Source organism: Prunus mume, linkage group LG3 (genome assembly GCF_029339155.1).
Source record: "Prunus mume cultivar Tortuosa linkage group LG3, ASM2933915v1, whole genome shotgun sequence".
Classification (NCBI taxonomy): domain Eukaryota; kingdom Viridiplantae; phylum Streptophyta; class Magnoliopsida; order Rosales; family Rosaceae; genus Prunus; species Prunus mume.
Window position 1 is genome coordinate 24,184,973 of NC_142700.1, and position 72,089 is coordinate 24,257,061.

The 72,089-nt window shown below is 35.8% G+C and overlaps 4 protein-coding genes and 1 long non-coding RNA gene across 7 annotated transcripts; 2 read left to right on the top strand and 3 right to left on the bottom strand.

Annotated features, from left to right (window-relative positions):
- Nucleotides 1-8,426: 8,426 nt before the first annotated feature.
- Nucleotides 8,427-11,132, top strand: LOC148919179 (uncharacterized). Its single transcript, XM_089048295.1, has 2 exons — nt 8,427-10,439; nt 10,592-11,132. Exons 1-2 carry the CDS (start codon nt 9,500-9,502, stop codon nt 10,936-10,938), a joined length of 1,287 nt encoding a protein of 428 aa, XP_088904421.1. The 5' UTR covers nt 8,427-9,499; the 3' UTR covers nt 10,939-11,132.
- A 5,743-nt stretch (nt 11,133-16,875) lies between these two features.
- On the bottom strand, nt 16,876-23,067 carry LOC103327115 (uncharacterized). Its single transcript, XM_008229403.3, has 7 exons — nt 22,901-23,067; nt 22,652-22,744; nt 22,385-22,472; nt 18,564-18,628; nt 17,531-17,599; nt 17,407-17,456; nt 16,876-17,306 (listed from the first exon to the last, which is right to left on the bottom strand). The coding sequence occupies exons 2-7, from the start codon at nt 22,727-22,729 to the stop codon at nt 17,195-17,197; spliced, it is 462 nt and encodes a 153-aa protein (XP_008227625.1). The 5' UTR covers nt 22,730-22,744; nt 22,901-23,067; the 3' UTR covers nt 16,876-17,194.
- A 2,247-nt stretch (nt 23,068-25,314) lies between these two features.
- LOC148919180 (uncharacterized) lies at nt 25,315-26,719 on the top strand. The gene is made up of 2 exons (XR_016125443.1): nt 25,315-25,578; nt 26,138-26,719. It is a non-coding gene; the product is annotated as an uncharacterized LOC148919180 (long non-coding RNA).
- On the bottom strand, nt 25,835-34,140 carry LOC103327116 (uncharacterized). 3 transcript variants are annotated; one of them, XM_008229405.3, is made up of 10 exons: nt 33,975-34,113; nt 33,653-33,871; nt 33,301-33,511; nt 32,889-32,980; nt 32,551-32,658; nt 31,602-31,708; nt 31,348-31,403; nt 30,551-30,728; nt 27,184-27,474; nt 25,835-27,004 (listed from the first exon to the last, which is right to left on the bottom strand). In XM_008229405.3, exons 3-10 carry the CDS (start codon nt 33,484-33,486, stop codon nt 26,100-26,102), a joined length of 1,923 nt encoding a protein of 640 aa, XP_008227627.2. In that variant the 5' UTR covers nt 33,487-33,511; nt 33,653-33,871; nt 33,975-34,113; the 3' UTR covers nt 25,835-26,099. The 3 variants fall into 3 exon arrangements, with proteins under 3 accessions (XP_008227627.2, XP_008227626.2, XP_088905096.1); XM_008229404.3 differs by lacking the exon at nt 33,653-33,871 and having other exon boundaries at nt 33,975-34,140; XM_089048970.1 differs by lacking the exons at nt 32,889-32,980; nt 33,653-33,871; nt 33,975-34,113 and having other exon boundaries at nt 33,301-33,319.
- Nucleotides 34,141-69,287: 35,147 nt separating this feature from the next.
- On the bottom strand, nt 69,288-70,148 carry LOC148919181 (uncharacterized). The gene has a single exon (XM_089048580.1). It carries the CDS (start codon nt 70,103-70,105, stop codon nt 69,482-69,484), a length of 624 nt encoding a protein of 207 aa, XP_088904706.1. The 5' UTR covers nt 70,106-70,148; the 3' UTR covers nt 69,288-69,481.
- Between the last annotated feature and the right edge of the window lie 1,941 nt (nt 70,149-72,089).

The window sequence follows — 72,089 nt, forward strand, 5'->3', positions numbered from 1 at the left end:
GGTTATGGTGAGATTTTTTTTAGGGTTTGGTATTTATACCTCCCACTAAAAAGTCACACAAATTCCTTCTTTAAAAAAAATCCTTCGAAATTAGCAAGTTTTTGAATACCAACAGACTTTTTGTTACTTGTTTAAAGTCTTGATTGAATACCACTAGATTTGGACACCCTCTTTAAAAAATCCTAATAGTTCTTATTGAATACCACAAGACTTGTTTAGATTATTTAAAAGTCTTAATTGAATACCACAAGACTTATTTATCCCAAAATAGTCTTTTAAAATCCTAATTAAATTAATATAATTCCTGAAAAAAGAAATAAGTGTAGAAAGGACGTCATCAAGCTACTAGCGAAAGAAAAAATAAAATATAAGGGATACAATTATATGCAAGAATGAATAAAGAAAATATAAATCAAAGGGAGGTGATGACTTTAAGGAGAATGTAGCGGAAAAATTCCCAGATCTGGAGCGACCGTCCGTGACTAAACCCTGTTAGCTCAAAATCCACAAACATCGTGCCACGTGTAACCCAAAGGCCCCCCCTCCCTCTCTCTCTCTGTCTGTGTCTGTCTTTGGTAGGTTCGTAGGTCGTAGGCCTTTGAAGTTTGTACTGAAAAGGGGATTTTGCTAGACTTCTCTTTTTGCAGGTTTGGCATTCCAAAACCCTAAACCCACCCACGCCGTAAACAAACACGCGCTATCCCATCCTCAAGTTCAGGTGGGGCCCAGATGAGATGAGAGGGGCGTAGGGTAATATTTGGCGCGTGACAGTAAATGGGGTTGGGTTGAGTTTTGAGTTGGGAAGCATATATGAAATATATAATTATTTTAATATAAGAAAAGTAAAAAGAATTGAGTGGTGATGTTTGCAGGGCTCGAGGCAACCCTCGGCATGTGCGTCCCCTAGGCGATATATATAGGGACTCTCTCTCTCTCTCTCTAGATCTGCCTTGGTTGTATTACATTAACAACACAATCCAATCAAATATACAAATGAATTAGTTACATATTACACATGTTCCTCACTCCCTCATACATTGAGCGTGCGTCATACGCTTACAATACAACACAATAAATAATATAAAAAAATAAGAGATCGGGTGGGCGTCATTTTGACTGAACAAATTAAATTAATTGATCGGAATTGTAATGGCCGAGTTTTGTTTGGTTTTGAAAATACAAATTATTTAAAACTAAATTGGACTATAATGGTTTAATTCGATTGCGGTTTTGAACTTTGCAAGTCAATCTAAATTGAAACGAACCGCGTACTTATATATATTAAGTATAGAACTTTGAAGTTTTATGATACGTTAAATTTTAGGATGGATTGATGTGCTAGAAAATGAAAAATATGTAACAAGTTATGAATTTTGTTGTTGTTGTAATTGAGCTAACAAAGTTGAAAAAATGCACCTAAAAAAAAGGATTAGGTTGAACCAAACCATTTTATTGTAATTGGTCAAGCTATGATTTTGGAGTAAAATTGATCCAATCTGACCTGTATCCACCCCAAAAATCAGGAGGTATCCATTCGACTCATTAGACCCACTAGACCTACTAACCAAACCTTTTGTAAAAAGTCATTTTAAAACAAGAAAAATTTAAATACAATGCAATTTAAAACACAAATTCTACATAAGAAATATTTAAAAGAAATGTTCAAATTACATGATTAGAAACCAAAGAAAATGTAAAATTACTTTATTTCTTAATGGGTTAGCATGAAAATGACATGTTTTTATCAGATCATTAACATGTGCTCTTGTTTTCAACATGAAGTTTTACGACCCAATGCCAATATTGAACTTTTTATACATGTTTACATTATATTATGACGTTATGCATGATTTTTTGAGATCTCTAAATTTTGAAAAAGAAAAGAAATAATGATATTGTATAGTAAATCTGAATATTTGTTGAAGAGCGTGGTGATGAGTGTGTAATTGGAGAAGTGAGTGAGTGTGGTGAGATAATTAGGTAAGTGATAAAAGCAATGCAAGTGGAGATGTGATGAGAGAGAGAGAGAGAGAGAGAGAGAGGGTTGCGTTGGGTTGTGAGTTGCGCCGTTTTCTTTTTGAAAAAGGAAAAAGGGTGGTGTGGGGGTTGTGGAGGAGGCAGACTGTGCAGCGTGTGCAGAGTGAGCAGTTGATGGGAATTCTGAAAACTAAAGCCTAGCAAGGAAGGAAGGAAGGAAGGAACGCAAAGAGGTTCTAGTGTGTGTGTGTAGCGTATAACTCTGTGTTTGCTGTCTCCACTTTCTCACTCCGTTTACTTTCTTTTCTACTGTATCTTGTCTTGCCTCGGTAAAGCCATCGCACTCATGAATAGTGTAATGCCAGCTGCTCCTCCCCCTCCCCTTTGCATGTCTTTCTGTCTTTCACTACAAATAATACTCAATAATATTAGGGAACAGAATAGATCATCATACTTTTGTTTCCCTTCAACATAAATATATATAAAATAAAATAAAATCAGACTTTTGGTTTTTTCTTCCTTTTCAACACTAGATTCTTGTTCATTGTCTCTGCAATTTGCTTTTTATTCTTATCTATGTTACTACTATTACTCTCTATTTAATTAGTTTTTAATTATTTATACTATATCTGACCAAGTACGTGTCGACAAGGATTGAATGGTAAAATGGCAATCACACGTGCCAAAGGCTCTTTGGGTGTGAAACCACCTAGTGTGTCCTTCACCGAACCACGTGGCCACACCGAGCCTCCCTTCGAAAAAGGACAAGGCATCCTTCTTTGGCATAAAGGAGGAACAAAGCCCTCCAGTTCGATATCCACCTCTGTTCTACCACTTTTGGACAAAGCACTTGTTGTGTGACAAAACCCTAGGGGACACGTGTGGGCTTGACAAGCAATGCCACTAGTCCCACATTGAAGAAATCACAAGAGATGACTCCCGGTTCTTACCCATAAATAGGGCACTCGCCCAGTTAATTCGCACATGTAATGTTACTCGCTCAAATTAATTGCATAAACCGCATTCGTGCTAACTTAAGCATCATAGTGCTTTCAACCGGTTGCACATTGGTAGGGGTGGGATCAGTTCGATAATTGAACTAAGAAGGCGAAATTGGAGAATGACTAAAATCGAAATTGCCATCGAACCGTCTAAGGTCGGTTACTGACTGTTTGGATTTCGGTTGGAGTCGGTTGATTGTTGTCTGTTTTGAGTGACGGTGTCATGAAAGAGAGAGACAATGGTGGCTTCCATTGGAAAAAAGAAGACTATATAGCAGTGGCTGCTTGTCGAGGAGATCTGCAGATGAGCTGGGAGGCAACGATCCAAAGAGAGACAAAGAAGACGAAGAGAGAAAAAGAAGAGAAAAAAAAAACCAAACAAAAAAGAATGGGTGGTTGCAGAAGAAGAAGAAAGGAGAGAGAGTTCAGAAATTGTTAGAATTTATAAAAAATTAAAAAAATTATTAAAAAAAAAAAGAAAAGAGAAAGACACTATGAGATGTGGCTATTCAAGTGTTAGAGCATGTCCACCCCAAAAGGCTAAGGTTAAGATAAAGGCAAGGCAAAGGCTGCCACTATTCACGTGAATAGTGGCAACCTTGACTTTTTTGGTTCCACCCCAAAAGGCTAGGGCTAGGGCAAGAAAAAAAAAAGAATATGCAACAAAATATAAACAATTTAGAAATGCAAGAAATAAAATGATTATGCAAGAAAAAAATAAATATGGAAGAAAATATAAGCAATTTACAAATGCAAGAGAAAAAATTATTACAATTTACAAATATTGGAAGGAGAAGAGTTTGTATGAGAATTTGGTGTGGAAAGTGAATAAAATTGTTAATAGGGAAAACATCCATAATTTTTTGGTATTTTATTTTTTGTTTTTTTAAAATTGAAATTTTTCAATTTTTTTCGCTCACGACGTCAGCGCCTTTCGAGCTTAAGCCAGTGGATCGCTTTGGGCTTGCCCGGCTGGTGGGACCTGGGCTTGCCAAGGCTAGATTTGTAGCATCGGAGATCCAAACTTGGCTTGGGGGCTGTTGCCGGTAGGCCTCCTGCGCTGGACATACTCTTAGGGTTACCAACACATTTATAATGTTTTTAATTTGGCTAGTAAGTTATTAAATATCATTGGGAGATTTATTATTATTATTATTTTTTTTTTTGCAATATTCAAATTTGGAGATTCCACAAGTCGGTTCTGTTCAACCAAACCAATAGTTTAGGAAAGTGTGAATCATGAATCAGACCGATTAATAGCAATTTGGTTTGATTTATTCTTGAATTTGAAAATTGAACAAAAACATGAACCGGTTAGGTTGTCGATTTCGTGGTTTAAATTTCCAACCTTACACATCGGTGCCAAGACTCTTACATGCTCCTTTACAGATCTCCATCTCATCTTCCGAAGGACGTCATCGACTCAAGGCATCCTACTTTAAGTTAACTCCATTTTTGCACATCAACACTAGTACTTATATATTAGCTAAACATGAATGTTAACAACGCTTATCTATATTCTTATATAATGTTTATGTAATTACAAGAGTGGAAAATATTGAAAATACCGTTCGAGCCAACCAAACGAAATCAATTTGGGAGGGCTTGGTTACGTACTTTAAAAAAAAATATTTTGCTGTTGACTCGAGCCAAACCCTAATTTATGGTTCGATTGAACTTTTCAAACCACTTTATTTGTATCGATTAGTCTAATTTTCTTTTTTTTACAAATTAAGCTTTCTTATAAGTTTTCATATTTGTCAATGTACATGGAATAGACTTTATTTTACCAAGAGAATGAATATACAAAATTGTATGAATTTTCAATGAGAAGTTTTATTTGGTATTTTCCGTTGCTTAATTTTTCTTAGGGAGATTCACTATTATACCCAATATAAGGGCCCAAATTATTTTAAAAAATCATATATGAAATGGACCCAAATCCCATTTACAACATAACAAAGAGGCTTTTAACCTCTTATAAATTACAAAACTATCATCAATTTCTTAAAACAAGCCCAACCCCAAAACCTTATAAAAGTACCCAAAACACTCAATATGACATCAAAGTAATTTAATAATCAAAATTAAATTCAATAGGGCTAGCTGTCATTTTTGGGGTTTGTTTATAGAAATTAAATGGTGTAGGATTTATCTATATTATTAGTGCTAAGAATGGGTATATGACTAAATATCCCTTTTTGTTAACCCACATAATTATATCAACTCTGATTGTCGAAGTTTAATGAGAGAGAGTTATAAAAGCTCTTAACATGTGCTCCTTCCTTACTTCTGACACATTATTTTGGTTTATGAAAAACAGAAAAAAAAAGAAAAAAAGAAGAAGAAGTGTTCATATGATCTTTACAAAGACTAAATTCATATTGAGTATGAATATCAACCTAGTGATTTCATCCTGTTTAGCACATGGGTTGATTTATTTTCAAACATATGACTTGCCCCGTGGATTTTCCACATCAACATTTTTCTTTTTTCTCTTTGCTGATAAATTAGTTTGGTTAAATTTAAATTGACCTTTTGTTTAGTGATTAATGATGAACAAAAGTGAATCGGAAAGTTAAAGTAAATATGATTAAAGTGTTCACTATCCATATATTTTAATTAACATGGTTTTGTTGAGAATTAAATTTTTAAGGGAGATTCACCATTATACCCAATATAGGGGTTCAAATTATTATTATATATATATATATATAAAAACCTGTATGAAATGGACTTTAGAAACACACCTCAAGCCCATTTACAACATAACAAAGAGACTTTGAACTTCCTGTAAATTACAAAACTGTCGTTGATTTCTTAAAACTAACCCCATAACCTCAAAATAAAAACCAAAACACTTAATAGGCATCAAAATAATTTAATAATCAAAATTAAATTCAATAAGGCTAGTTGCCATTTTTTGAAATTTTTTTTTATAGAAATTAAATGGTGTAGGGCTTATCTATATCACTAGTGCTAAGAATGGATTTATAACTAAATACCTCAATTTTTAATCTATTCATAATCAATCATTGGTGGTGAGCCTATTCAGCCCTAACAAAAATATATCCTACTGAGCAATAAATTTGGCTATTTCGTTTATTGCAAGAGGCATTTCATTGACTAAACTGAGAGAAAGATGTACCACTTTCCAAAATAGAAGTGAGCCAAGAACTACAAAGTACACGGCAAATCAAGTAGGAGTCCCTACGTCGACAACCCAATCCCATCAAAGTTGCGGAAACAACCATTGGAATGGCCAATATACCCAAATTTTTTTCGAGAAATTAATTAAAATAGCCATTCTTCATAACTTTTGTTCCAAAATAGCCATCCTTGTATTATAGAGGCACTATGAGCAGTGGCGGACCCAGAGAGGTGTAAGGAGCTGCAGGTGCACCTCCCTTTGCCGAAAAATACTTTGGAGATGCAGGAATTTGCCCTTTTACTTGTGCCCACCAAGTGTTCGATTAAAAGCCTCAAATAGGCTGTTTTGTTGCTGCTGTGTGAGACCCTGAATATTTACCTTAGATTGTTGAGCTCGATCTTACGATCATGTAGGAGAAAACGGTTTGTTAATTGGACCTTCACAACCAAAGTTATAGATTTGAGCAGATTTTGAAAAAATTTCACTTAAGTTGCAAACACAAGTCGAGGAATAAGATGACTCGTGTTTGTAGTTAGAATCATGTGCTTCTCAACTTGCATTCCTTTTTAACATGGTTCACTATCAAGGCGCTATGTGTCAAATTTTAACTAGATCATATTTAGAAATTCATTAAAAATTCATATGTGCTCCAAAAATTCACCGAAAAATACCTCAAACTCATAATCACATGTACTTTTATCTCGTGACCTCCAAACCACATGTACCTTGGGTTAGATTAATTGGTATTGATTTTGGTTAGAATAATGGACGATTTCATATGAATTTTGATAGACTAATTGTGTAATTGACATGCATTTTGTTCATATTTGATATGAATTTTGGTAAATAATTGTGTAACATGAATTTTGTGTATATTAATTGATATACAAAATAGACTATAGTCATTAGGCTTAGACGTAAAACTTTTATTTATTTTAATTATGAATAACATTAGTATTATTTAAATTGTAAGGCTATTTGGTTACTATTATTTTATCTTTTAGCCTTTTAACATTGCCCCTTCCTTAAAAAATTTATGGATTCGACACTGATAACATTCAAAAAACTATGGGGACAACTATATGAAGACACCATGGGGGGCAGTTGCTATTTTGGAACAAAAGTTGTTAAAAAGGGCTATTTTAGCACAAAGCCCAATTTTTTCACACAATTAGAAATGACTCGAATATGCAAAAACATTTGCAACAAAATTTGCTTCACGAGAATATGATCAACGAATTTGAGAAAAGGAGGCCAAATATCAATAGTAAATTGTGATATCTAATTTGATCATTGGCCACGCTTAATATGAACAATTAACTAAATAACTAAATTTTATGTGCAATCAAGGAAGAATATGGATGTTGTCGTTCAACTTAAAGAATTAAGGTGAAGTATTCATATGAGGTTGATGTATAAAACTTAACTTCGCTAATCTTCTTGAAAATGGTTGGATTTATAGGGGATAAATTTTAGACATCAATATCTTATGAATAGTCCTACTCCTTCAAATTAAAAGACAACATTCATATTATTCCTTAATTGCACATGAATTTTAGTTAGTCGAATCTAATCCTCTCCATTAACCGTGGCTCCAAAGTATAATTTTGAAGAAGAACTACAAAAGGAAGGTACCATTAACTCAGTTATTGGAGCCTTAATTGGTTAATTATAGCAAAATAATTAAACTCATAAGTCAAACCTAGCTTACACTGTTAATTATGTTACCAAATATGCACCAATCTGACAACATTCATCTCCATCCTTTCTCTCATCTCATCTGACAAACCCAAATCAAAAACGACAAAACAGGTAGATTTTGGGACTCCTACTTGGACTCCACGTTTAATTAATGAAAAATGAGGAGGCTAATTCGCGTGCCCTACACGCGCCGCACTGCAGCTCTCCATTCATGTGGGCCACCACCATTTTAGGATGAGAGGGATAGAGAATAATAAGGCCCACGCGCTGTGGGAGAGTGAGGAATACACGCGCGCGATGAAGTAGAGAAGTAGGACTGCAGAAGCACTGTTGCCCTAAATGAATGAGAGTTGTCATGTGACTTTAGAGACTCCACAAAACTACAAAAACTAGAGAACAAAAGTCTTTATACTCTCTCTCTGTCACTTTTATATATATTTATATCTCTCTCTCTCCTCCTACTATCTTATACTATTTGCTATTGCTATTCAGCTAAGTGATTATTGGAGAGAGAGAGAGAGAGAGAGAGAGAGGGAAGGGAGTTGAGAGGTAGAGAGGAACCCACCTCAAGTTGGCTTTCTAGGAAACATGTTGAGGAAGGGTTTTTAGGGAGAGAGTTAGAGAAAAAGATAAAGGGAAAGAAGTTGAGAAGCTGAGAAAGAGAGAGAGAGAGAGAGAGCAGAAGGAAAAGAGGAAGAAGAAGAAGATATAGAAGAAGAAAAAGAAGGGAGATGGATCTATGATGAGAGAGAAAGGTCACTGGGCACAATAGCAACAGCAGAAAATACACACAGGAAAGGTCGTTATTGCAGTTCTCTCTCTCTATCTCTCTCTCTCACACACACACACAGAAGAGTGTGAAGAGTGAAGATACATAGCATTAACTAGCTGCTGCTTTGGTCTTGTTTTTTCTCTGCTGCCTGTGGACTCAGTCTGGGCTTTGAGGGTCGGCCCCCACCCATAAGCAGAAGGGCCAGAAGCAGATAAGCGGATAAGCAGAAGCAGAAGCTCTCTCTCTCTCTCTCTCAATCTGTTTGTGTTTCTGATCAGAAAAAAACCCAACCTTTTTCCTTATAAAAGCCAGTCTAGTGACAGTAGAAGCAGTAGCTGCAGCACAGCAGCAGCAGTAGGCACTATTCTGCCATGTATATAAACAGCAAGCAAAGCCAGAAAGCCCCCCAACAAACTTCTCTCTCTCTCTTTCTAAATGAACCTAGCTTTATTCTCACATCGATCTAACAACCAAATTCTGATAGAATTTCAGAGACCTACAACACATAACACCCACACATAGATATTAGCTACCCATCCTTCCATACATTGACTTGCTCGCTCTCCTTCTCTCTCTCCCAATCTCACAACAAGAAGAAGAAGAAGAAGAAAAGAATATATATACAATTGAGGAAAAAAGGGGGGGCTAATTAAGATTGTGAGCAATTGGGTTTGTAATATACATTGAGAAAGAGGTTGAGCTTCAGTTGTGGCTACTACAAGGAGGCTGCCTTCAGATTCTGGTGCCTTTGCAGATTGGGTGGGCTCATCTTCCTCCACCAACTCCGCAGCCACCGGACGCCCCTCCCACCACCACCACCCCGACCTCGACGTCCTCTCCCTCGGCTTCAATGCTGGGCCCGCCCCCGCTGGACCCTCCTCCGCTTCCCCCAGCTCCATGTGGCCCTCCTCCGGCCCTCCCAGCAGGCCCCTCCCCTACAGCCACCTCCCTCCCGAGATGGCCGGCATGGTCGGCCTCCGTGACGTCTTCGTCGTGGCTCCTGCCGCCGCCTACCACCACAACAACCATCACCACCTCCACCACCACCACCACGATCCCAATCTCCTCTCCCCCTCCTCCGACCCTCACCATTCCATCAACGCCTCCACCAACCCCGCCACCGCTCTTGGTGTCGGGGTTGGCGTCGGCGTCATCCCTCTCCTCACCACCACCCCTTGTCTTGCCCCGCCAAATATCTCAAATGTCGACGATGACGAAGATAATAATGCCCACACTCCTACAGGTATGAGCATGGGCATGGGCATGGGTATGGGTATGGGTATGGGAATGGGTATGAGTATGAGCATGGGTATGATGAGCAGCGGCCAGCATCGAAACAACCGAACCGCCGGAGGAGGAGGAGGAATTCAGCTGTGGCAGCAGCCCCAGCCCCACTTCTTCAAGAAAACTCCACATGATCTGGCTGCTACGAGTCTCGGCGGGACCCACTTGGTTCAAGGTGGTGGCGGCGGCGGAGTAGGAAACAACGTTATGAATTCCGGCTCTGCCGCTGCCTCCGGGGCGTCGACAATGACGTGTCAAGATTGTGGGAACCAGGCGAAGAAAGACTGCACGCACAGGCGGTGCAGGACGTGCTGCAAAAGCCGGGGGTTCGACTGTGCCACTCATGTGAAGAGCACATGGGTCCCGGCAGCTCGGCGGAGAGAGCGGCAGCTGATGTCTGGTGCGGCTGGAGGTGGGGCTGGGTCTAATTCTGGGTCTACATCCAGTGCCAAGAAGCCTAGGCTCATTGGCGCCTCCCAAACGACAACGTCTCATACTTCCACTTCAAACACCACCCCCCCTAGAAGCTATGATACTAGCTCTAGTCACCAAGGTTGATTTAATTACTTGAATTAAATGAAATGTACTAGCAGTACTACTATCTTTTATAATTAGTTGAAATTATTTGAGTAGGGTTTCAAATTCTACTTAGTTTGTTAAATTCCCTCAACTATATAAAGATGTACAATATATCTATGTGTGCAGATGCTGGTTTCAAGGAGTCATTGCCGGGCCAAGTACGTGCTCCGGCGGTGTTCAAGTGCGTTCGGGTGACCGCGGTGGAAGACGGTGACGATGAGTACGCATATCAGGCAGTTGTGAAAATTGGTGGCCATGTGTTCAAAGGGTTCTTGTATGATCAAGGGGTTGAAGGTAGAGAGGGGTTTCCCAACATCTCCGAATTGCATTTGGGGGGTGGTGGCGGCACTAGTGGTGGTGGCAATGGTGGACGAAACGGGGCTTCTTCCCCGATTCTCGACACGTCGGACGTTTATGGGGCGTCTAGTGGAGGATTGCTGGGAGGTTCAAACTTTGGTAATCCAATAAATTGATGGTATATTCTTCCTAGTTCTGTGGTGTTAATTAGGTACTGCATCCGTTAATGAACAACCTAGCTTGGAAGGATTAACATTGTACTTGTCTAATTTTTCGTCTGCTTGGTCCTACTAATGATTAATATTAATTTCTTGTATTAAATTACTGAGACTAGTATTTTATTAACATGTTTAATTTCTTCTCTTCTTTATAATTGGTTTTCAGCTTCATGGTTTCTAGTTGTTAGTTAGTTGCATTTGCATCGCACTAATAAGTGGGGATTATAAATCCTTTTTTTGTTTTGTTTTTGTTTGAGGACCTTTCCTATTGAGTGGGGCGATGATATACTAAACTCACACACACAACACGGATAGGGAGACTCGAACCCAGGACTGGGGCCGGGGGAGCAAGTACTCAAAACCGACTTACATAAATCTTGTAATTTGCTAAAGAAGTGCATTTTAAGATACAAAATACCATTAATCCCATGGATATTATTATTATCATCATTTCTTTATTTCCTTTTCCCATATATAGAAGCTGCATATAGCTTTCTTATCATCTGCCTGTTTCCTCTTGTTCTTTCTTTTCATCAAAGTAGTGTTGCTTGTCAAAGGTGAAATCTACAGTATAAAGTATTTTCTTATTATTTCTTTTACCCCAATAAAAAGAAAAAAGAAAAAGAAAAAGAAAATCATTAAAAAATACATATTTGCGGTAGATATAAAGCTTATTAATTTCTTTTATGCTCTACAACTATTTCTTGCTTCTGTTCTGTGCACTATTGATTCATGTGCTATGACATGTATTAATTATTCCAGCCATATATTTTCGATATTAGGGCCAAATTAATATTTCACTGCTCAAGCTGATTTCTCTTTTTCCGCTTGCTTGTTCATGATCAAGGCAGAAGTAAATGTGGGACGACTTGTTAGTGCTGCTTTAGACTTTGGCATGAGAGAGAAGTAGTTGTAATGTTGCCATCATTTGTTACCAAAGAAGAAAAAGCATTTCATGCATGTCCTTTTCCACCCACTTTACCACTTTTAGCCTCTCTCTGCACTGTTTTGGACAATCGTGCAATTGCATGCGTTCATGAACAACAAATCATTTACTTGTTTCTCTTTTGTATTGTAATGTGGGGGGTAAGTTAGGCTAGCTTCTCATCATAGATCCAACCTTTATGTTGTCTTAAACTTTAGTCTTTTCGTTGTAAAAACAAACATCAATCCCTTCAGATGTATCCTTTGTTCCTTATAATTTTGATGGTTATATGCACTAGCTTCTCGCACCAGTCTCTATAAACTTTCCACAAAAATAAAAAAGAAAGAAAACATTCTCTATTCATTCTTCACGATTGATTAGTATTTTGTAATTTAGTCTCCTATATTGAATGCTAATGTATGAAACAAGGCACTGTGTCCGTCCCTTGCATCTGAGTTTGATTCCCCGTACATTAGTTAGTGTAATTTAGAATCTATTGTGTTATGTGATTTGTGGTTAATTAGCTAGCAGGATAAGTGCTGTACAGAATGGTTGTTTGGCTTCATCTGATGATTTTTTTTCTTTATTCTTTGTGTGATTGATGGATGCCGTGGATATAGGTGACTTGTTTTTATTTTGTTGGAAATAACGTTGCATACAAATGTTGACTAATGTTGATTAATTAAGGGGTGTCTAAATTCATTGCCTACTTAGATTTTTTTCTCTTTCCCCCACATGCTGTCCCCTTGCTTGTCTGCACTAATATATATATAAACTAGATTGGTTTCATCATGTGGATTTCATTCACATTCATTTTTGTTTTATATTAATTCTTCCTATGCTGCACATGATCACCTTTTCTAAGTCTAATCCCTTGTTTGACATGCCTATAGTTTCCTTTTGCTTTTCGTATCAGACATATGTAAATCCTCATCACTGCTATGTCCACTATTTTTTTGCCCGGAGTATCAGTTGGAACTGAATATGGAACTTGCACTTAAATTTGTAATCTTTTAGAAAAATATTGATGAATTTATAGCTCAATTGCTTGTATTTATTGTTTCTTCCATGTAAATTGTGAAGTCACCTGTAATGTGATAATAGTGTTTGTCATAGTCTGCTTAATTACTGTTATTATGTGATAGTCTTGCCCAGTAGACAGATTCATCTTGGAACCTCGAGAGACTAATCACTTTGTCGAAATTGTTAAGTTCTTTGCAGACAAAAAAACCGATTGTTAAATGCTTATAATTAGTATCCTTGCAACACTTTCTCATTTTTTATCAGTAGGAAAATTCATTTAGATTTGTTAGTGCATGTCATCTACATATATTTAAACTGCATTAGATACAGATTAGAGTTTTCATTTGCGTTTGGATTCATTTGGTATAGAAAGGAAGTGCTTTCTGAATACTAATCAAGGCACCCTAGGCTAACAGCAATACCCTTCTAGAGATTAATCGTAGTGTATTTATATTTTTCGATATAAAAAAGCTTAGTCGATGCGTGTTTCTTTCTTTTGATTTTGAATGTGCAATTCCTGAATTCTATATTTCTCCAATTGGGTGCTGTTCATCCTTCAGATCTGTGCAGTCGATGTTGCAATTTGGCTCTCGATCGGAGGCTATATATGTTTTTAGACAAGGTTATGATGATATATAGATCTTTCCATGGCTAGAAACTATGAGATTTCCACCATGTGCGGTTGCAGATATGATTTAGTGCCAATCATTCTTGTCTTTTAGATCACTTAAGAAGCTGTTTAGTAATGATGTTTTGATTGGGTTACAAGTAAAATATCCTTATTCCCTTTCCCCTTTTTGCTTGTCCAGGGGGTTTTTGTTTTTGTTTTTGGGTTGCCCAGGGTTTTGTTTTTGGCATCATATCTGTTAGAACCTAACGCAACTATACCTACCCATATCCTCGCTTCCTGGTTTGTGGTGGCTTCATGTATGCAAATATTTGCCATTTGTAGCTCTAGTGACATGACCTAGTGTTCCCTAGGATAAGATGGCTAGAATCACCATCGGTGGCTAATCTCCAACAGTCTCAGTTATTCGTGCCCATTGTGCTATTAGGCACTACTAATAGTGGGGTTTATCGACATCATCTTGTGTCACGGATGTAACTGGCTATAATAATGTTTTCTTTTAGTGATATGTGGTGTAATATGGCAGTTCACTAAAGTAAAATATATGATTCAGAGTCCATGTCACTATATACCACTGAACTTCCAATATACACATCTGAAAACGCGTACCTGTATCATGTTAGCCAAATGCTGAATCAAACCTAGCCACATGGATCCTTGGTTTATTTGAACCATGCATGTCATGACTCATGCATATTAGGGTTTAGGATGGTCTCTTAAATATTATTTTGACGTTTTTGAAAGCATCGAAAGATTTTTTTTATTGTTTTTCCTTGTCCTGTAAAGCTAGCTTTTATTTTCTACAAGAACAAGATATGCAGTCTTGAGCTAGAAGGGAGGAAAATAATATTTATTTTTAGACTTTCTATTGTCAATTTATTGTAACAAAAAAGCAAAAAAGAATTGTAGGTTTTATCGACCTTTGAATGATACCAAAGAAGGTTTGAGATTCAGTTTTTGATTGGATACCGTTAAATATTATTTTCAAATTTGTCGTGATGAGTTGAAGTTGACGAACTTTTAGAAATATAGAGAAAAACTATGTAAACTAATGTAATTTCATTAAACAAAAGGGAGCTAATTGACCAACGGGTTTAATTCAGTAGAAAATGGCATTGATTTGCAAATCAGTATTTCAGGTTCGAACTTTCATGGCATTGTGCTAGGGTGTGTGAGAAACCTCCTACCCCTTGTAGGCCAGTCTTGAAATTTTGAAGGTCCTGTGTGAAACTTCAACTCGAGTCCTCGCATAATATAATATGGAAATTTTAAAAAAATTAAAAATTGCCATGACTTAATGTCATAAAACAATTTTTTCATAACTAAAATTCATCATCAATTAGCATGTAATAACAATCACAATCACAAATCAAATTCATAAAGTTTTTAATGTTTTCAATTGACAAATTTAAATATTAATATGTTCGGTAAAAACTTAAGAGTTCAAGAGAAAGAAGACATAATATATATATTGGTTTTGTTTTTGAGTAGAAGAAAGTTTTTTGTTTTGTTTTTTGTTTTTCCTGGTTTGGGTGTGATATCTGACTAAGACTCGAACTTGGGTCTTGTACCAAGGGATATGCACTAAAAACAAGCTACACCAAATACACTTTTGTTTCATTGTGCTGCATGCTGGAGTATATACACAATTTTTATAATATTAATATATATATATATATATATAATATAAAGTAAAAAATTTTTGGGGACCCTATGCAATGGCGTCACTTGCACCATATCAGTCCCCCTACTTGTAGTTTAGACTATCGCTTGTATTAAAAAAAAAAAGAACTAATTGAACTTGGCAAAAAAAGAAAAAAAGACAAAAAAGGAGCTAATTGAATTTCATTTTATTCCCTTTAAAGAGAGTGGCAGTGGTTCAGAGCACTTAATTTTGCGTGGGCATATTGCTTCCAGTTATGGTAAAAGTTTCACATTCAAGAATATTTGATTGCCTTGAAATACTATGCAAAAGAAAATGGCATCTATATGAAAATTTGGAAAGCATCAATACAATGCACTATTGGAAAGAAGAATATATATAATTTTTGTTGCTTCACCTCACAATTTTCATCTTTGGAATGAAGAATCCTACACACCTTTTTTCCTGGATTCCAGGCTTGGTACAACATTTAAATATTTAAATATTTCTTATTAGTCTGAAAAGCTAGGAGAAAAAAGAAACCAAAAAAAAAAGGCACAAGGAAAAGAGGAAAAAGTTGATAGGTTCATTGACATTTTAATAAAATGAAAGTCCAATAGAAAAGTAGGTTTTGAGCACTAATATTGAATTTCCTGTTTATGATCATTTTGATGGTATTGATACTCTATCTTTTAGTGGCATACCATTCTAATGAACAACCCTTTTGTTTTCTTTTCTTTTATTACCAAAACCCATTGACATTTGATTTTTTTTTCTTTTTCTCTTTTTGGTTTTGTTTTATTCCCATTGTCCAATGAGACATTATGATTCTCCTTGGTGATGCTTCCTTTTTCTTTCAACATGTACTCTAATTGTAAATCATGAAGTGAAAGCATCCACGATCATGTTCTTTATTTTTTTAGTTCAAATTTAGCAAAAAATATTAAAGCTATTTTTAGAGCTCTTTATAAAATTTCAACTCCAACCATACTCCCTAATTTAAAGAGTCATAAATGATTTTAATATTTTTTAATTCAATTTTTGAATAAAGTATAGACACAAAAACAACAAAAAAAAAATACTAGCATAAAATAAATGGTTAAAATACTATTAAAATAAATGAGTATTAAATTATAAGAAGACACTAGAAGTCCTTTCTTACCTCAGATCAAGAAGCTTCTAGAAGTCTCTATTTTAGGAGGTGGCTAGGGAGTATAGTTGGAGTTGTATTTTTCTAATTGCTCCTTAAAATTTGCCTAAGGAGATGATTTTAGGGAGCCTATTGTGAATGCTTTGACTTTTATGTGAAAAAGGCATTATCAATGATACCTCTCACATTTCCAAATTTACAGTTTCCACTAGTTGTGGGGATTAGAAATGTATTCAAGATCTGGCGATTTATGTATCGGCAAGAAGTTGACCTAAGAATGTTTTTAAAACCTCGGATGCATTCGTAATTGCTCTTAAGAATGTTATTTTTCACTTGAGATCTGGTGATTTCATTAGCTATTTAATCTCTTGAACACCATCATCTGTCTGGTTTTAGGAAGGCTGAGAAATTTGGGGACCATTTTCTCTATCCCCCACTAGCATCAATAAGAGCTCATCAAATCCTGCTTAAATCGTTTCCTCTTGGCAGGTTTGCAAAGATGCACAAGAAATAAAGCTACACCAACCTTAGAATTGAAAACAACTTTGGTTAAAATTAACATTTTCTAGTCTATGCCAAACCACGGGATCCAGATATGCGTTCGAAACATATTCCTGCAGATTATTTCCCATGGCATAGACAACACAACATTTCATTTTTGACATCACTGAAGCGCTGCACATTAAAATTTGAGATATGGAGACTGATTAGCATCACACTAGTTTAGCAAACAGTTGCAATCCTCTATAGCTATTACCAAAAGTTTCATATCTAAACTTTGCAATCTACAAGATAACATCTATAAATTTTGTCATGGCTCCCACTTTTCGTTAGGTACTCAATACATTAGGACATGCTGACGCCAGTCAGCTCTACTTGGGCAGCTGCTGCATTAATGGCATCAAGAACATCCATCTTTCCCCTGGTCACAGCTTCATCAATTGGAGTCCTCTCATAGCTGAAGACAACCAGTGCCACAATCATTCTTATAATAAAAGGAGTGCACATCTTATATGTTAAGGAAAGTCAGGCGTTAGTTAACATGTTCAAATGGGTACCTGTTTAGTACACTAAGATTAGCTCCTGCAAAGATCAATTTCTTAACCACCTGCAAAGGCAAAAACGTTAGACAAAAAGTAGAATGAGTTAATATTACTGTGCCAAAACAAACAAAATATTCACCTCAACATGTCCATTCAGGCAAGCCCAATGTAGAGGTGTATTCATCTCCTCATTTGTAGCATTAAGATCCTTACGCAAAGAAGCACAAAATTATTATAATTTATCATAATAACATATCACAAGTCGAGAACAGAGAACATGCAAGAAATCTTTTGCCAGATATCACAATGCAAATAACATAAATAAAATTTAAGCTTCAAAATGAAAAAAAACAAAGAACAATCATAACCTTAACCGATAAGCCTTTTTGTTGAGTAAAAGACATTAAAGTGCTTCATACCAGTTAAAGTAGTTGCTCCATTTATAAGATGCGAGTTTTTATATGGAAGAAAACTAGTTGGTATTTCAACGTACTACCCTTATAATCAACCAATGAGTCATCTGCCTAACAATTTAAGAGATCATTTTTGTTCACCACTTTAACCCAAGGTGTAGCATCACCACCATAGCAATGTGTCTTATACTCTAACCATGGTTAACTTATATATTAAATACATTTAAATTCACCACTAACTAATTAATAACAACTAAAGAAAAGTTTTAATTAAAAAAAAAGTACTTTCCCTTCCAAAGCCATTGTGCTCATCCTTCCAGCGTCCCCAAGCTATTGTGGCGGTGGCCATAGCTTGTGAGAAAATCACTATTTTCTTCTCTCCTTCTCTGTGAGTGTTTGGGTTCTATCTGAACAGCACTTAGCTTCTATAAAATTCCTTGCACAACCTTCCCTTCAAACCCCTCAATTTTCTTTCCTCCCACTAACTTCCAATCCGCCATTCATCTAAGCTCCACATCCAAAACCCATTTGAAATGCATTAGGTCTATAATAGGGACCAAAACCCAATTGATAAGTCCTTTTATCGAGATCCTAAATCTATTGACTTTATATTCTAACATGAGATTGATACTTACAGATTTCCTTTACAATCTTTTTTGAGAGAAAATAAAACACAATTTCCAACTAAAAGACTGTTATATATATATTTTTTTTGAAAAGGAGAAAAAGAATGTTAGATATTGACTTAAAAGACCTTACCACTCCTCTACTGATAAGATACTCCACAATGTCAAGATGTCCATTAGCAGAAGCCATATGTAGTGCTGCAATCAAATGTCACAGTACCTCGGTCAAACACAGTTACACAAGCTTGTAAAGTGGTTCAGCGTGAACAAAAGTTTCATTATCACTTGGTATAATATAACAATTAAGAAAAATGCATAACATCAATATCCCCATCTAAGTCTTGAAATTCAACCCAGAAGAAACTCTCATTTCAATAGGTATGTGATTGTGTGAACATAAGATAACTAAATATCTTCTCTTATGTATGAACATCATACCTACATATTGTTTGTGGTTTAATTGGGGGGGAAAAACCATTGACCAAGAACTAAGAGAAGATCATTTGCAGAAAAATAAACCTTAGAAATAAGAATTTCTCACTTAAACCATAAACGTAGCAGCATGACATATGGGAATAAATAACATTGATTCAAGCCATGCATAATCATTAATCATCAACTTCTGAAGTCTGTTATAATATTAATTCCTGACAAGGAATGAAGTTTCATTATGGTCGGGTGTTTCAACCAATTTTTTTTTGGTAACGTGTTTCAACCAATTTATAAACAAGGATATAATAGAATCTGTCAACTTGGTGAAAAAAATAGTGTATCAGTTACACACTACAAATCTAGCTCAGCCCACGATTTATACATAAAGTATTTCAAAAATTAATTAATTAATTAGAATTTAATTTAATTTAATTTATTTTTAATAGAAACATTTTTTATTCAAAATTTGAAGGATAAAAAACGAGGATATTTAGAACACAGACAAAAAGAAAGAAATCCTAGCCGGTGAAACAAAGACAAGGCCACTCAACACAGAAAATAAAACAGCCAAACATAAGACAACCCCTTAAAATACTACAGCCAGCAGATTGCGCATAATTGTAGGATAGGATATATCCTTAAAAGCAAGGGAAGTTGATGCCCAAAGGGCAGCCCAAAACTTCACTCTATCCCATAACTCTACCACTCCCACTCCCTTATAATCCTCGAAGATTCTCCCGTTACGTTCCAGCCACAGGTTACAGACCACTGCCTGCATCAGACTGCCCCAAAGAATTTTAGCTTTCTTTCCCCTTCCCAAAGCATCAAATCTGATGGAAAAAAGTTCAAAGCAGCCTTCCAGTATTGCCCATACCATGTTAACTTCCTTTAGTAACGTCTCCCACAACTTTAGAGAGAAAGGGCAATGAAAGAGGAGATGGTCCACACTCTCCCCTGCCTTATTACATAGAGCACACCAGTGAGGGCTAAGGCACATAGAAGGGCAGTGTCTCTGTAGTGTATCACCTGTATTTAGTTTTCCCAACACCGCTTGCCACACAAAGATCTTAACTTTTGGAGGATTCTTGGCCTTCCAAATTTGAGTGTACGGAGAGAAAACCTCCCCTTCACCACTATTCTGAAAATGAGAACAGAGAGATTGACAGGAGAATAAACCGGAGGGGTCTAGCTTCCATCTTCTCTTATCCAATCTGGAAGTAATTAGAATTTAATTATTAATGGGAGCTAGAAAGCGAATTTAAGCAGTTGGGGGTGCGGAGTGAGGGTTGGGGTGGTTTTCTTGGATGCAATTCTTCTCCCCTTCTTTTTAGCATTTTTTTCCCATCCCATTCATACAGCACTTTGCATAGGGCTTATTTATTGGGATGGCATCACTAAAAATCACGCCTCAGACCCTTTTTTGGTTGGGTTGGGATCCTTAAGCTAAGTTTGTTTTATATGTAACAAAGTTAAACCTAGTCTTGATCTAGGACTGCGAGTTACTTTTATTGCCAAATGTCAAAAAACAAATGTTCAGGTTTAACCCCCAATTTATAAAATCTCAGCTGAACCCAAAAGTATGCCACTCTTCCAAAAAAAAACTAAAACTGAATATGCAATGTCAAATGCCAGTTGAAATGCCGATGAAACAGGGGAAGAAATGATGAGGAACCAAATGTGCTGGGATCTGTAAAGATAAATAAAGAAGAGGCAACTGAAAGCCACATCCTATGCCAAATACGGCATTGCACCAGCAAGTTGCCTTACAATGCCGCCTCTTCTATTCTAGCTGGATCTATCCCTTCGCGATTAGAATTTCACATGATATTTAACTAAAACACGATATTTTCAAGCAAAACCATGCGAAGAAGCATCATTTCACTAGAACCCCAGAGGATGATATTCCAGGTGTATTTTATTGAAACCTTGCAAAGCAGCATCCAAAGGTATTGCCCATCCAAGCAACCAACACAGGATTCTGTTCCTTCATATCAACAATATTGACTAAACCTTTCATGGGATCAAAAACACTAAAGTTTAAATTCGCTTCAATAGTCCATTTGAAATGCATTAGCTTTACAATAGGGATAATGAGGAAATCTTAAAGTCACAAGGAATTTCAAAATGATTAAATTTTAAAGATAGGAAGGATTTTTTCTGTCTAAAAAGGATAGGATTGAACAATCAAAACAACATCTTCACCCCAAACCCAATCACACTCTCCCATCCAAATACTCTGAAGAGAAAATCTCCACCTTTATGAGTTGTCCTCAGAATCTGGAATCGATTGTTCAAGAGGCCATACAGTAGTCAGACTCATACTCATTACCTTGTTACATACGTCTTGTCTTTTGAAATTTTGAGGGGGAGAGAGAGAGAGAGAGAGAGAGAGAGAGAGAGAGACAGAGACAGAGAGTAAAGGGAGAAGACTTTATTAAAAGAAAATTACACAATACAGAGGACATCTTGTCGACACTCTAAAGGAGAAAAAGAAACCCAAGACCAACATCTACCTACACTGAATACACTCTAAAATTTACCCAAGAAATCAACAAAGGGCTATAAGAAACAATAGCATTCCAATCTGGAAAAAAAAAACAGAAGACAGCTCTCCTTAAACTCTGATTACACCGATGCCCCAAAGAGATGCCCAGGAATGAACCCTCTCCCTCAAATCCAATCCTCACCATCCTCAAATGTATGTCACCCCATTTGACTGACCTTCCCATTACTACTAACGGCATGATTTAGTAATCGTTGAAAATAGTTTGGAAATGGGACGCTATCATAATTTGGTGCAATACAAGGTATGCCGATTTAAACACTTTAAGGAGGTCAAAATGATTTGTCAATATTAAACTGATTAATGAAATAACTAACAGCTTCAATGCATTATCCTAACCCCTAACTATTTCTCAAGGAAATGAAAACCTGATTCCTCACTTCCAAGAAGAATTAGGTTTTCAGATCTCTATCCTTCCCAAATCACCCTTGCATCTCCTCAACCTCTCTACTTACGTTCACAAGCTTCACAGATCAAATATCAATATCATCAACCTCTGAGACCACATACAAGTGAAACTTATCTACTGAATTTCAAATTTGACAACCAAATAAATATCCTTCAGATTTTCAATAAGCAAATTCATGAAAAATTATTGCTCTGGTTGTCCTGGTATCTACGTTATTGAGACCAACTACTATAAGAGGTTGAGGAGATGCTGTCCAAGTTTCAACAAATTCACAAGTGATTACGCACAGGAAAGCAGCAAACAAATAAAACCTCTGCATGATGAGAGAACAACTTGGTACAACAAAGTGTTATCTCATGCGTAATCTATCATTGCTTTAATAATCCAAATGAATTCCTTAACTAGTAAAAGAAAATTTCACATTTTAATAAGAGAGGAGAAAACCATAAGCCACAAGAAAAATATCTACCACTTTTAGCACATGTCAAATTTTATAACAAAAAAAAATTGTAAAACAGGGATGAATTTATAAAACAACAAAAATTATAACCTGTTCGGCCCTGAGAATCCTTAGAATCGAGAGAAACACCAGCAGATGCTAAGCTTACAGTGTCATCCATGTCATCGTATCTAGCAGCCTGCCAAACACAAAAAGATCATCTCCAACTACAATTTATTTCATGAAAGCAGGATATGAATTTCAATAAACATCTCATTGTACAAAACACAATATATCACATATGTTGAATCCTTTCATTCAATACAAGAGGGTACTTTAGAAAAGAGGATTAACTTTTGGAAAAGGGAGTTGGGTTACCTCCAGCAAGGCCTCAATGTTCTCCAACGATGTCGTTTGGACTGCTGAATCTTGAACTGCATTTCCCCCTTCCCCCATTTTGCCACAGCCGCCCTATGAAATACAAAAGCAAATGAATTTGTTCCAAGCATCAGTTCATGGCATACACAATTTTCCCAAATACAAAAGCATATGAATTTGAAAAACAGGACCATTTTCATTTGCATGCATAACTTTCCCAAATAAAAATTTATAAGCGGTAACACATACAAGAACTGCACAGTCGCTTCAATTTGGAGACGGAGAGAAGAAGAAGAGGAAATCAAAGGGTAACAGATAAAATCGCTTCTTTTAGCTTAAACCCAAAACCCCCAGTCTAAATTCAATCACTTACTTCTCAAACCCAAAATTAATTTATAGGAGAACAAATGGGATTACAGAACGAGTTTTTATCAAAAATAGCCAAAATTTAATCCATAAATTCATAAATGTCAGTTTTTTAAAATACGTTCAAATATAGCCAAAAACTCACTTAAATTGACTCAAACGCCCTCTAAATTATAACTCAATTACACCAAAAAGCTAAAACCCAAAATAACAGGAGCACAAAAACAAGATTCGCTTCGTCAACTTAATCATGCCTATGAATCCTATTATAAAAATGACAATGTAATTACCAAAAAGAAGAAGAAAAGTAACAGCCGATGTTTTCATAAATCCAAGCAATAAAAATCATCTCTGCGACTATGGCTTGATTCATGGGTTTTGGGAGTTTTTTACAATAAAAAAAGTTAAAGTCAGTTTCTTGACATGATAATTTTTAATTGAGAAAAAAAGTTGAACTTTCTTGCAAAATTCGTATCATAAATACTGCTAGTCTGCATATGATATGGGGGTTAAACTTTCTTGCAAACCATCATATGTGCTGCTGCTTTCCCTCAGCACAAGAGGTCTAGAAAAATTGCAAGGCCCTCGTTGTTCATAGACTATCTTCCCACAACACAAACTTGCCTATATTAACTTTGCTTTCCATTAAGGGTGATTGGCGAGGGGCAGTGTCCTTGTGTTTGAGGGTAGGCTTGGTGAAGAGTGAGGCTTGTGCTCAGTAGCTTAAGGCTTGGAAGAGCATGCTTTTTGGTTAGGTTTTAATTTAGAGGGCATTTGGGTCAATTTAAGTGAGTTTTTGACTATATTTGAATTTTTTTTTAAACTGACATTTATGAATTTGAGGGTTAAATTTTGACTATTTTTGATAAAAACTCTTACAGAACTCGCAAATTCTAACCAGCAAATAAATAACAAAAGCAACGAAGCTATTTGTTCTTACCGCGAGAGAGGAAGAGAGAGAGAATGGTTGTCTTCGTGCAATTTTGTCACTTAGAAAAAGAATTCTTAACAATGTCACCCCAAGGAATTTTCCCACATATTGGGTTCTACATGGTTTTATCTTGGGTTATTAGTTTATTTTATTTTTTATTTTGGTTTAAAGCAATAAAGATTGCATGAGTGAAGAAACACAACAATCAGGGCTCTAGGTGGGGAGGGTTATATTTAACTCTGTGCTATATTTAGCTTCCTAAAAAATAATTTTATAAGAAATAGTGTCAGTTCAGGTTATATTTTAACCATCTCCAGTAACAAAGGGCTAAATTTAATATTTTAATAATTTTTAGTATATTATGTAAATTTATTAGTTAATTTAATTAAACTACTATTTATATCCTATTAAAATACATTTTAGAAGAGAAAATATTTTAGGATATGATTTTTGATATCCACGTGTTGGCACGTGATTAGCCCTATAAATTTATGATTAGATATTTTTTTTGTTCTTAAAAAAACCTAAAAATTAATTGAAATGAAAAAAGATGAAGGATAATTTGTAAAAGAATGAAGAGATTGTGAGAAATTATGTAAAAGGATGAAATTAAGGAAGGATAATATGTAAAATGATGAAGATGTTGTGAGAAATTATGTAAGAATGAGGTAGGTATTTATACAAAAAAGTTAAGAATTTTATTTAAAAAATCATTTTTCAAAATTTTTTTTAAAAAAAAAAAAAAAAGCTAGTTGACGTCATCTAACAGCTAGGTGATGTCAGCTAGGCTCATCCAATTATTTAGCCCGAGCAAAAGGGCCACATGTGGCCCTCATATTAGGAATTGGTCCTTTATGTGGACCTCTCTTTTTTTGTAGCGGTTTGTATAGCCCACTCTTGAAGATGAGTTTTGGGTATATTTGAGGATATAATCCTCATTTAGAGATGGCCTAAGCCAGTTGGTTAAGGTAGCGTGTACGTCATGTTGCACTCAAATTCAATCTCCCTCCTATAGGTTAGAATAATTCAGAATATTGCTTTGGCAAAAAAGAAAAATAAGAAAAGTCATTCTCCAAGGCTTCATTGCATTTTGACGAATAGGTGCAAAGTATTGTACCACAAAACTTAATCCAATTAGAGTTACTGTACGACAGACTTGCAATTGAAGAGTACAAAGCAGCTTTGGAAAAAAATCAAGCTGTACCACATTGTAGTACAATTTATGTCATGCATAGTTTCTTCTGAAGGAAAACATATGGTTAAGTAAAGAAGATTTGTACTAGAAATTCTAATATCCTATTCGTACCATTTATGTAGTACAATGGAGAGAAGTACTCAATCAAGTTGTTCTATATAATATGTTCACATGCAAGACATGGATACCAAGTTGTGGTAGTAAAACTAGAACCAAGTTGTGTGGCTAGCTATTATGCTAATGCTAAAGAGGTAGAGGGGTTCCACAGGAGCGACCTGGGATCACATGTGTGCACCCTCACACTAACACAATGTGCTGCATTGCCAGTGTATTGTGCTTGATGTGTTCTCAGGTCGCCCCTGCAGTACCTTCTTTTACCGCACAATTGAAGTGCTGTAGATTTGGTAGTACGGTGAAGATGGACTGGTGATGCAGGTATGTCATGCCTACCTTTGATTCTTTGTTGTGTGATTGAATCTTGGTCTTTTTTATTGTCTTCTCACAATATTTTGTTTTTTTCTTCTCGTTTTTTCCACATTTACCGTAAAGAGGAGCTCCTCAATTTTAAGGAGCCAAGTTTTTTCCTGATATTAATAAGATTGAAAAATGTTCCGGCTGATATCAAATCATTGAACACAAAATTGAATAACATAATGAAACCAGTGTCTTAGTGAAAATAAACCATGGTGAGTTTATAAAAAAAAAAAATAATAATAACATTAAAAAAAAAAAAAATCTCTGGCGGAGTGCTAAAATAGAAGAACCCGCCAGCTAATGTAACTCTGGTTACAACTTTTATAACCCAGATAATCACATAGTGCACTACAAAATATAAATCAAAACTGCTTGTCACTAATTTATCACCACTATAAATCAAAACTGCATAGATGCTAACAAAAGCTTCCAAAATTAGACCTACCCTAGCTTTGAATAAATCAGTGACTAAATTAGTATCCTTACTGGCTTTCTTTTTGGTGTGGCCCAATCTTTACAGCAGGCTTTTTTTTGTGTGGCCAAATCCTTACAGCAGACTTGATGGCAAGTAGTTCTTCTTCCCCAACTTTCTTCCAGACCCCGCCTATCATGAGATGACCACTGACATCTTCTGTGGATAAAACATGCTCACTATCTGATACACAGCCATCCTCTGTTTCCCTCAACTTCTTAACACATCTGTTATCTAGTAGCTGTATATCGGAACTAGCTTCTCTCTTGCCGCTACACTGGTTCAATTCCCAGTTCTCTTTTCTTCCTAATAACTGAGAAACCTTTTCTGGGGCAGTATTAAAGTCCAGAACGGGAAGGCAACCAGAAGATCCAACAGCTTGAGGCAACATTCCAATTGGACACGGGTTCCATGATTTGGCCAGAACCCATCTGCTAGTATTTCCAGCATCACCATCTGTTCTCTTCACTACTTTGCTCTTCATTTTGCGCTGTTTAATCATCTCTAGCTTCTTTGCTGCTTCACTTATAGACTCGTCTTCGTTCTTAAATACATTAGTTGAATGTTTAAGAGAATCATCTTCTTCAGTAACATCCAAATTTGATGAAACTAATGAAGAGAGTTTGTTCAGTTTTCGCAATAGGTAGTTGTCCCCTGTCAGTTGTGCAAGATGGACGGCAGAATCCATGAGCTGGTTATTAGCAGAAGCTGATAGAACAAGGCATTTACGTAGGAGTTCCATCAGAATTGCTTTCGATATCGTTTTTTCTCCTGAAGAAACTTTGATCTCAGGTGCGGAATCTTTTTCAAGATGAGGCTTTAATCCTTCAAAATTCCCAACCAGCCACTTAAACAGAGAAGAGAGGTGTTCAACTTGAAGTATCTCTGACCTGTCTGATGATGTGCGAACCCCTCCTAAACAAATTCACAAAAGCAGCAACAACGATCACTGACCCATGTCCAGTATTAAAAATCAGTCCAGTTGAAACCAAGTAAATATAATTAGATTACATGCACAGACCCGCCATAAGTTTACCAGTATATATCTAAATACGGAGCAACTAATACATAGAAAAATCAGGTCATGTGATTACCTGTCTCAAACAGCACTGCTTCCTGAGTCTCAAACATATCAAGAGCTGCATTCAGGAGAGCCAGAAGTAACTCTGGTTCCTTATTTGAAAATTTTGTTATCACAAGCTTCCACTCATTCAATGAAATATGTAGGCTCGGGCCATTTTGGGTGTTTACTGGAAGCTTCGAGGAATCTGAGATATTTATAGCATTCAACAAGATCTCCAACAGTACAGAAACAACTTCTGAGGAGAAGGAAGCATACAACCCTACAAGACTTTTCAATATCTTGGTAAGGTCTTTCTTAGAACCTGAAAAGAAAGTACCTCAATCAACATATAAAACATCCAAGTATTTAAAGACATCCTTCAAAAGTTAGCTGACAGATTGAGATCCTCTCTATTTGCTTTCAAATGGACATCCAATCGTGCTTAAGATGGCTGTCAATATATACTACCAAAAAAATAGCGACTTTCTCTGAAACTGATACCATCATACCAATATGACATGCAATTATTAAAAGACATATCCTTCAAACATTAGAGACAGATTGAGCTCGTCCCCATTTTTCTTTCAAATGTTGACTGCTGTTCTTTAGTACTGGACATCCAATCATGATTTAGACGGCTCTGAGCATACTTTAAGATAAGTGACTTTCTTTAATGCATGCTTCCAAACATTCTAATTATGATTGGCAGTAACAGTGAAAGACTAGGTCCTCTACATTCCTTAGTCAAAGGAAAGGAGCCCAATTCTTAGCTCATTAATGTGATATGCTAAGTACTTCACAATTCTTGACATGACTAATTACAGAAAAGATAGCCAAGAGGGAACATGAAACTAAGTTTTAAATATGGCATTACGTCATCCACAACTTAAAAAAGAAAGAGGGGAATGGAACTAGATACATGATTCTATTTTTTGAAACTATAACAGATTCTCAATATGCACTCTGTTCTATCACTAGTACCTATACAATTCCATACTTTTCACTACATTAAGGATCATATCATTTCTCACTATTACCAATTGTTTAACAATATAAGACATCTTCTATCAACACCATTATCCAGTTGACTTAAAAAACAATGAAACCATTATATCGAAACTAATTGGGATAGACTACACGTCCATTTTTGAAGTATTTAAAAATAATAATAATAATAGGAAACACCGTTTTTCTATGGCCAACAACAGGCAGATTTTGGCAGGACCAAACCTAGTCCACCCATGAATGTCAGGTTTGGAAATGTTTTTGAACAGGTTAGGGACAGAAAATATCTGGTAAAGTTGAGTTCTGGGACGGTTTGGTTTTGGGGTTACATTGTTGAGATTACAAATGGGAAAACCCAAACCAAACTTACATTGTTTATAACTCAATGGTTGCATTTGTGACTACTTTAACATATAATGACAACCAGGTTTATATTTATAGGGGTATGTGGAGTTAGGATTTATGCTTTTCAGCTAATCCAACAACTAGTACAAGACCGGATTTGCTGTTAATCCAACGATTTGACCAAACTTTCCTTATTACTTCCGAACTACAGTCAGATTTTGTTTAATATAAATAAATCTAGACTCTCTCTCTTTCTCTCTCTCTCTCTCTAACCAAACATTCCTCTATAACCAAACAGTGTACAACAAAAACACATTACCACCTCCTAAGTCCACTAAATTACTAAAATTAGGGATAAATCTTACGTCTAGATTTTGATGAATGGATCTCGCCAGCCATTAGTGAGAAAAACTTATTACGCCTACAAAGCCATTTACTACTTCTGCCACCTATATACAGATTGAAATTTGAAACAATGAAAAGCATTATGCAATAATAAATGTTCATTGTAAACCTAAGAAGCACGGACACGGATACGGATACGGGGATACGATACGACACGACACGGGGATACGACAAATTTTCAAAAATGAGGATACGATACGTCGTGGATACGGTAATTTAAAAAATATATAATAATTTAAAAATAACAATATATATAATTTAAAACATATTTTAAATAACATAAAAATGATAATATTATTACTTTTAACATACTTCCACTTGTCTTGGTTATAATATTTTATTACTTTTAATAAGACAAACAAAACAAAATCCTTTTGTCAAAACGATAAGACCAGCCATCACGTGGGGTGTGGGTGAAACTGTGAGATTATTAAACAAACAAAATCCTTTGACCCAAAAAAAAAACAAACAAAATCCTTTTGTCAAAAGGATAAGACCAGCTATCAGAACAGAGAAGCACTGCCATGAGAAAACAAAATGAAAATGGAGAAGAGAACCCGACGCCGCCAACAATGAAGGATGAAGAAGAAGAAATTGATGAGTAGGGGCACCGCTGGATGAAGAAGAAGAAGGAAGATCTGGGCTTCTTATTTATATCGAAGAAGAAGGAAGATCTGAAAGAAGAAGAAGTGGAGACGTTTTCTGATACACGATCCTAAACAATGGATACTCGTATCTGTAATGTCAGATACTGTATCTTTTTGTCGCTGACCGTATCCGCGGTCGGATACGATCCATTGCGTATCCGACGTATCCACAGCGATCGTATCCTCAGCGTATCGGATACGGGATACGCGCCTCAACCAGCGTATCCGTGCTTCTTAGTTGTAAACTATACAACTAAAACAAAACTCCTACTTTTACAGAATTTCTCCACACACTGTCCTACATGGCTTGCCACGCACATCACTTATGCCCACTGGAGCAAGTGCCCAGTAAATGCTAATCCAGTGACCAGACATATGGTTACTCAAATAAAATATGTAACCAAATCTAAAACCTGACATATGAAATATATCCATATGTCTGAAGTATACATCGTGTGCATGATACATGTAGACAATTAGTTCTGTACCGTAGCTTAGCTGTGTAAATGCCTTTTCTTAGAACACAACATAATTTTGACTCTCCCATGTGTTTGTGAGATTGTTTGCTGACCGAAATACATACCATGATAATTTCTATTTCCATTTCATTAAAAAAGAATATTCTCCAAAAGGTAGTGAAAAAAGACAAACTCTAAACATAAATTTAAGAATTTAGAAAATTATAGCTTCCTAATTCTAAGGGCATTCATATACTGTGCTTTTCCATCTTCAGAAAATAACTCCGAATAAACAGTCTTAGATTATTCCTTGACAAAAGAAAGAGTGTCAAAGCATATATTTCATTGTTGGATTATGACACATGACACAGTACAATTCCTACAAAATCTGGCTGCGATTAACATGAGAGGTTCTATATGTCATAGGTGCAAGGGCGTATTGCACTCTATGTAAAATCATTGGAAAATATTACAACCTATGGATCAAAGATTTTAGGCACTATAATCAACATAATTCGAAGAAATAAGTTTTTCATACCACGTTTTTCCTTGATTTTTGAAGAAAGCGACGGAGGGGTGTTCTTAACTCTTAAGCAGAAAGCCAATTCATGGAATTTCGACCTTATCTCAGTTCTGATGTCAGCAGTCTCATTACCATGAAACGGAATTGCCTTCTTCTGAGGCTCCCAGTAGTAGTACTTCAACCAATCAAGGGCCTAAAAACACCAACCATGGATATAGTTTAACATCCCAAATTTAAATTGATTCTTTGTTTCCAAATATAATTGGTAAATACATGTTAGTGCATCACAACAATAGAAAGAAATAAATGAACTTTCAGTTGTGGAGCCATGTTCAATCTAAAATTTCATACACTGACAAGTTTCATAGTAGTTATCCATGTTCCAAACCATAAAGGATTAAGATAAGTGTGAAAGGCCACTTTTCTCCTAAAAAATAACTTGGTAATATTTTCCAAAAACTGATAAATTGTTCATAATAATACCCTATTATTACATTCATAAAACTAGGTCATATAGTTTAGAATTTTCCACAAGTTAAATAAGTGAATACATGATATCTTCTGTAAACTGTTTCTTGCAGTCGAAAGGAAAAACAAAGCCAGTTGTAACAATTTTTAATAGAACTCAGAAATCTTATCAACAAAACAACCATTCTGTGCAGCACCCACAATCAGTTAATCCAAACACAAATGAAATTTTAGTAGGAAACTTATTAAAATAAACTAGTGTTGGACATAAAATCTAATCATAAAGAGTAAGCATTAGAAGAATCTGAAGGAACAAAATTTGAATTACCAAGCATGCTGCATACCTTAACTGAAGCACTACGAACAACCTCCAGTGCGGGAAGTTCACGGTGAGATCCCTCTAAAAATCAAAGCAATAACCAAGTGAAAAAAAAGAAGAAGAAAAGAAATCAAAGATCAAAAGGGTATCATTAGTGTTCAAAAGATTACTTCAAAGAGTATGCTTCGGTCGAATGGGCATGGCTGGTAGTCTAAACTACAAAAATCTTAATCAATGAACCAATGATAAATGTGCAAATTAAAAGTAGGAGTTGCTCACCATGACGAATATCAATCAGTGTACGTGGAATGCCAATTGCATCAGCAGCCACAGCAATTGAAACCTCTGTTTTCTTCCGTGTCTTCTCAACAACACCATTCACAAGCCTTTAGAAAAAGATAGCATGTAACAACATGTGACACAAATAAACAGGAGGCAAAAACAAATGTGAGTTAAGCATTAACCCCTACAATATTGAGTGATATATATATATATATATATATATATATATATAGAAATTAGTATTTGAATTATTATTATATGAGAATTGGCCTTCATATATATATATGAAGGCCAATTCTCGTATGGCCAATGAATTGCAAATACTTAATTTCTATGTTCTGTGCCTAATCATGTGAAACTCTGAAAGGAGGCAATCCACAATAAACTATCTTGATATATTACAAATATCAGGAATGTGACAGGATATAGAACTTCTAACAAAAATCCTGCATGTTACAAGAACCCATTTTAAAGAAATCTTATATTGAAGATAAGCACTGAATGCATATATCAAGAAAAATTCCTGACAAGAATTTTGGATGCTCAAGGATTTTCTTCCAAATGACCAATAATAAGAACATATACATCTATCCTGCATCCCTAATATCATGCTGGAGCTCTTTCTAAGGCCTACAAAATTTTAGTCAATCAAAACAAAATTTCAATATTGGTGAAGATACAAGGCATACAGTGAACCAGTAAACATCACGAAATACAGCACACCATGCAACTAGCCTATGCATCTTACAAGTAGTCTACCTCTTGATCAGCCATTCAAACCCACTCCAAACTACCAATAGTTGATGAAGGACCTTTTTCTACAAATTATTGCACTGTGGATACAATGGTACTACTACTAATCACATTCATCCACACATCACCATATGATAAGGACTAGATAAAAGAATGGAGGGATTTAAGAACCAAAACATTAAAGGATCCACACCTCATGATTGCCATACAATATAACATGGCCAGCATTTCGTCTGAAAGTGAAGCATCACTTGATTGATCTGCTCTGCAATTATCCAAAGCATCATTTGACTGGTCCTTTCTATAATTCACAAAACACATACATGAAGTTGTTACCAAAGTAGGACAAATACATTATTTTCGGTTGGAATTTAAAGCGATAAATGAGATAAAATTACAAACAGAAACCACAAAGCAAATAACATTTGGCATTAAGTATCCCCCTGCCCCTGCCCCTCACCGGGGATGAAAAAAAGAAAGATATAAGAAGTGGATCAAAAAATGCTCAGAGAATTTGGAGGTAAAAGGTACCTAAAGTGAGGATCTTTTTGATGAATTTCAATAATCGACTCCGTAACTTCAATTACAACAGGAAGACAACCTCTGCTTCTCCATGCTGATATCTTTAAACAAGAAGTCAGAGATGAAAGACATAAATACCGTTTCCAGAAACCACCAGAAAATTCAATTTAAAGCAGAACCCACTAAAAAATTAACTTCCTCCATTGTTTACAAATTTATAGGAGCAAATAAAAAAGATTCAATCATATTCAACAACATGCTAAGAATTTCATGGCGAGCCAGCCAAAAGAGTTTTTATTTTTTAATTTTTTTCAAGAAAGAGAAATAAACAGAACAGCATCCACATGGAATTTCTGATATAATGCTAAAATAAAATATTTGCTTCCGGGCTAAGCAAAAAGAGCACATAAAGTTCTCTTACTCTTCTTAAAGCGGAGGCCACAGATTCAGGTGAATTCGAAAAGAGAGATTCGTCGACGAAAAGCCACTCGTCCCAGCTCAACCACGGCACTAATTTGTAGCTGTAGGATGCTGATGACGACGGCTTGGATATCACAAGTTGGTCATAATCTGTTGATTCTTCCTTAAACCCTAAAAGTGCCTCCATCAGAACACTTCCACTCGCTTTGGCTCTAGAAACGATTTAATAAAGTAACAATTAATGATAAAACAAATTACATATGAGAAAATAGCAATCAGAAATTTAATACGAAACAAAAAATAGTTCTCCCAAGATGAAAATTCAAAAGAGGCTGTGATTTTGAGCTCTGAACCTAGCAGCTCTTGTTGCTAGAGAGGAAGAGTGACGTGGTCGTTTGGTTTAGGCGGCTAAGCCTCTGGGAGATGGCAGTTTAATTTCAAAACTAGAGGCGGAGAGAAAGATAGAGACAGAGAGAGAGTAAAAGAAACTTTCCTCCGCCAGAACGGAAAACAGCAAAATCAAACAACAGCAACACCCAGAGCAATTTAACAGCTTTCCAATTCTATTTTTCCTAAAATATCCATAACAATAAAAACCCAATGAAAATATATAAAATAACAGCCAATAATAGAACAGAGAAATAAGAAATCAAAAAATACAACAACAGTGTTTACCTGTGGGGTGTGGGGGAGAGCGAGAGAGAGAGAGGAGGAGGATTGGTCGTCGCCGCCGAAGAGGAGGAGGCGTCGTCGTCGTCGCCGGTGGTTTGTGGTTGGATGTAGATGGGAGCGCAGCTGCTGTAGAGGCAGCAGGTAGTACTGGGGCCTGCCTTTGCGGGCATCATATTTTCCTTTTCGTTTTCAAGTGAACTGACCAAAACGACGTCGTTTTGAGCTCGGTTAATTTTTTATATATAAAACTGGGCCTGTTGAATTAAAAACAAAAAAACAATTAACATAAAATCAGCCCGATACCCTCCCCCCAAAATTTGTCTCAAATGCAATTTCACCCAAATAAACCCTATCTCCTTAGCCCATCACACCCAAACCAAACCACCACCACCAACCCAGCCCTCTCCCTAAGAGAATTCCACCCATATCGCTTCTTACAGCCGTAGTAGGAGGGCGTAACTATTCACGTGAATAGGTGGTTGCAAAATCGTAATTTTGTGTTTCACCATTCTTTGCTAAGGGCGATTATTCATTTTTTGTTTTATTCACAATTTTATTTACCTTAATAATTAATGTGGATAATATTTTCTGATAAGATTTACTTTCCTACGTGTCAAGACTATTCATAATCGATAAAAATTTGATAAGATTTTTGGTTCAAATTTTGGATGAATTTCAAAATTCAAATTTGAGATAAATTTTGGGTTCAAATTTGAATGAATTTCAAAATTCAAATTTCAGATGAATTTCAAAATCAAATTTCGATACATTTGGGTTCAAATTTGATGAATTTCAAAATTCAAAATTCAGATAAAATTGGTTCAAATTTCTATGAATTTCAAATTTCAGATAAGATTTTCATCCAATGAAATCAAGCACGTGGCATCTTTATCTTGCCAAATTTTTCTATAAAACCAAAGGCTCACCTCATACCTCTTACACCACATCTTTCAATATTTTCATTTCTTAGAGTTTAGCATTCATACTCCATTCATTCTCAATGGAAGAATATAGGAGATGCATGAGAGAGAAAGAAAGGAGAGAAACCAGAGCCGATGAAATCAATGAGTTGCAGAGGCAAGTTGATGAACAAGTTCTCATAGCAAGGGCAATGGAAGAGGAAGAGAACCAAGGTCGCCGCTGTGGTTCACAAGTCGTCACGCCGGAATGTGACGATGATATAGACATTCTTTGGGGTAAGAATCTTTTGGAAGATTATTTTATCCCAACGCTGTACAATGATGTTGATTTTCGCGATTTAGAATGCAACCCCACTTGTTCAATAAAATCATGCATGATATTTGCAATTATGATGCATATTTTGTTCAAAAGTGTGATGCTATCAAGTTTTGGGCCTTCACGAGCAAAGCTTACAAGTTATATATCGCATGTTGGCGTATGGAGCATCCCGATCTGTGGATGAGGTTGTCTAGAATGAGGAAGTCCACTACGTTGGAGGCTTTGGTAAGATTTTGTGATGCGAGTTGAAAACACAGACACTAGGGACTACCGTAGACCTACTCCTGGGACCTCCAACGGCTTCTACAAAAAGCCAAGCTCGAGGATTTCCTGAATGATTGGTAGCATCGATCGCTTGCATTGGCAATGGAAGAATTGCCCAACCACCGGCAAGGTGATTACGGAAATAGGAAAGGCACAAAAGTATCATCCCGAAGCCGCTTTACGGTTTCGACACATGGGTTTGGCATGCTTTCTTTGGAGTTGCCGAGCCCAAAATGACCTCAACGTCCTTGGGTCAATCTCCGGTCTTCAACGATGTTTTGAGCGGCCAAGGCCCCAATATTACCTATGAAGTCAACAATACAATCTACCAGACGGGGTATTATCTAGTGACGGTATCTACCCAAGGTGGACCACATTTGTCAAATCCATTTCGAATCCCCGATCCCATAAGCAAAAATTATTTGCTACTTATCAAGAAGGATACAGGAAAGATGTCGAAAGGTGTTTTGGCATCCTTCAAGCTCGATGGTTGATTGTTCGAGGTGCGGCTCGTATGTTTGATGAGGAGATCCTCCGGAGCATTATGATGACTTGCATCATCCTCCATAATATGATTGTGGAGGATGAGTACGATTATGATGCTGGAGAGGTCTATGAACCGGATCCAATAAACACGGCCTTGACCCGGATTTATGAAAGGCCCATGGGGCCAAATGGAGAACCGTTTGAGCCGGAACCGTTGGTGAGAGACGATCGTATGATGACCCGGATGATAGATCGATATACAGAGATGCAATCTTCCTATATTCATGAAAGCCGTCAACTTGACTTGATAGAGCATTTATGGACGGTGAAAGGGAATGAAGATGAATGATGGAGCATAGATGCTTTGGTTATGTTTTAGGCCTTATGTTTTGGTTGTGTTGTTTAGTATTGCTTATGGTTTGGTTGTGTTGTTTTTTTATTTATTATTGTGCCTTGTTTCTAGTTTTTGTTTTGATTTGAATTATGTTGTGTTTGATGTATGGAATATGTTGAATAAAATTGTCTTTTATTGAAGGCTTTGTTTATTAAATAAAGAAATCCAATACAAGTCATTAAGAATTACTACTACTAAAATAAAAAACATGAAGTACACCAACTTTAATAGAAAACAAGAAAATTAAAAATACATAAAAGGTATGCCAACTAATTTAATGGTTTTGATCATTTAACCAATCCGTGTTGCTAGGCCCATCATCCTGGAAAAGTCTTCTTCTCATAACATCCCTTCTGTTCTAGCTTCCAATATTGTTTTGTATCAGGACATATGGCTTGTATCCATCGCCATAGTTTCCGATCCGCCTTCTCCATATCTTTTTTGCGCAAATACTCCTTTTCTCGTGCACACTCGGCTTGAATTGCCACCTCCATATCTTGGCGTTTTTGCTCCAATTCAATTCTTATGCCGTTTTGCCTTGCAATTTCCTCCAAAAACTTTGAATTATGATTGCTTGAATTACCCGGTTTCTTTGCCTTCGCAGCCTTTCGGCCAATGAGCCTCGGTTCCTTTTGGATGGGTGAGTCTTCACTCATAGGGGAATCGAGAGGTGAATCCGATGTCGTCTGCATCACGGAGAGGCGTCTCGTTTAACACAACATCGGGACCCGTTGGAATAATATTGAAGCGTTTACAGTATTTCAACACCTCCCAACATTCATGATGGGTGAATTTTTTTTTGCCACCCGGTTGCACCGAACCACATCTGTGCTTGAATGAGCTATTTAACAAAAAAAAGGAAATGCAATAACTATTTAAAATATATTGGATATGCAAGTAACAAAATAAAAATAATGGAACTGCAATTAACCTTACAAATAAATTGGAAGTGCAAGAAATATGAAGAAACAATTGGAAATGCAATAAATATTAACAACATAATGAAAATGCAAGAAATATTAACAAAATATTTGAAATGCAATAAATATTAACAACATATTGAAAATGCAAGAAATATTAACAAAATATTTCAAATGCAAGAAATATTAACAAAATATTTGAAATGCAAGAAATATTAACAAAATATTGACAATGCAATAAATATTAACAACATATATATATTAGGACATTAAACTTAATGATTACGAAAATTACAAAATACTTACTTCGTTAGTACAATTTTCCTCACTTCTATACAAATTCATCGCTTTTGCCAAGGCATCTCTCCATTTTGCCATCTCTTTGTTGAGAAGTTTCCACCTACTCGACAATGCCATTTCCGTACGAGTGGAGTCCGGAATTTTTTCGCAAAAATTGGCATGAATTTTTTTCCACATATGGAAAAATTTCATCTCATTGCCTGACAAGGGACAATGACAAACTCGGAGCCAAACCTCACACAAAGAAACATCTTCCATGGTGCTCCACGCCCCTCCGGTTTCAATAGAAGAAGCCATAAAAATAATAACTAAAATTACAAGGTGAAAGAGATGAAAATGTTGAGTGAAGAGTGAAGAAAATGTTGAGTGAAGAGTGAAAAATATGTTGAGTAATTGTAGAAGTAGAATAAAATGTATGAGAATTGGTGTTGAAAGTGAAGGGTATTTATAGGAAAAAAAATCAGAATTTTTTAGGATTTTTTTAAAAAATTTCGATTTTTTTTCATAATTTTATTGTCCAAAAATCGCCAGCCGTTGGATTAAAATTTGGAATCAAATCGGAGCGCTGGGGGACCGCCACGTGGCTTCCAAACGCGTTAGGTTGACGTGGCTACGACGCCAAGACGTGGTTCAATTTTTAACGTTGGCGTGCATTGCACGCGCGCAACGTTAAAAATTTGAATAACGCGCGACGACGCCACCGAGCGTCGCATGACGCCACCTCCACCGAAGTTTTGGACCGGGCGAAAGTTGCCTTCGGCCGCCGGGTTGGTGGGTCCCACACTTCGGGCCGGGCTTCGCCACCGGAACCATTTTTTGGCTTTTTCCCCCCTCCCCTCGGGCTGGGCTGCATGGTTGGACTTGCTCTATGTGCTTATAGTTTTTGTTGTACTAATTGATCAATGGCGGACTTAGGAATTTTTATAAGAGTGGTTAAATATTTTTTTAATTTTATAAGAGATATATTATAAGTTTTTCTTTTCTCTTGAAACAAAAATGTAAATAAAATTTTATAAATCAAACAATGCCACATTACGAGCAAATATATCACAAAGAAGTATAGAATATAAATAAATATCAAATCAAACACATTGTTCAACTATTTGAGATCCGAGTTGAGTAAGTTCCTCAAAAATTGAAGTATCAACATTAGATGCAGAAAGTGTATCATTGTTATCGTTACTGCTTTTTTTGAGGAATGAATAAATAGTCTTTCATCTCTTTGTCGGTCTATTATCATCATGTGATATGATATCATAACAAGAAATACTAGACACCAAAAATCATATATACTAATTAATAATTCAAGTTTCAAAAATAAAACATATATAACAATTCTCAAAAGTTTTCACCCAAACCCTAAATCATAAAAATTTAACAACAACAATTAAAATTGGAAATTGAATTTAAAAAAATAGAAGAAAAACTTACCAAGATTGAAAAACCCACTGAAGATAGGTTTGTACAAATTTTTAGAGGGGGGGGGAGCTATTTCTTCTAGGCTCTTAAGGTTCAAATATGGCATTTTGGGTGGCTAGAATTGTTAGTAATGTGCCCTTAAAGCCAACTAATTATACGATAATAAATGTTAAGGACATCTTATGTAATGACTTATTAAGTTATTCATGGGCAAGACAAGGCTTTGAACCATGATATTTGGTATATTATCATAACAGTCAAACAACTATAGTCCTAGGAATATACAAGTGAACGTGAGAACTATGTAATGAGATTGCATACATCGAGACTTATCATCTTCCTTAATCCTAAATATGTTCTTAGTCATAGGACTATCAATTGGGCATTGATATTCCGCCAAGACCAATACACAAATATCTTCTCTATATGTAGAGAATGACGAGGTTTCAAGTCATTAAGTGTAGTGACACCAAGATATGTGTGTAGGTGCTTGCAGGAGAACAAGAACACTGAAGCTATCCAATACATGAGTTCTAGAATGGAAGTCTTTACTCACATATCAAACTAGAACTCATAGATTGCAATGGTGTAAACTAATCCTTAGATATGAGACATTATAGATGTCTTGTGGCCACTACTACAAAAATCGAAATAGACGACGGGAAACCACCGTCGTGTAAAAGGTTTTCGTCCGATCATGAAATCGACTGCCGTCTATTTGAGTTTCAAACTACGACAGCTTTTCACCGTCGTTTTATCAGTAAAGATGACAGTTTTTAAAGAAAATCGTCGTTGTTTAGAGGTAAAGATCGTTAATTATAGGAGGAAAGACGATTGTTTTTAATAAAACCGTCGTGTATTGTATGTAAAGATGACAATTTTTTTATGAAAACCGTCGTGGATTGTTTATAAAGACGTCATCTTTACATACAATAGACGACCTTTTTTTATAAAAAGCGTCATCTTTACATACAATAGACGATGGTTTTTATAAAAAGCGACATCTTTATGTACAATAAACGACGGTTTTTTATAAAAGCGTCATCTTTACGATAATAGACGACGGTTTTTTTATAAAAGCGCATCTTTACGCATAATAGACGACCGCTTTTTAATAAAAAGCGCCATCTATACGTATAATACATTTACGACGGTTTTATAAAAAGCGTCATCTTTACATACAATAGACGACGGTTTTATAAAAAGGTCATCTTTACATACAATAGACGACGGTTTTTTAAAAGCGCCTCTTTACGCACAATAAACGACGGTTTTTTATAAAAAGCGCCATCTTTACGCATAATAGATTTAAAGTTTTTTTATAAAAAGCGCATCTTTATATACAATAGACGACGGTTTTTATAAAAAGCGTCCTTTACATACAATAGACGCACGGTTTTATAAAAAGCGTCATCTTTACGTACAATAATGCTTTTTGATTTCCTATGATGCTATACAACGATTTTAACTAGAAAACCAACCATAATGCTTTATCAAAAATAGTTTCTTTCATAAAACTTGAAGATTCAATAGTTATTACATAGTTAACAAATCTTTATTCTACAATAAACATAATTCCTAACAAGACCTACATACTCCTAATCCAAGCATTCCTCATCCAAACATACAAATGATGCACAAATCAAGTCTTCCATCATCCCTGTAAATAAATCAAAATGACAAAGAGAAGAAAAAAAAAAGAATCTAAGATTATAAACATAAAAAATTAGGTGGAAGAGAAATTTTACCATTGGTCGATATTTCCATAGAAAACTTGTAAAATGACCATAAAAAAGACCATCGAGAACCTGCAAATTTTCAACAACAAAAACATACGACTCATATAGAAAACTGCAAAGAAAAAAGTTATAAATCATAAGCTTCCTCCTCATCTCCTGATAACCAAATCAGAAAATCTAAAAAGAAACCAGAAAAAAAAAAATTGTAAACAAATCAGACAAATCAAGAGAGACAAAATCTGAAATTAGGGATACAAAGAACATACCAAAAACGCAAAGAGACTAATCTAGAATTCACTAGCAAGATATAGAAGGGTATTAAGAGATTAGGTGACTTTCAAATCGAACCTTTCAACAAACTTTGATTCTCAAATACAGAACATCCCTTTACATCTTATGGATTTGCTAAGACCTCAATCTCTCAACTCCTTCATTGATATCGATCTTTTGATGATTTTGTAGAGAGTTTCATGAGGGTGTTTTAGAGAGTGCATGAGGGTTTCAAGGAGAGAGAGATAAGGTTTTCCGAAATTTGACAAGCGCGAATTCACTTAAGTAGATTTCTTTTAGCGTGTTTTAAAAGATGACGCTTGTTAATGAGAGATAAGATTTTCAAAGACGGGTGAAAATTTGAAAATTTATCGAGCGCGAATTCACTTAAGCGGCCATTTTTTAGCGTGTTTTAAAAGACGACGCTTTTTTTTTAAAAAAAATTTGTCATCTTTACATATAATATACGACGGTTTTTTTTATAAAAAGCGTCATCTTTACATACAATAGACGACGGTTTTTTATAAAAGCATCATCTTTACGTACAATAGACGACGGTTTTTATAAAAAGCGTCATCTTTACGTACAATAGACGATGGTTTTTATAAAAAGCGTCATCTTTACATACAATAGACGTTTTTTTCCACTACACTCCTTGACCCTATATGAATACAATGACTGAATTTGATCTTCAATTTAAAATATTTACACTAGTGGATACCATAAAATCTTATGTTATATTTAACGAAAGTATAAATAAACTCTTAATTGTTAGTGAATATTTTTTTTTATGGCATACGCATTTTAAGAAACTAGTTTCAACGATTCAACCGTCAAACTTGTTTGTTTATACTTCAAGATCATCTACACCAAAAATAAAAAAAAAATAAACATTCAGAGATCAAGTAACGGGACAAAAAATTTCGATGGTTATAAATGAAAAATCATGATTTAACGGTTATTTTAACTCCGATTTTGATGATTTTTTACCGCTACACTCCTTGACCCAATATGAATACAATGACTGAATTTGATCTTCAATTTAAAATATTTACACTAATGGATACCACAAAATCTTATGTTATATTTAACGAAAGTATAAATAAACTCTTCATTGTTAGTTCAACGGTTATAAATGAAAAATCATGATTTAACGGTTATTTTAACTCCAATTTTGATGATTTTTTACCTCTACACTCCTTGACCCTATATGAATACAATGACTGAATTTGATCTTCAATTTAAAATATTTACACTAGTGGATACCACAAAATCTTATGTTATATTTAACGAAAGTATAAATAAACTCTTAATTGTTAGTGAATATATTGTTTTGATGGCATACGCATTCTAAGAAACTAGTTTCAACGATCCAACCATCAAACTTGTTTGTTTATATTTCGAGATCATCTACACCAAAAATCGAAAAAAAATAAACATTCAGAGATAAAGTAACGGGACAAAAAATTTGGACGGTTATAAATGAACAATCATGATTTAACGGTTATTATAACAAACCATCATCTTTACATATAATAGACGACCATTTTTTATAAAAAGCGTCATCTTTATATATAATAGACCACCATTTTTTTAAAAAAAATCGTCATCTTTACATATAATAGACGATTTTTTTTTATAAAAAGCGTCATCTTTACATATAATAGACGACGGTTTTTTTATAAAAAGCGTCATCTTTACATATAATAGACGACGGTTTTTTCAGTTTTTATAAAAAGCGTCATCTTTACATATAATAGACGACGATTTTTTCGGTTTTTATAAAAAGCGTTATCTTTACATATAATAGACGACGGTTTTATAAAATCGTCATCTTTACACATAATAAACGACTATTTTTTTAAAAAATCGTCATCTTTACACATAATAGACAACGGTTTTTACATATAATAGACGACGGTTTTTAATAAAAATCGTCATCTTTACATATAATAGACGATGGTTTTATAAAATCGTCATCTTTACATATGATAGACGACGGTTTTTATAAAAATCATCATCTTTACACATAATAGACGATGGTTTTTATAAAAATCGTCATCTTTACATATAATAGACGACGTTTTTTAATAAAAAGCGTCATCTTTACATATAGTATGACGTATGATAACAAAATCAAAGAAATAAATTGATAAAAAAAATTCGTATTAAGACGACGGTTTAAATATAAGGTATGACGTATAAAGGGAATAAATACGACGTTAAATTTTATAATACGTCGTTAAATGAAAAACAAACGTGGTGAGATTTAAAGATACCGTCGTAGAACTATACAAGAAAGACGTCAATATATTTTTATTTTCCGTCGTTGTACATTAATTTAATACGGCGATATTTTGTATTTTACCGCCGTGGATTTATTTGTAATTATATGGCGCCTTATACGAAAACTTGGTCGTGTTATTTTCTGCATAAAAACGGCGGCTTTTTTTGAAATCGCTGCCTTTACTTCTACGCCGGTCGATTCATAACTTCGCCGTTCTTTATTTGCTTTGATTTTACACTGAAACTGGAAATCCTGTTTCAAATAGATGTCGGTTTTTTAATTAGGTACGTTTGTTTATGAACAACCATTTGAATTCCATTTTTTAGGTGTCTAAGGTGTTATTACACGCGGTTTTATAGAACCGCTGTCTTTTAAAAACGACGACGGTTTTCACTTAGACCGTCGTTTTTTTTGTCGCCTTTGTCACTTTTTGTAGTAGTGCACTGTACAGTTGTGTTATAGAAGACATGACCTAAATGTGTTTATCATGACTCTCAATAAAGTCATGGAGGCAAATAAATGTACAACAAGGAAGTTTTACTCTCGGTAAGGAGAGAGAATACTCCAATGATATGATTGATTAAATCTCTACATAGAGTAATGTATAATATTTGAAATAAGAGGTCTTTAAATCTTATCAGGATAATCATAGAAAGAAATAATTCACATTAGGATATTTGACATTAGATTCCATTATCTAATAATGTGAATAAGTATTATTGTAAAAGAGAATGACTCAATTGCACGGCCATTCCAATTTGAATAGGTTCTTCCCTAACCCCTATTTAGCTCGAATAACCATGATATGCTGCTAGGCATCAACCATGGTTTGTGGTAGTCCTGAAAGGTTTAATCATAATTGACCTTCACTAACAAGAAGAATTAAATAGTGAGTTTTAATTCACAAGTCAACTCAAAGAAGTTGAGTCAACCCACTACCTTGCTAAAAGGAACCTATGGATTGCACACCGAGAAATGTGATTACAAAAACAAATGAAAAGAGAAAGAAACTTGAGGAACAAATGAAGAGGATATGACATTGAAAGTCAATGGTCAAAGTCAAGATGTTTGACCAAAATGAATGACCAAGTCAAACTATTCGAAGTAAGGATATAACTTAATGATTAAGTCACAAATCACAATTAAAATGTTAATTGTGAAGTTAGTTTTAAGGTTAGACTCGATTTGAGCTTTAAAGGCATTTTGGGCCAAATTGCAAAATAGCCCAAGGATCCATTGGGCCAAGGAATGTTAGAACCTCGTTCAACCTTGACCTAATGTACAAAGAATGTGCCTTTTTTTATTACTCAAAACACAATACAATTCAACATCACATTAATACTGACTAACCTCCTAATATATGATAAGTTCACAATTTCATACATTCGCATGCCTTCTTTACTTAGTGACTTTGCTTAGTTTCTCTTATTTTATTACTCTCTTCTTTTTTTATTTGTTTTAGTTAAGACAGCAAGAGATCACATTTGATGCAATCCATGCTTGTTAAGGGCAGATTGGGATAAGAGGAATATGAGCTTAAAGACAAACCCAATTTGGGCCACACTCCTTGTCAGTCCAGTTTCGTGGGTCATCTTGCAGTCCTCATTTCAGCAACTTACACAGATCGGATGAGGAGACATCCTTGATAGAAGTTGTTCCAATGGGTGTCTATTATAACATATCCAAATTTCATCCCCATTGGATAAATCTGGAGCCCTCAACATGTCAAAGACTGAACCAAGTTCACAGAAATGTCACTTTGGCTGCCATCACATTTAATGTGGCTACATCCCTAGAGCCATGTCTACACACATGGACAGCCATACATGGGAGTCAAATCAGCTCAGGAACTCATAAAGATGAACAAAAGTCAAGCTTTCCATAAAGAAACCATACCAAAGCATGTATTTGGCAGCTGGAGCAGGTGGCAAGTATGGGCATCTGAAGCAGTTGGCAAGTATGGGCAGCTGGAGCAGTTGGGAGCAGCTAAGAGAGGTGTGCTTCACCAGTCAAATGGGAGGACGAAATTGCACTTTATAAATAGAGAACTGCACACTCATTCAAGATATAGAGAGTCAGATACACATTTTCACTTCATCCATTACTCTCATACACACATTCAGATTCACCACAAAGAGAGAAGAGAGCTTGGAGCTGTCCTGGGAATTCCTTGCTGCCATTATCTAGTTCTTCTCCTCTCTTTATCCTATCTATGTATTTCTTATTTTATGTATTCATAGTTATGTCTAACTAATTCATTTAGTTAGGGCTTAGGATGAAGCCCTAGTCATGAATATTCAATGTTATGGATGATTTTATAGTTAATTGATTTCCTTGCTTTCATTATCAAGTTGTTAATCTCCAGTTTATTATGTGCTTGATGTATGTTTTCTTAGAGTAGCTAACTAGGATTTTATGCATCTAGCACAGGTTGGGAAGGGGTTTAGATTCACCAATTCTACTCTCCTTTCACAAGCAACATATGAATGGCCTAAGAATTATTCAAGGGGTTAATAACCATAGGTTGACTAGAACAGATACCATGTTCTAGGACTTGTGTGATTATCATATTCTCATGGAGCTTAATGACTCTTGTATGCTTTATTCTAAGTAGATACCATGCTTAGGTTGCATATTAGAGATCACGTGTTGTGTAGATACCATACACAATTACATGCCTTAGGAGAATCATGCATCCTGTGCACCTAGATACCATAGGCTTGTACGCGATAATCTATTGTTGATGAAGCTTGAGTCAATTTCTATGCATTCATAACTTGGATAGGAAAAATTGTGGTGGATTTCAAAGCTCTAACACATCTCAATTATTGTTTCACAATCTGTCGAGTGTTTACTTTCGAGCACTTTCATTTCACTTTCTTCTTTTCATTTCAACAACAAAACCCCCCATTTCGAGATCGTGTGTGGTGCTAGGATTAGGTCCTAGACCTTGAGTAATTAGCAAGAGGCATTGTTGAATTCGACCTTGCCTTTAGCTAGGTAGTCAGTTTCTCTTTGTTCTATGTTTTTCCTAGCATTCAAAGTAATTTAACTTGGAACCAAGTTACCATTCTCCGTGGGATCGACCTCGTATTTACATAAGCTATACTATGAACGGTTCGCGCACTTGAGAGAATTAAAGTTGCTGTTTTTAATAACTCATTTTAGTTGTTAAGAATTGAATCAACAATATAGTAGGTTGGCTAGATTACAAAAAGACAAACAACTATGGGATCTTATCAAGGAACATGTGTTGTATGAAAACACAAGTTAAATAAGCCCAAAAGGAGCCTACGAAGAGATAGAACTGAAATTTTCTCATAATCTTTTGTTGGCTATAAAGCCACACTTTGACATTTTTCAAGTTAGGGTTTTTGGCCTCCAAACCGTGAAGTGTTGATGTGTAGGTGAAATTCCCTCTCATCTTCTTAGCCAAAAAAGGGACCAACTAAGAGATAGTCTAGCATCTAAGGCCTCTTGGTTGATCTTATCTCCAGCTTTTGTCCATTTTGGTGTGGTGAGGTAGAGGGCTTCTACTTTGAAGCCTCTTAGTTGAGGAATCTACATTCTAAGAGGAGATTGAAGACCTTTCCAACAAGGTGATCATTCTTGGTTCTCCGAGAAAAGTCTACAAGGGTAAAAACTTAACCTTTCTTCTCTTTTCTATTTTGTACTCAAAGTAGATTATAAGATGTGGGTACCCACACCAAAATCCATACAAATTCCTCTCCTCATATCTCATGTAAATAGTGGTTACCCTTGGGTAGCTATGACAATGAGTGGGAATGCATCAAAAAAATTGCTAAGGCATGCACTATTCACATGAATAATAACTCCCCTTGCCTTTTTCCATGGCATAGAAGTGCTCTAAAAAGCATGGCAATGGGTGAAAGGAAAAGAAGGGCAGAGCATATGAGAGGAGTCATAAGGTTGGAGAGAGAAAGCAAGGCCATGACCAAATGAGCTCTCCTAGGCCACACTGTAAAATTGCACAGGAACATTATAAAAAGCAATTGGCTTAGATGCTCTTTATGTTGCTCTTGATCATGATGGCACTGCAAGACAAGAAGAGATAAATGGCATAATCCATTGAAGGTTTCCTCAATCAAGCCTTAAGAGAATCTCGGAGGGAGTATGCAAATGAAATAGACAAACTTGTACTATAACAACCTAGGTGGCATGTTGCCTACCCATTTGTCTCATGAAAAAAGTTGGTCACTCCAAGGGAATAGGCAATGCAAGTGTACAAACTATTATTATTTTATTTATTTTTATATTTTACATTTACTATTATATTTTATAGAAAGTAGGTGAGAGTGAAGATGATATTTTATTATATAAAAAATAAGTAAATATATACCTCTTTACTTTGAAGTAGGCAATATTGCCTTGTTGGAGATAGTATGCATATTTTGCCTACCCATTTGCCTTTTTCTTTGGAGCATGAAAATGCTGATGTAGCAAGGCAAATAAGGCAGCACAAGGAGAGCCATTTAAGCTCATTGCCACTGTGTTATTGTTTTCTATCTTGAAATTTATCCTCAGTACTCTTGAGAAATTCTATTGATCATCACATGCTTCCATGAATGTGTGTATAACCCTCAATCAAAGTCATGACTATTTAACATGAAAAATAATAATAGATGCAGCAATATAATATACAAAATAGTTGTATCAAAACAGGAGCCAACCAAGAGGTATGCACATAACCAAAATATGATACACACAGCCACAAAGTTTCAAACAAGTTTAACAAATACTATCAAAGACATACTTCACATTTGACTTGGTTGTGATTGTTTATGAGCATCCCCCAACCTGAGTGGTCGTGAAACAACAGGAAGATTGTTGATCAGAAGTTGAAATTGAGCTATAGACAATCTTTTTGTAAACAAATCTACAAGTTGATCCATAGAACAAATGTATTGAACTTCAAGTTCCCTGCAAACAACTTTTTCTCTGACATTGTAAGGCCTTTTTGGTTCTAGCGGATGGACTTGGGTTTTGTAAGAGATGAATGATGATAACCCTTTTTTGTTGGTTCAAGAACCATGCCCCAACACTACAAAACCGAAGCCCTTTATGCAGGGCATTTTGTTGCTAAAAGGCCTTTGTCGCCGCAAATATCTTTTTCGACGGCAAAGTTCGCTGCCAGATGTCGCTAAAAGCTCGGTTGCAAATACTTCATTTCCAACCATTCCATCGGAAATAATGTATTTCCGATGCCCATGCTTCGTAGCTATTGCTTAAATTTCTATCGAAAATGGATTTTTAAAACGACTCTACATATTTATTTCCGACCGTACATGTGGTCGTAATTACTTATTTGATTGTCGGAAATAGTTCTTTTATCATGATTTTTGTTTTTGTGAATTCATATTTTCAACCAATGAGTGTCGTCTGAAATACTTTTTCCGACAATGATATATTATTTGTGATGGCTAAATTTCGTCGCAATTATCATTACCAACCAAAAGAGTTTGTAGAAAATATATAATAGCTCGTCGAAAAAGAGTATAAAAATATATTTTTGATGGGCAAGTTACATCGGAAATATATATTTCCAACCATATTTATTCATCGCAAAGTTTGTCGCAAATAGATTAATCCTGTCGAAAATATTTTCGACCAACAAGTGGTCGGAAATATAATTGTTTCGACCCGATTATGTCGGGGAATTTTAAAAAATAGGTATTGTCTGAAACTATTTCCGGCGATAAAGTGTTTGTTGGAAATATGCACTATCGAGAGGGAAATGCGGTCGAAAAATGTAATTATTTTATAAAAAAAATTAATAAAAAGAAATTTGAATTATAATATTTGATAGAAATAGTTTTCTAATCATCCGTATTTAATTGGTAATAATAATAAAAAAAATCATACGACACCATACTGTACTAAAATTTTATGCATTCAATTAAAATTATTCTAAATAGTTAAAACATAAACAATCCCCATCATCCTTAAAACATATAAGCAATCCGCAAATATATCAAAACTTTGAAAATCAAAATACATATTGTAGCAAAATACAATTGATGTTGCACTACTCATCTTCGAGGTGAGCATCTGAACAACTTTCTACATTGTCCTGTCGAATAAAAGATAATAATTAATAAGACATAAATCATTTGAGAATAAAAATAACAAATACAATATTTAACAGATTGTCTTGAGCGTGCATAAGTATTTGAGTTGTTTTCCCTCATACTTTGAACTAGATCTTTCAATTCATACAGCACACTTTTCAAGTCCTTCACTTCCTCCTTTAATTTCTCATGCTCTTCTTCACGTTCTAAGCATATACGTTTATTACAACCTTGGTCATCTGAGGGATACACATCTTTTGTACTATAGCCACCACCTAAGCCAAGGATACGACCGTGACTTGGCCCACCAATAACCTCCTTGTATATATCCCAATCATCTACTTCATTCTCGTCTTCCGTTGCAGCAACCTTTTTATTCTCCATTTTTTCCTTCAATGAAATAGTAGAAATATAAACATAGATATAAAAAAAATGTCATGTGAATAAAAAATTTTAAAAAGAAAAAGAAAAAGAGAAACAAAGTAGGGGCAACGTACAAAAAGTTCTTTAGTCTTTTCACTTCGCCAACTTTCTTCTCCTCCATTCTTAGGCTTACTTACATGGAACTTTTTGAAACAATCAATTGGACTCGGTTCAATTCCAGTTCGATCAAGCTATTAAGATTTAAACAATGAAGTTTGTTAGGACCAAATTTGGAAATAACCACAAAAGGAACAGTCAACAAAAAGCAACAACCAAATGGATATTTTTACCTCATCTTTTCTGTACTTTTCCATTGGAACAGAACCTGTGGTATGCACAACTGTGGATTTCACTCTATTAGACTTGTTTCTTTTACTTTTATCCTACATGAAAAAAGTAAATCATAACCTAATATCAACTTAGTGAACCCATATAAGGCATCTATAAATAAAACAAAGCACACACTAGCCAGTCATAACAATATTATTTTAAATTGAGTTTTTACCTGCCATGTAGGCTGCAACCAATGATCAACCAGTTTAGACCAAACATCTTGAGATATCTCTAATGGGCAATGAGTGTATCTATCACTAGTAGTCTTGTATTTCTTAAAAACGCTATTTCTCAATGCGGACATCCAATCGGAATATCGCAATTTAATATGTTGTTCGAATGCCTCCCTCATCTCTTCTTCTGAGCACGTGTGTGTATATCCTGTTGTGTTAAAGCGATTATACAGTAAATCCATTTGAGTTGATGAAAATGTTTTAAATGTTGGCCATGCTCCATCGATAGCCTGATAAAAAAACACTCCTATAGTTCGCACAGCTCCAGTGGTTATAATCCTGAAAATTTAAACCGAATTTAAATAAATAAATAAAAATGAATCTACACGAGAAATGGCTAACTTTGTAGGCCTTATACATTACCTTCCTCTACGAATTACAATTGGAGTGCCATTTCCATCTTTACCCTTAGCCTTCCCTCTACCTTTTTTTATTCCAACAGTTGAACCTAATAAAAATATATATATATATTTTTGAAGTACAAGGTAAAAAAAAAAAACTAGCTATAGGATCATATATATATATATAAATTATCATGTGAAGGTTCAGTTTAAACCTCATATATATATAAATAAAAAAATTACCTTCTTCATTTGATGGTTCGATTTCAAGGGGCATGTCTTCCATTTCATTATCATGTGATGGCACATGTTGGTCTAAGGAAGGTCTAGATGACTGAGGATGTGTAATGTCGGATGCTTTATTCTAATTCTTTCTCTTTCTTGCCCTGGCTACAATTTATAATAGAGCAAAAAATTGGAAATTAATTGGGAACTAATCATATAATTGAAATATATATATATACACCAAAGAAAATTCAAAATTCAAAATAAATCATACATGTTTCTTGCATTTCGTTATCATGTGATGACTCATTGGAAATATGGCGATCTAAGGAGAGTCTAGATGACTGAGGATGTGCAGTGCCTGATGCTCTATCTTGACTCTTTCCATTTCTTGCCACGGCTAACATTTGTAAGAGAAATACAAACACAAAACATAATTGAAAAATTAAAAACTCATATAATAGAAATACAACTATAAAAAATAATAGAAACAAGAATTTAATCGATAATACGACACAAATAACTCATACATGTTTGATTTGTCTCTTGCATTTCACGATCATGTGATGCTCTATTATTGCTCTTTTTCTTTTTTGCCATGGCTGCAATTTATAATCACAAAAGAACCCATGTCATAATTTAAAAAAACATAAATCAGAAATAATACTTAAAAAAAAATTCATCCAAAAAGGAAAAACTAGGTAGAGAAAACAATTTGCTTCACCCGTTCAAACTAGATAGGTACTGATTTCCATGAGTACCCATGTCAGTATCACCATACATGGGTATTGATTTCTATCTTTCTGGAAGACAATTTGCTAAAGGTATGCTAAAGGCTGCCATAGATAATTTCCTCTTTTGAAAGAGGAAATTGCTGTCCGTTCAAACAATTTAAGAGGAAATTGCATGTTGTCCGTTCAAACAATTTGCTAAAGGTATGCTAATACCCAATACCCATTTTTCTATATCAATACCCATTTTTCTATATCTATAACAACCTTTAAAGATGCTAAAGATCTATACCAACCTCTACATGAGCCGGTACAACGTGAAGCATGAGTTGACGTTTTCTATATCTATAACAATACATGGATATTAGCAAAAATGTAGTAGGTTACCTATATGGCTCAATGGCTTCCTTGATATTGCTGAGGAGAAGAGGGTTTAGGGAGAAGACGTATGGAAGATATTTTTTTTCTCTTTTGTGGCTGCTGTTGAAAATTGATAACTATTAGGGTTAGCAAAAAACCTAAATTAAAAAAGAGGCTTGAGCGGCAAACAACTAATTAATTTGGGCTTTCCCCCACTTTTTTTGGGCAAGCGAGAGTTAATTGCTGATTTGTTTATATTTTGTTTAATTAATTAATTAAAATAAAACAAAGGGCTTTGAAACCAAATTGCATTTGAGATTATTATTTGTCAAATATACAGTTTCTGTAACAAATCAATATTATTTGTACTTAAATAATTGAATTCCTTAAATTATTTTAGATTGATAAAGACATTTGTATTTTTTAGTGTTGATCATGTTATCTATTCTCGGCTGTACGTTTCAACTCCATTATGTTACATATTCAATGATAAAACAAAAGGAAGGATCAAGCTAAAATTGATGGTCTTATAGTACGAAAGAGTCCGTTTTAAACTTGATCAATTTTAAATATGTTGATCAATCAAGAACATGTGATCAAGAGTATTTGAAAATCTAAAAAAACCATTGATGTGTTGAATATGATAATTCGAATCCAAATTCGATATGGTACATTGCATTTTAGGCCAATGTAATCCAAATCCAATTTGTTTACGATCCAAATTCGAATTAGGCCAATTGAATCCAAATTCATGAAATCAATAGTGTTGGAACGGACAAATCTATATTATTTGTACTTAAATAATTGAATTTCTTAAATTATTTGAGATTGATAAAGACATCTATATTTTTTAGTGTTGATCATATTATCTATACCCGGTTGTACGTTTCAACTCCATTATGTTACATATTCAATGATAAAACAAAAGGAAGGATCAAGCTAAAATTGATGGTCTTATAGTACGAAAGAGTTTTATTTCAAAATTTGAATACAATCCAAATTCGTTTACATTAGTAATTTCACTTGATCCAAATTAGGCCAATGTAATCCAAATTAAATTCATTTACATTAATAATTTCACTTAATTCTTTCGATGTGATGATGAAGGAAATCAAACTTTTTTATGTTATTTGATAATTTGATATCTTTATCAATCGGAAGAACATGTGATCAAGAGTATTTGAAAATCTGAAAATACCATTGATGTGTTAAATATGATAATTCGAATCCAAATTCGATATGGTATTGCATTTTAGGCCAAATTTAGTAGTCTTGTTTCCCATATCACCATGTTAAGGAATTCAATTATTTTTCTTGGATTTGGTGACCTCCCTTGAAAGTTTAAAAATACACGAATTTGCTTCACCCGTTCAAACTAGGTAAAGAAAACACAAATCTCAGGCAAGGCAAAGATGGCATAGAAAGTCGTGGCATCCCGAGGTCACATAGAGAGCATGTGGATTGTGGAACCGACATTGGCATAGAAAGTTAGGCATCTCAGGCAAGTGCAAAGATGGAGGCGAAGGTGCAGTGGTTCCGTAGAGGACTTGTTCAATTTTTAGTTGAAGCACATGTAGTTTTGTGCCGATATAGCTATATTGTTCTTGAGTTAGTCAAGTCTCTATTGGCCGAGAAGATGACCTTTCCGTATCGGATGCTTGGCTTGTGTTTGGCTTCTTCTTCGTTTTGAAAAAATTTGTTTCGAACGAAGCCCCCAAGTATTTTGGGGTTTGCATGTGTAGTTTGCTCAAAGGCATGAATGATGGATTTGCCAAAGCCCCCAGCCCTCTTACAAGATTTTGTTTTGCTTGAGAATGGAGATCTAAGGCACAAACAAAGGGAGCATGTGAGCAATCTATATCATGTTTGTTTTGCAAAGTAGATAGTCAACAAAAGGGAAAAAGAAAGGTAAAGAGAGAATATTCTTATCTCTTTATTTTCTCTGGTTTATTGCTTCTGGCCTTTTTCCTTGGAGGCATTTAGTGAAAATAGCAGCTTGATCCCCAGCAGAGTCGCCAATTTATGTAGGGGTCTTTTTGTTCCAGCAGCCTGACGAATGAGCTTGGGCTGCCGAAGAAGACAACGAACAAAAATTTCCCAAAGCTCTGAGTTCGAAACCAAGCTCCCAAAAGGGTTTTTATAAAATCTGATGAGACTTTAGAAAAACACTCTTAGGTTCATCTCACTAACACCAAATAAGCATGATAAATCGACTAATGGCTTAGCATGAGGAGCTTGTGGCATGAGAGCAAAACCATCATGAGTGAGTTTATGAACAGAGAGAGATAAGCGTGAGTTTATTATAGTGAACAAAGGGTTAAAGTGGAACAGAGGAAGATTAGACAGATTTCTTTCCTAAGGGAAGAGGAAAACAAACGAAGGAGAGAATTTGATGGCTTGAGTAAAGTTCCCGATTTGTTTGACAAAGGTGGTCAAGCCTTGGATGGGTTATTTTGCTAGGTAGAAGAAGCATGGAGGAATAGGGCTCGAAATTGCTGGGTTTTGGAAGCAAGAGAGGAAGCTTGCTCTCTGGATGTGGATTGAGTGAATTTCCAGTTGCTTGATAAAGCTTGGTCAAGCTCTAGATGGGTTAGGCTATGGATGGTTTTTTGGGTAGCTGAGGCTCTCTTTTATAGGCTTGAAGAATCCTAATTTCGTCTAACTTTTCCTTCCCCTTTTCATTGCTCCTCTCCACTTTATCTTCCTTAGTGAAATTCTCCCATCCAAGGAGCATGGGTAAGGAACCCTTTGTGATTCCAAGGGTTTGTCGCAGCTGGACCTCCCTATGAGGGACAAGTGAATGTACAAAAGGGATCTATGTTTTCAGTAAGGAGAGAGAATGCTCCAAAGATATGATTGGGAAATATTTGCAAAGTATCGGATATGATTAAAAAATAAGTTTATAAACCTAACCAAAGTAATCATATAAGTGGAAAATTCATATTAGGGTTTTGACAAAAGTATCCATACCCTAATAATATGAATTAGGAGCACTGTAATAGAGAATGACTCAATTGCTCAGCAATTCCAACTTGAATAGGCTCTTTGTTGAGGCCCAAAAAAGTCCACGGTTGGGCCCAAATAAGTTTTCGGTCCAATACGCTACTATATTAAGAAAAGTCACATATCTGAGTACGCGAAGGCTCGTCATATTCGAGTCACACCACACGCGCCATGCCAAATAAATAATTCATCATGTTAGGAATCGAGATTAAGATTATAAAATGCATTATCTTTGCAAATCCATGCTAATTATCCCGCAGGCAGAATAATTGAAAGCATGCCAAGCGATATGCCATGCTAAGTAGGAAATCATTATTACACACCCAACCATGCTACAAGCCTAAGTGAGCCCAAGCCACTTGAATGCCCGGGGCTTGCTTGAGTGGGTTGTGGTATGGATGGTAATAAATCAACATGAGGCCCATTAATGGGCCGAGAAATGGAAAGTCTCGGGTTGCTTGGGAGCCTCGAGACTCAAGCCCATTTCTTAGGCCCAAACATGTGGGTGAGCACAAGAGAGAAAAGTAGCCCAATAGCCCAAGAGAAATAACCTAACCAAAAATAACCCAACCAAAAATAAGCCCAATCAAAATAGCCTATTGACTCAACCAAAAATCCTAAACATTTTAAATAGCCCACTTGCTTGATAAACCATCTTGGCCCATACAACTACCATAATGAGCTACAAAGGCACCAACACCTAGCTGAAGGAACAAAAGCCACGAAAGGGAGGTCTGGAGGTTCATTAAACAATGCTGTTGGAGGTTCCAGCACATGGATGGAGCATATTCCAAGCAAGAAACATTCAAAGTACCAAAGAATATTAGCCTGCGAGATGCCAGAAGCACCCTTTGAACCAGCATGTATATTCAATTCATTCCCCATGCATCTAGCCTTGGAAGAGAGAGAGAAAAGAAGGAAGAAGGATGGTAAAATAGGAGTCTCATACTGGGAAAGGGGGTCTTGAGCTCCAAAAAAATCCCTGATTTTGTGCAAATGGGTAGAGAAGATTTCACCAAAAAAGGATGATTGAAGGGATGAAGGGAGAAAGGAAGGGAAAGACTTGACAAAATGGGATGGAAACCATTAGGGTTTCTTGGAAAATGTCAGTTTCCAGCGGCTATAAATTGAGGCATTTTCTACCCAACGGAAGCAACCCACATCTAGAGAGCAAGCTTCATCTCTCACTATGAAATCTCTGCAATTTCGTGCCCTAATCCTCCATCTCCCCCCACTTTCCATTCTGCCATGCCATTCTAGAGTCCATATAGCTTTTGTCAGGCAGCTGGAAACTTACCCAAACCCCCAAAAGACATAGCTTTTGTCAGGCTGCTGGAAACTTACCCAAACCACCAAATACTTCACCATTAGTCACAACTCAGACCCAGAGAGCAAGCTTTCTCTCTAACTTACAAAAACCCAAGAATCTGCAATGCTCATCTTCTTCTCCGCTTGCTTTTCTCGCAAATACTGAAGAACTCTGATCTTCATTTTCCCTTTCCTAGCCAAATCTCTTACAAAACTTCTCCTTCCTTACCCTAACACTTCCTTTTCCCTCAAAGCAAGCCTAAATTTTCTCTTAGTGCTAAACTCATGTTGATTTTGCTCCCATGCCACAAGCCACTCACGCTGAGCTTGAGAGTTTATCTGTAAGCATGAAGAAATTACCTGTAAGCTGCCATATTTTGGTTGGTGAAGATAACCGAAATACTTCCTAAGGCTCTACTGCCCTTTCGAGGTATTTTGGGGCCTAATTTTCGAACTCAGGCAAAGGGGACAATTTCATCAGTCATTTCTTTACAAAGAATTTCAAATTTCATTTGCAATGGGGAGGAAAAAGTCCCCTACACTCTTCATCTTTGAGTAACTTTTTTTTCATTTAATGGCCATATAGTGATATCAAAGACAAACAACTCGTCGACAAGACAATTATGATGTCTCAGGTTTGAGGACTAGTTCGCACTATTGCAACTTATGAGTTCTAATTTGATATGTGAGTAAGACTTCCATACTAGAACTCATGGTTTGATCGCGTTCAGTGTATTTTTCCCTATAAGCACCTACACACTTATCTTAGTGTCTCTATACGCAATGACTTAAGACTATAGTCATTCTCCTAATTAAGCGGATATAGTGTGTACCAGTCTTTGCAGATAATTCCAATTGATAATCCTACGAGACGGAACGCTTAGAAAATGATGTGAAAGTATGGGAAGTCTCCTTATATCCAATCTCATCGCATAGCTCTCATACTATTTCATATTCCAAGGATTTGTTGTTTATTGTTATGATAACATACCAAATATCATGGTTGAAAATAATAATCTTGCCCATTAGTGATGGTGAAATATCTAGAAAGCAAAATCACATGTTTGGCCTTAGGTCATATTTCTAACAACGATATAGTCAAATATCGACTACTCATCCATAAGGCAACCATGGTGCCTTAGGTGTAAGGATTAACCTTGCGTTATTGCAACCTATGAAATCTTGTTTGACATGTAAGTCAAACTTCCATTGAAGATTTCTAGTTTGAAGCGCATTTAGTGAACTCACTCTCTAGTGAGCATCTACAGAGTTTTTTTTTTTGGTCCGAAAGAGCATCTACACAGTTATCCTACCGTCTTTACACAAATGACTTGAGACTAGTCATCCTCGTAGTTGAGCATATATAGTGTGTGTAGTTCTTTGCGGTTTGTCAATGCATAATTGAATGATCCTATGACTAGGAACTTTTAGAGTGTGAGTTACAAGGAGAGGTCTCTCTGTGTTTAAAATATTTAGATCACTTTCCTTGTATCACAAATCTATAGACTTGTCAATAGGCTAAGAGCATGCACAATCATGCTCTTAATTTTTCAGTTAAAATTTAGCTTAAAATATTAAAAAGCTATTTTAGGAGCTCTTTATAAAATTTCAACTCCGACCATACTCTCTAGTTTAAAAAGTCATAAATATTTTTAATTAGAATAATTAGGGTTTGTTAGTTGTATATAATCAAAATTAAAATTGCTTATATAATAGGAAATTAAAATTGCTTCTTAGTTGTATATAATCATCTTTAAATTATCTACCCCTAACTAAAAATTTATTGTAATTTAATTTGTATTCCTTAATTTCTTGGACACAACCAATCTATGGATATGAATATGAAGGTTTGATTAAGCATGTTGTTGAACGAACTTTAAAATTAACTGAGTACACCCTATGATCTAAGTACACCCTAATATTTAAATCAAAATATAAAATTAAGTATACCATATTTAACTACCAAAAATACCCCTGGTATATCCTAACATGCCCAAGAAAATAAACAAATAAATAAATAAATAAAAGAAAAATATTTTAATTGTAAATTGAATTATGGTTCTACAAAGATCTCAAAGCCATATAGACTAGTCAAACAAAAGAATAAGCCAATTAGGAATTGCCTCTGACTCTCTAGTTCAAGATTGCATCACATGTGAATTTCCTAAAGCTTTCACTGATCAATGATCACCAAGTGAAAACAGAAAGAAGACGAAATGGAAAAAATGATCAAAAACTAAAAGATCGGCAAATGGAAGGTGAAACAATTGTGATCGAAGTGATGGGATGTGATTGTTTCAAAGCCTTCAAAAACAGTAAATTAGAACAAATGAAGATGAAGCAGAAAATTACCAAAGATCAGCAAACCAACAAATGGAAGCTGAAAGAATTATGATAATTGAGATGGGTTTCTTTCAAAAAGTTCAAAGACTCAAACTTTGATATCAGAAACAAATGAATTCTCATATGAAATGGTCATCCAAATTCACAAATTCTCAATTTTCAACCACATTTAAATAAAACTCATATGGCAGATACTATTATCACAAAAAGATCACAACTTGGTTCTATTTGCTTGGGCGTGTTTGGGTTTTTAGAAGTATGGTTTTTTGCTTACATTTGGTTGAGATTGAATATGGTGAGTATGCTGTACTTATTAAAATTATATTTGTTTCACAATTCAATGTATCCTTTTTTGTCATTTTATGTTTGGATAAATTTGACAGGACCCAACCCAAATTCCACTTTATAATTTGCATTGAACCTTGTGCATATCCAACACCTGTCAGGTGCCAAGTACACTTGACCAAATTGCCCTTAAAACAAAAATTCAATTTTTTTGGTTTGACTGCTGAAAATTGCAGAGTCTCCCTGTAAATTGTTCGTTTCCCAATAATTTACACATATACAAAATGCAATTCTTATATCCACATGCGTTCAACATACACAATGTTAAAGCACACACAATCCAACATAAAACCTGTGTGGCCTCAGGCCTTACAGAAATCTTAGGGCAATATCAGAGCCTACTAAGTAATTTAATTTACAAAAAAATAGTACGATTATAGTAGGATATCCTACATAATGGAAGTTGATGAGTGGTGGGTGATGAATGCCCGGTAGTGGTGCTCCGGTACTTGATTACTGCCTGAGAATGCAAAACATTAAAAGTGTGAGTAGACAAAAGAAAGTTTTGCAAAAGTGTTCCACGCATATTTATATTCATATAACCGTTCATACATTCAATCAATTCATCAAAACCATTTGAAAGCATTGAAAAATAATAATTCCTTTCCACCTAGGTGTATCCTTCATAAATCCGTTAATTCCATGATTTTCTATTTATTTCCCACATTATACAGTCAATTCCAATGTCACATAAGCGACACCTCCTCGCAGAACTCGGAAACACAAAGTTAACCCGAGCTGCATTCCTTGCAGAACTCAAGAGACACTTGATCAACTTGAGCCGCATTCCTCACTCCTCACAATCCGGGTATCATTAAGACTCGTGGGGCAACTGCTAAACGCAAGCTAACTCAACCGAAGGCAACAGTTTATTCGAAGGCAACATTTTGGGTACATCTCTGGTTTAAAAACCTTTCATGGAAAATTATAATAATGCTTCTCACTCAATCCTTAAATCATGTTACCATTTCCTTTTCTACTTTCCAAGCCATTCACATTTAATCATAAACAACATTTAATAAAAGTATTTGAATTCAAATTGTATGCTTGGAAAGTAAAAACTATAAATAATTCATTCATGATCATTTAATAAAACTTTTACTGCATAAAATTCATTTATAAAACAAACATTCACTCACTGTGCATCCGAGCATCATTTAGTGGAGCCTGAGTACCTATTTAAGCGATTAAAACATTTAATTAATAAAATAGTTGAACCACAAATATTTAATCAAAACCCTGACCCCTCCTTAAAGTGTATGTGCATAACTTAAGAAAGTTCTAAGCCCATTTTCAATAATTGATAGCTTGAATGGTCCGAAAGACCCAAATTAAATATATGATTAAATTCTTATATTGGTCAACCCCTTCCCCTGTGTGGTCCACGACTTCCGATTAATAATCCGAAAGTTCCTATAGGTTCATAAAAATCCAATTAACATATCCTATGAGTTTCGTCAAGATCTGACAGTCCGAAAATATCGAACCCTAATTATGCCTAATATGTAAAAATTGGTTTTATACTCAAACGATAACAAAAAATTAATTATGGGTCTTTTTGTTCCAGCAGCTTGATGAATGGACTTGGGCTGCTGTAAGAGAAAGACAAACAAAATTCCCTTGCGTATGAGTTCAAGCACCAGGCTCCAAAAGAATTTAGAAAAGTTTGTGAACCTTAGAAAACACTTCGGGGTTTCTTTCACCAATAATTAGATGAATGTGACAAAGTGATAATACGGCTTGGCTTGAAAAGCTTGTGGCATGGGAGCTAAGCCTTCACGAGTTTAGCCACAGAGAGAGAAAGAGCATGAATTTCTAAATGAAATAAAGGCTTAAAGTAAATGGAGAGAGAGAGTAAACTAGGAGATTTTGACCGAAGAAGAGAGAGAGAGATGGGAATGGAGAGTGGGGTGTATTGAGTGAATTTCCAATTGCTTGACAAAGCTTGGTCGCACTCTGGACGATCTTTTTGGTGGGTAGAAGAAGCCTCCTTTTATAAGCACTTCGACCCCTTAATTTTATTAGACCTCCTCCTTGCTTTTCACTCACTTTCTTCCATTTACTCTTATTTGGTGAAATTCCCCTGCCCAGCACGCATGGGTAACAAGCCTTTTGGGGTTCCAAGATTTTTACACAGCTGGACCTCTCCATGTGGGTGAGGCGCCATTCGCTTTTCTTCTTGGTTTCCTTATTAGAGCTCGCAAAGGAAAGGAGAATTGATAGAGCTTTTGCCTAATGGGTATTCCTCCCACACGTACGAATTCTCTTTGATTTTTTACGATGGCTTCACGTTGACTCTGCTATGAAGCTTTTGCAAGGGCTGAACATAAGGCTAGATATTTTATTAGGTATTGGGCTAGGCTTTTCCTAAGGTATTGGGTCACTGGCCTCTTGTTTCCAATAGTCAGCTAAGTCTTTCATGGTTTTGTCAAGCTGCTGGAAGTAGCTTATTTGCTCTTCTTTTGACAAGATGTTGTGTGCCTTAGTTGGTGAGAGGCCCTCCTAAACGTTGCAGACCACTACTTATTTTCTTAAGTTGCTAGGTCACGTTTTCTTTCTCTATTGCTTACCCATGTGCTTGAGCCCAAGAAATGGGCTTGAGTTTTGGCGCTCCCAAGCAACCCAAAACTTCCATCCCTTGAACCCACAATGGGCCTCGTGAGGGCTTGTACCCATCCATACCACAACCTTCTCAGCAAGCCCCAAATTTTACGTGGCTTGGGCACACTTGATCATGTAGCGTGGCTTGGTATTTATAGTAGTGATCCTTTTGCCCTGTCATTGCATGTATATTTGGCATGTTTGAACTCCAGGGTATGGCAATAGGTTGTGATCGAGCTAAATAGTATCTTAATAGGTCGGTGAACGTGGGCTTACAGTGACAGGACCTGACCCAAATTCTGCTTTGGAATCTACGCCAAATCCTGTGCATGTCTGACACTTAGCAGGTGCTAAACACACTTGACCAAATTGCCCTTCTATCAAAAACCAAATTTTACCTCAAGTTTGACTTCTGTCAAAAATTCGTCAGAATCTCCCCTGTAAATACTTGATTCTCAAAAAATTTACACCTGTCTGAAAAACAATTTATAACCACAACCATTCAGCATGCATCAAGTTTGAATTCAAACAATCAAGTCTCAAATCTTTACGGCCTTAAGCCCCTTTAAAACAAATAAATCATTTTGCCAAAACTTAAACTAGTCCCACTGTTAAAACACTTAGAAAACTCAATTAAATCCCATTCTATACTCGTACAGAAATCACACATGCGTATTTATATTTATATAACAATTCTCCTATTTGCATAAATCACCACATCAGTTTAAGGCATTGAAAATAAGATTTCTCGTCCACCTAGGTGTACCCATCATATATCTATAAATTCCTCAATTTTCCATTTAATTCCCACATTATACCATCAATTCCTCGTGCCACAGCTTGCGCCACGTCCTCGCAAGTCTCGGTAACACAAAGTTGACCCGAGCCGCAATCCTCGTAGGATTCAAGGGACATTTAGTCACCCTGATCCGCATTCCTCGCTCCGCAAGGTTTGGATATCCCTAAGACTCGTGGGGCAACTGTCAAACGCGCTAACATAACCGAAGGCAACAATTTATTCCGAAGGCAACATGGGTACCTATAGTGGTTTAAAAACATTTCCTGGAAATTATAAAACTATTTCTCATCCATCCTTAAATCCTGTTGCCATTATTCTTCCCACTTTCCAAGCCATTCTCAATTTAAATATAAATATAATATAATAAAAGTATTTGAGATCAAATAATTATGCTTTGAAAGTAATAACCATAAATAAATCATTCAAACTCAATCGATGAAACTTTGTTTGCATAAAATTCATTTATAAAACAAAAGTCCACTGCTTGGTCTCGTGGCTACACCTAGTAATTCTAGGTTGCCTACGTACTCTTACTAAGGGATCAAGCCTTATGTAGTTCTTTCCCTTTGTTTTATTGACAAGTTAAGTATTCAACTATTACGTTTACCACCTGTTTTGCAACATGAAATGTGAAAGGAAATTGAAAATAAGAAAATAATGAGAGGAGAATAACTTTTAAATTGGAAAAGAAACACAAGGAGAAAAAAAGAACATGCATATAAAATCAAATAACAACATAGTAGAATAAAACTTCACTTAAGAAAATATACATAAATTATATAAAATCCTTAAAACTTAGAAACTCTTAATCCTTATCTCTTAAGATACAATCTCAAGTTTTAATTTATAACATCTCAAAACTTAAATACTCTCCACCTAGGCGTACCCCATTTGTGATCCATCAATTTCATTATTACCACAATTTAAGGGGGTTGCTCGGTAATCAAATTTTTACCCAAACCGCAAACCAACCGACTATATACTGTATGGTGATTTTTGAAACCGCAAACCGACCGCTTTTTGCTGTCGGTTACCGTGAATTAACGATTTAAAACCGTAAGTTCTTTTTGTATCATAAAAATCCAATCTTCCACATTTTAGGCCTAATTTTGATGCTTCTTTTGAAGCCTTTTGATTTCAAGCATACTTTAACCCAAAAATATAAATTCACAACCTAAATAAATAAATTCACAACCTCAACTTCTCAAGCATATATAAATTCACAACCTCCTCAACTTCTCAAGGATTCACAACCTAAAGAAAATTAAAGTTACAATTTCAAGTATTCCAATTAAAGTTAAACTTCTCAAGCATTCATAACCAAACTTCTCAAGCATTCCAATTCCAAATCCTTTAAAGTTACAAACGAAAAGGAAAATGCAATGCAAAATGAATTAAAGTTACAACCCAAAGGAAAAATCCAATTCAAAGTTAATTAATGTTACAAACTAAAAGGAAAATGCAATGCACTAATGTTACAAATTAAAGTTACAAACTCAATTGAAACGACTCGACCCAAATTCCACTTTAAAATCCGGGCCGAACTCGCTTTAAAATCGACACCTAGTGATCGTAGGTAAAATACCAAAATACCGCAAACAAGAAACATAAACCCTAAGCCCTAACTCGTGGTTGTCGATAACTGAGGGTGCCTCGTACCCTTATGAGGGATCAAGCCACACGTAGTTCTTTCCTTTGTTCCTGATCTGTAACTGGTTTGTTTACTAAAACTCGCTCTAGGGCTGACATTTCTGGAGTATCTGAGACTCCGTTTTACGATTCATCAAATTCTATACGATCTTCAAATTATCTAGATCAACATACTGGAACATGATTACGATCCAACGGTTCAAACCTGTTGAACCAAGGAATCACCCACTAGGCGAGATCCGTTCGGGGTTCAAATGTTATCCGAATTGATATCCGTGAATTCCACGAGCTCGTGAACAAAGGATCACATTGGGACAAATGCACTCCTACACTGCCTCCACGCTGCCGCCACACGCCACCGGCAATATGGTTGCCCGGCGATAACGCGCCGCAGAAAAATCTCAAAATCTCGGCTCAAGACTCCTACCCTAGGTAAAACACCCTATTTGGAACCACTTTTGTTCTTGGATCTACCCCAAAACTGCCCGGAAGGCCGTAGCAATGTGCTCGTTGAAACCTAACTTAAAAATCGAACGATTTATGCTTGAAATCTCTGAAATTCTACCCAACCAGTAGCTAGAGCATGGAAAATAGCTAGAAAATCATACCTCCCTCGTCCGACTTGGTGGCCGGAGGTGTCCGAACGAGCCCGTGAAATTCCATAAAATCGCCCAAACCGCCTGCTTCGTAGGTTTCGCCGCACGACTACGGATCGAGGTCGGGATGGGCTCGAGACTGAAAGAGGGGAGTGAGGTGGTTTGTTTGGCACTGGTCTTGCTCAATTTGGTGGTCGGAGCTGAGAGAAACCCTCTCCTAAAGTCGGCTGGTCGAACTGGAGGAGGAGGAAGAAACTTTTAAAACTGAAGTTTGAAGTATTTACTGCTATGCCATGAACTTTTAATCGTAACTCCTTCGTTACAACTCCGATTTGAGTCCACTACATGTCTACGGACTCTTTTCGTCACGCTCTATGCAACGGTGCAACTGAAATCCCCAAATTCCTTCCCGGTCAAAAAGTCAACTTTTAAACTAATAAAATATTCTAGGGGTATAATGGTCTTTTAATGGAATAAATAAGTAATTAAATATTAATTAAGGACCGGGTTGTTACATCAAGTGTTGGTGGTGGTGAGTGTATTTGAAGGACCCCGTTGTCTTGTTTGAGCACCAATGCTATCTACAAAATGCAATTTTTTAAAAAATAGCTTTTGTGGTATCTGTAAGTTTTGAAAATCACCGAATCGCAACCGCAAATGTGGTTCGGTTCTTCATACCGCAAATGAGATTCAATTTCCAGTGATTGCGGTTCCATTGAGATAAATTGTCGGTTGATTTTTGCGGTTTTTCGGTCTAAAATGCCACCCCTAGTGAATTCCAATGTTAATCCGTCAATTCCATTAATACCGTCAATTCTAATATTAATCAACACTTGTTTACGTATAAATTCCATATAATACTATATTTCACTATTAAAACAATATGCTTTCATAGATAACTGATATCGCTCACTCATATACTTAATAAAAATCATAATAATAATAGATAAATAACAATATAAACTTCAAACATTATAATAACACCCAAGAATACCATAAAACACCATAACATAAACTCGTAATCCAAACATAATCAGAACAGTTCATAAACAGTTAAACCTTTTTACACAATCGTTGTAGCACTACTCGAAGGACAATACTATCTCAGAAGACTCACGGTCAACCGAGGGTCAAACTTCCTACACTGGGTCAAACAGGCCGTGGGGCCCACAACTCCATTTTTCCGATCTGAAAGTTCCCATAAGTTCAACCAAATTTACTAACCATGCCCGACAAGTTTAATTTCAATCGAGCAGTCGGATCACTCACGATCGGACGGTTACCATTTAATGCAAACTTTAAATTATTGAATCGGAACATCCAGGACTCCGATTCACGATCCGCGAATTCCTACATGATCCTAGGAATGCCTAGATCAACATATATTAAATTAGAGTCGATCCAACGGCTTGAACCTATCAAACTTGGATAACGCCTAATATGCGATATTCGATCGACGATCAAACAATATCCAAACCACAAGGAAAAACTTATTTCTACATGATCAGAACCTAGAGTGGAGCAACTTTTGTTCTTGGATCTACCCCAAAAAGTCGACAGAAGTGGCCGAAATCGGAGGCCCAAAATTGGCCAAACTCCCATCACTTATTTGATTTGCTAAATGCAGAAATTTCTCAAAACTAATACAACTAGTAGTAAGAACAGCTAGAGAGGTTGAAAAACCATACATGGATTGTCCGAAACGGTGGCCGGAGAAGCTCAAACGAGCTTTGAAAATTTTCTGCAAAATCTGGTTTTTGCAGATTCCATAGCCTCGGGCTGGGTTGGGGCGACAACGGGTAGGAAAAGTCTGGGAAGGAGCAGCGCTCAAATGGGACCATCCTGGCCCGAGTGGCGGCTTTAGGAGGTGGACGACGGTAAAACCGCTGCTGCTATGCTTCGAGGGGGAAGGCTATGAGCAGGAGAGAGAGAGAGAGAGAGAGAGAGAGAGAGGAAAATAAAAAACTGACTTTTGCGAAATTATGATTTTGCCCCTCTACGTATTTTGGTTGTATCTTCCTCAATACAACTCGGATTCGAGCCCACTATGTGTCTACGGACTCATCTCGATGTGCTCTACGCAATGGTACAATTGAAATTCTTAAATTCCTTCCCAATCAAAAAGTCAACTTTTAAACTATTAAAATATTAAGGGGGTAAAATTGTCTTTTACTTAAATAAATTAATAAATAAAAATTTATTTAAGATCGGTTTGTTAAATACAGAGCCGGTACATTTTTTACTAGCTCATTTTTGACCCTTTTGCTTGGCGGGTTTGCGTGTTTGCTTGGCATGGCATGCGACCCATGATTTATACGGGTGTATGTGACAAATTCTCGTACACCCTAGTTGGATTTCTTTCTCGCTTAAATATTGCGCTGGGCTAAAATTAAACTTGGGCCCAGCCTTGAATTTTTTGGGCCTTAACACATACCACAATGCTTGGGACGACCTAGGAATAATTTTAGGCTAAAAAGTACGCAGGTGGCCCTGGCCTACGATGGGTGCGTTGAGTAATTTCCGGTGATCGGAAAATATCAAAATCTCCTGCCAATACCTATGCCAAGAAGTACATTAAATGGAGTGTTTTTAAGCACATTAAATGGAGTGTTTTTAACTCTTGTACCCCAGCCAAAAAGTGGCCAGAAACAATCAAATTCAGGACCAAACAGTCGGAGCATATGGGTGTTTAAATCAAACTTCCAAATCACAAAATTGATCGAAACTACCTACAATAACGGATAGAGCACTTTGAGAGGATGAAAAACCATACCTCACTCGTCAAAATTGGTAGCTGGAGTTGCCTGAAAACAGGAGAGAAAACCGCCAAACTTCCTCGCTTCAAGTCGCTTTAACCCTCGATTTTGAGCTGCAAAACTAGTGGGTTGGGTAGAGGATGAAGAGAGGAGAAGAAAGAGTGTAAGATTGGGTCATGAGGTGGCCGAAAACTGTGGCAAATGGCCGGCAAAAATCCGGCCAAATGGAGGTGCGAATGGGAGAGAGAATGGAGAATTGAGAAAGAGAAAGGGAATAATCCAATTCAATTTGATCAACATTTTTTTTTTACTTTCCTTTTTTAGACTTTTTCTCTTTCGTTACAACTCAGAATTGAGCATGCGGTATACCCACGAAATCATATCGATGAGCCTGGTGCAACAGTGCAGCTCAATTCCCCAAATCCTTTCCTGAAACAAAAAGTCAATTTTAAACCCATTAAAACACCATCGGGGTGAAATTATATTTTACTTGAATAATTTAAGAATTGAATATTAATTTAGGAACATGATATCACGTCATTCAATAAATAGTTTGGTACGAGGATGTTCTCAATTAATTTTAAGGTTCTTTTAATAGTACCCTTGATTAATTGGGATGCATAAATACAGTTCCGCTCACCTTAAAACGTAAAACTGAGGTCCCCGACATAATTAGTTAGTTTAAATTTCACCTGTGCCTATTTTACTTGAACAATCTTAACTAGCCTCTCCACACGCTGCTCGCCTGTAAGAGGTTTTTTAAAAAATTTAAATTTATTTTAGAATTAAAAAGATAATAAAGAATGTTGCCATAAAAATATGATCCATTATCTGAAATTTCTTTTAATTTTAATTTTTTATATATGAAAAAGTGTGAATTTACCATATTATCATTATTTAATTAATAATTTCAATTCTTAATGTTTGCATTAACTAATGACATTTTCTAGTATTTTGAATGTTTTACCCTGCCTTTTGCTTTATATATATATAGATTATAAAAAACAAAGGAATTTAAAATTAAAATTAGGGATTCATGTTCAATCTCTCAACTTCCCCACCATCTGAACCTTGTCGGAACCTTAGTTCGTCGGCTCCAATCAACCCTACCCACCTAGAAATCCCTTCCTCTTCCCTTCTTCCCTCCCTCTTCCGTCTTCTCACCCGAAAAAAAAAACAAAACAAAAAACCATCACACTTTCAAAATCTAAAATCAAACCAAGAAGCTGCATGACCCCTAGCTAGGAAGATGCAAAGCAACCTCGTATTTTGTATATCTTAAAAAAAAAATCAAAAACAAATCAACATGTACAGTAGTTATAAAGGCTTTGTGGCACCATTGTTGGCCACAGAGGTCCAGCCACGCTGGCGACTGCGAACTCCCAAACCCCACGCCCAAGCTACACCCCCACACCGCCACCCACCCATCATAGCAATTGCTCCCCCAACTCACCCATCACCGCACTCATCCCCCCACCCCAAACAACATTGATGGATCTCACTCCCTGAACTCCTTTTCTCTACCCATCTCTCTCCAATTTCAAAAACCAAAAAATTGAAAGAAAAAAAAAACTTCGAATATTGTTTGCATCTTCGTTTTTTGTTTTTAAATTAGAATAATTGGGGTTTGTTTTGGTAAAATAGGGAGCATGAGTGCGGGTTTAAATTATCAATTATATGGGTCATTTGATTAAGGCTTGTGAGGACCTCATTTTTAGGTCCTTAGGTGAGCGGGACTGTATTCATGCATCCTCAAACCTTCATATTCATAACCAGAGATTGGTTATGTCCAAGAAATTAAGGAATACGAACTAAATTACAATAAATTTTTAGTTAGGGGTAGATAATTTAAAGATGATTAATTATATACAACTAAGAAAGCAATTTTAATTTCCTATTATATAATCAACTTTTTACAACTCATGAATGAATCAGGAAACAGGAATGAAGAAAACACAATACGTACAATTAGCAAATCTCTGTCTTCATATGCTACTAGCTCGTAGAAAATTAACCAATTAACTTCGTCACTAAATTAATGAAAGAGATTGAACAATTACATGACTTCACTCTCTTTCTGTTTCCATTCCAGCCCTATGAATTTGCATGGTGAAAACCTAACCTTGTATTCAGAAATGGTATCAAGCTTAGGCGACCACAATTGCTCTTTAGACCCAACAAGCTGTTCATAGTGCTTTTGCAACTCAGGCGTGCTACAAAGAAAACTATTGCTAGGGCTAGTAACAGTTTCCTTATTATTAGCTCTTGTAATTAGCCTTGTTATGAAGTCTGGCACAACCTTGATCAAGACCTTCCCGTTCGAACCCTTTATGTACTCGAACGGGGACTCTCCGAAATTAATCGGAGCCTTCTTGTTGGGGCTTGAGGACGAGCCTAAGGCGGCGAGCGAGGAGGCCGAGAGGACCCTGCATGCGAAGCAATCAAGGGGGAGAACAAAGTAGGTCTGTCCATGAATGAGCTCATCGTCTATGGCTAACGCCGGGACAGGGTGGCCGATGAAGAAAGAGTCCGCATGGCAAACCATTTGGTCTGGAAACTCGAACATGATCTCTCCAGCTATGTGCTTTCCTCTGAGGAGTCTTGTGGTTCCTTCTGAAAATATAACTTTTACAGCTAAGTTTGTTTTCTGTTGAAAACACGGAGACACTGCATTTCCCATTCTGAGAGAGAGAGAGAGAGAGAGAGAGAGAGTTAGGATTATTAGTTGGCTTTTAGGTAAGGGACGAAGGGAGAGGGTTATTATATACAAGAGAAGGGATGAAATTGACTTGGAGAAAGTCTTGGTTTGTTTTCCTTTAAGATTTGAAGGGGTCGGTGGTCAGTTATGCTGGCTTTGACAATCTCTCTCTCTCTCTCGTGATGTGGTACGGCTTTAACCACTCTTAGATATGTGATTACTACTTCTTTTTAACGTCATCTTAAGCATCATATTATGCAGTTACCCTAAATTCTATTAATCAAGTCGCAAAAATAAGTTGCAAGGCAAAAAAATGAATATGATGCCTTTATATAAATCAAATATATTATGTAGGTTGAATTGAGGATCTCTTAAATAAATTTGTGGGGCGCTGTTGTATATGCCCATTATATTTTGTGATTTAATAATTCAAACCGTTAATTTTTCAGTTATCATCTCTATAAAATGTCAATCAAATTAGAAAATTTTTATTCAATTAAAAGGTAGAGATCTTAGTATTTTCTTAAACTATTATGTCAGTCTACTTATTTTATTACAATTAGATGGGTTTACAATTTGTATAATTTGTTTCAAGCATGATTTATGAACAAAAATTTGAAAATAGACATTTCATATTATTGAAATATAATAGTGTACTTCACATGACTTTTTTAGTATAGCGTAGTGTAAATCACAGGCGAATGATTTCTCACACACACTACAACTATGATTGAGTTAACCCGAGACTCGATTTGAAGTAGAGGTGTAAACGGGGACTGCCCAGCACGGAGCCCAACCCATTTAAATGAGACACGCACGATAGCACGAATATTAATGGATGCAGCTTTCGCAGATTTAAAACTGGGCCGGGCCAGATCAAAAATGAGGTCCAATGGATCGAGCTTATGCACGCTTAAGACGCACTAGCTCAAGCGGCCCAAGACGCCCACTTAACATTTTTTTCTTTCTCAAAAGTCAAAATGCAATAATTTGACATCTAATGTCATTATTTATATGTTTTTTTTAATCATAAATATATATTTGATGTCTTTCATTTTAGGGAAATTACTTGAGTCCTTAATTAATTAAACATATCAACTACAAATTAATTAAACAACATTGGACTTGATATCTAATCAGTACATATGACATATATGCTTCTCTTACAATCAAAGCAAGACATTATTTCACATATAAAATAATAAGTTGTTTAAAGATGAAAAGTTGAAGTGGACTTTGTAGAGTTTGACACTTTTTGCCCTCCGCCATTTCATATTGTTTGGGTGTTTGATTGATTAATGTTTTCAAATAGTTTATCATTTCTTGCCTCTAATTATATATTTAATGTTTATAATTTGAATTATCTAGTGAAAAAAGGGGGTTTTACTAAAACGCCCAAAATGGGGGCTGAAATTATAAAAAAAACCCAACACCTAAAATACTTTATAAACACACTCAAAATCCATCATTACACACACTCAAAACCCATTTATAAACACACCAAAAAAATATACAATTGTTGATTTTAGAGTTGATTTTGGGTGTGTTTCTATGTTTAAATAGTGTTTGGGTTTTTTTATAAATACATGTCTAGGATTGGGTTTATTTATAAATTTGTAAAAAAATGAAGTGAAAAAAATTCAAATTAAATGGATTGGTTCTTGGGCCCGAGTATGGCACGAGCACGGGCACGGGCATGTACGATCCGCCTGAGCCGCTTCAATATGGACATGGGCTTTGGGCTGCGGGATCAATGATTTTACTAAATGGGCTGGACGGCACGACCCGAGCAATTAAATGGGCCTGCCCACACCTAAAACGTTAAAAGACGAAGTTTAATGGGATGGCGGCCCAAAACGGCCCGTTTGACACCTCTATTTGTAAGTCAAGGTCTTTTTTATACTTTACGCTTCATCATTTCTTTGCTAGATTCTTTCCTTGATTGTTAACTAGGGGTGGCATTTTA

Excerpts from the sequence above, each read along its gene's own strand:
- LOC103327115 (XM_008229403.3), bottom strand. The coding sequence starts at position 22,729 with ATGGGGGAAGGGGGAAATGCAGTTCAAGATTCAGCAGTCCAAACGACA. Across the intron at positions 22,473-22,651 it reads ACATTGAGGCCTTGCTGGAG|GCTGCTAGATACGATGACAT; the intron begins GTAACCCAACTC and ends TGTGTTTGGCAG. Across the intron at positions 18,629-22,384 it reads GGATTCTCAGGGCCGAACAG|CACTACATATGGCTTCTGCT; the intron begins GTTATAATTTTT and ends ATTTGATTGCAG.
- LOC148919181 (XM_089048580.1), bottom strand. The coding sequence starts at position 70,105 with ATGGGAAATGCAGTGTCTCCGTGTTTTCAACAGAAAACAAACTTAGCT.
- LOC103327116 (XM_008229404.3), bottom strand. The coding sequence starts at position 33,486 with ATGGAGGCACTTTTAGGGTTTAAGGAAGAATCAACAGATTATGACCAA. Across the intron at positions 32,981-33,300 it reads TGGCCTCCGCTTTAAGAAGA|ATATCAGCATGGAGAAGCAG; the intron begins GTAAGAGAACTT and ends TCTTGTTTAAAG. Across the intron at positions 30,729-31,347 it reads TTCGTAGTGCTTCAGTTAAG|GCCCTTGATTGGTTGAAGTA; the intron begins GTATGCAGCATG and ends TGGTGTTTTTAG.
- LOC148919179 (XM_089048295.1), top strand. The coding sequence starts at position 9,500 with ATGTGGCCCTCCTCCGGCCCTCCCAGCAGGCCCCTCCCCTACAGCCAC. Across the intron at positions 10,440-10,591 it reads TACTAGCTCTAGTCACCAAG|ATGCTGGTTTCAAGGAGTCA; the intron begins GTTGATTTAATT and ends CTATGTGTGCAG.